Below are 61,563 nucleotides of genomic sequence, written 5' to 3' on the forward strand. Positions count from 1 at the left end.
TCTGCTGCGACAGACGGTTTATTTTCTTTTTTTCAATATGCATTGTTCTCAAATGAGCCATCTTGGCATTGTAAATACTTTTTGGTAATTTGAGATTGAGAAGAATAATTCCTACCTGAAATGAAGCGATCGCCACACAGGCGTGTGCGTATTTTGGTTGGGCACCATCCATCACCTTTAATTTCTGAAATCCGTCGATATTTTCTGGTCTTTTCAGCTGGTGTTCCATAGAATGATCTCTGAAGATCTGTCTCGTCTGTCGTGATGACCAACAGCACAACAGGTCTCGGGTATTGTAAATATTGTCCTCCGGTTCAACGTCTCCCACACTGTCGATCGAGTAGCTCTTTTTGACCGGCAATCTGGCGCCAGAAAAACGGCGACATCACGTGCACGAGCTCTATGCTGATGGCAAATTGACGCCGGCTGTACCTTCACCAGCGCTTGACTGCCAGAATCTCAAAAACAAAGCAAGGAAAAAAAAAAACATTTTGCACTTGCAGTAAGATTTGAGAGCATAGGAAAACGTGATCACTTTCCCCAAATATCAATTGTAGCGTATACTCTTTATTGTTATTTGGAATATTATTTTGCATATGAATATTTTTCGTCTGTCCTCCCTGCTAAACTGGGGGATGCCCAAATAATTTTCATACCTTTGGTAAGACCGACAAATGTATTGAAATGGTCAAACCACATCCAAAATATTCACGTTTCTGAATAAAACACACGCACTTCAGTGAATTTTTTGTTTTTATTCCAAAAAAATACCAACAAAACGATCCGACACATTTCCGCTTCACGCGTTAGCACACACGTGCCTCACTTTTCACAGTAGGAGGGAGAAAAAAAAAAAAACAAAATCCAAAATAAATCATATAATTGTCATCTACCCCACCAACAATAAAAGTCTGCACACTCTAGAGAACACAGTTTTGAACACATTAAATAATAATAGCTGCACAGTTTGATGAAGAAGAAGAAGATGTTTAAATATGCTGCGATCGCGTCCGACACATTTTGAGTTCAGGTTTGTTTGTTAAATATTTAGCTTCTGCCTGGAACCCAAACACTTTAAAAACTTGCAAAAAAATAATATAAAAAAATTATCTTTTGCTCTTTTTTTTTTGGGGGGGGGGGACATTTTGACAACATTCTTTGTCCAAAATAACTAATTTCGTGATACAGGAAGAAAAGATTTTGGCGATGGTAAGTTGATTGATGCAAAATACTGCACACCTTCCAATTTTCCAAAATGTGGAAATGACAATTGTAAAATACATCTTCAAAGAATATTCTCCCACTCCTCAACAAATAAAAAGCACTTTAACTCAAAATATGTCCGAGATCGGAGTCCGATTGGGCTTTTACTTTGATACCACACCAATCAAAATCTTCGATATTCGCCCCATGAATAAATAAACATGGAAATTTACAACATTTCCCGAAGCAACACACACACAAAGTCTGACAAAATTGTTGACATGCATTTTTTTGGTTAACGGCAAATTTAGCAGCTTGAACATTTTGGACGTAAAGCGCCTCTTTTTGCTATTTATTGGATTATTGGAAAAATGTAATCGTCATTCTGATTTTGACTTGTCGCGATCATAAAGACATCCTCATCATTATTCATCCGCGGTTCCTATGTTGTGAACGCACCCTGAACGCATCGTGCGACGCTTGCCGTTCTTCGGCCCTCCTCGGGCGTGTTTTTTAAGAAGAGAAATGCTAAATGTTGACTGTAATGCTGAAAGCAAAAAATAAAACAGGTGCACACATTTTATATTTAAATAACAAGACAGTTTTAGACATTGCCGGCTTATGCTAACAATTATTGGAAAGGGGTTAGCCAGTAATAGCCTTGGATCGCCTTTAAATACCGAATATTTGATTGGCCTCCATTTGACGAGAAAATAACTCCTCACAAAGCAGCGTGCTAGCGACTTTCTCCGGAGAAGACATTTTTATCAATTCTTTGAAACCTCAAACATCCCCGATGCTTGTCCTGACTGGGAATAAATATAATTTAATTCAATTAAAAACATAAAAACGCTTCCAGATGCCACGAACCATACAGCAGTAACTGGTTTGAGGATCAAAAAGGTAGTTGATGGAAATTAATTTCAACTTCCAGCACGCTCGTTTCCGGACGTCACCGATTGGATTGGTTTTCGGATCAGCGCTCCCGAATGATTGGAGCGGGATCCCAACACCGGCCGGCTAAGAAGAAATGTGATGAAAAAAAAAAGTTACAAAAAAAGCTTCGCTTTACATTCAGACAGTCACAAAAAGATGTGCAATAATCCAGACACGTCACGTCCGGTGCTTCTTTGGATGGAGCCGAGGTAAAAAAAAAAAAAAAAAAATTGCCTTCATTCTTGGTGTGGAAAATAAACGAAATCAAACTGAATGTCTTTGGCATGTTGGGGTCATGCAGTTTCGATGTCCTCCGCACTCGCCATTTGCATCTGCGGAGGAAAAAAAAAATAAAATAAAAAATATTCATTCAATTTTTGCGCCGGTGAACATCAACAAAACGCAGACGGCATCTCAAGGGGAGCACACGCGTACCGACCACCGGGAAAAAGTGGCGCATTTTCCCTCACGATAAGGTAAAAGTCAGTAAAGGCCCGATAGAACGTTCTGGGACGACTACAGCAAAATTTTCAAGCCGGTAGCAATATTTTCATTGCGTGTGAGGTGGAATTGATCCACAAGTTACGCGATTGTGATGAGGGGAAAAAAACGATTGCTCATTAAAAAGGAATAAAAATGACCCAAAAAAAAAAAACAGTTCACAGCCGCAATGCAGCTAACGGTTAGCCTAGCGCAGGGGTGCCCAGACTTTTTTACCACAAGATCTACTTTTCAAGCGGCCAGCCAGTGAGTGTGTGTGAGTTGGGCTGACATTTTTTTTTTTTTTTTTTAAAAGAATGACCAAGCCACAAAGATCTACCCACTACAAAAATGCCAAAATTATTTATTTTAAAGGATATTGAGGGTTCATTATGTGTAAATGTACATTTGTGGGCCTTGCATAACTGCGTGAGACAATATTACACAACATAATTTAACATTTTTTGTAACTGACTTCACGTTGATGATGATTAAACACCAAGCGAATGAAAATGCACACTCGGGCCGTGTCACTCACGTCAATCTGAGAGGTCCTTCCACACGTCAGCCACGGCTTGACTGGGCCTTTACAGGTGCGGAGATTTTATTGAAGATAATATTCCCGTCTTATTTTTAAAAAGTTCGTCTCGGAAGGAATTCTCGTTATGAACCCGGAAGCGACGCTTGGGTGGCGGTTTTCGCTGTGCGGCCAGTTGGGATTTGAGGTCGTTCACTTTTCTCATTCTCAGCTCGCTTTTCGGCCGGAATGTTTGGAGTCATATTTTCCATAAACAGTTCGAAGATGGAGTTCCACATTTCACTCCACTGGCAGATGAGGCAAACGCACTTCGAAAATGACACAGTGAAAAATAAGTCCGCCTCCCATTCCGTATGAAATGTTTTCATTTTCTTCTTTACACCTGCATCCATACTCGTGTTTGATACAATTTCTTAAGCGAGGGCTTAAAACGGGGGGGAACTCGCCGACTGTACCAAGTGTCGTTGTTTGCACGTGCGCGGTGAGCTAAAGGTCCGAAAAATACGGCGGATATCTTTTTTCTTTTCTTTTCTTTTCTCGTGGCACGCCGACGCGATCGGCCAAAACTGCCTCGCGATCCATCGACGCATTGAGCACCCCTGGCCTACCGTCTTCTAATTACTTCTACTACGTCTCTTCTTCTTCTTTGGTTATTTTCTTTTCCACAAAATGCAAGATTCTGAATGTAGCCTTCTTGATACAGCAAACTACCGGTGGTTTGGCCTCAAATCAAGAATCCAAGAACTAATTTGTCCCATCCCGAGTTGCGCTGAAGCGAAAGTGAGGATTTACCTGGAGGTGGACGTAGCCGTCAGAGTTCCTGCAGCTCAGCTCCTCGTCCTCGGTGGTCTTCTGGTACACGGGGTTGGCAAAGTGCATGGTGTGAGCTCTCCGGATTCGCCAGTGCCGCCAGAGCAACGCCGCTCCAAATACCAACAAGATCATGGCCACTGCGATGGGGGTGGGTGAGAAAGGACGAAGTGGGTGAGGCAGCGCAAAGAGTCGCCTGACTTGTAGGACGTATGAAAACATTTTTTAAAAATTACCAATTGGAATCGCGATGTGCAAGGCAGCAGTGCGGGACGTCTCCGCCTCTGCGGGCTCGTCTGCATCTCTGTTTACTGAAAACAGTAGAGAGATTTTTTTTTTTTCTTTTTTCCCACCCCCAAAAATGGTATTCTTTCACAATCTAGAGCACAGGTGTCAAACTCCAGGCCGGGGGGCCAGATTTGGCCCGCCACCTGATTTTATGTGGCCCGCGAAGGCGAATCATGCGTGTTAACTTCCATTATTCTTGTTAAAATCCGTACCAGAATTGCAAATTTTCACATCATGACTGATAACGTTGAGGTATTGTGGCCCCACCGAGGCCTTCTGATGGAAACTGTTAGAGTTGTCCTGAATATATTTACTATGTTCCTGAAGAAAGACGACTTCTTGTCCGTTATTTGTGCAACTATTCCAGCAAGTTAGGTGATAAACCTAACAGAAACCATAACTCCAATGTGGCCCGCGACAAAAATGAGTTTGACACCCCTGAGCTAGAGAATCATTTCAAATCTCATTCACAGAAACAACAACAAATGCAAAGTGTTGACAATGACCACACCCGCCAAAAAAGTTGAGAAAAAACTGTATGCCAAGTTCTAGTGGCAATGCTTTTACTGTTATTACTAATACAAAAAGTACCAAGTATTTAACCATTTCGGCCGAAAATTCTGAGTGAAGCCGGCACTCGCGTCGGCGTACCATGAGCGGGAGCAGAAGCCTGAAGTCTGGGGAGGGCGTCGGGCTTCTGCGGCCCAACGCCGGAGGTCGTGGTGGTGGTTTCAGCGGTTGTGCTGCTCTTTGCCGGACGTCCGCTTTCCTCCGGCTCGCTCTCGTCGCTTACGGCGGGAGGCGCTAAAGCACGAGCCCAAATTTTGAGTTAGCGTCGATCGATGCCAACGTCAACCGCGGGGGGTGCAGCCGGACTTCCTACCTGTCGCACATTTCCTCATGTCGGGCGCCATGCCGACGCTGTCGGGGCAGGCGCAAGTGTATTTGGGAGAGCTGCGGCTGATGACGGGAGCAGGAAGGCACAGGAACTCGCAGCCTCCGTTCGGACCGTCCGCCTCGGTGCACCAGTTGGAACCTGCAAGCAGGGAGGGGAAAAAAAAAAAAAAAAAAAAAGCTTCAGCGAACGGCACAAAGGTTTTTCTGTTGTTGTGGTCCGAATTGCAGCGTACCGCTGGGTTGCTTGAGGTCGTGGTAGAGCACGATGTCCTCTGGCTGGTCCAGGTCGTCGGCAAGCGACGCGATGCTTTCTCCCGTCTTCCGGTCGGCGCTGAAAACGGCGCGTTTGCCCGCGTCCGTCCAAAAGACTTCATCCTGTTCAACAGTAAACGCACAACCGCAGATTTTTGAACTACTATTAGCTTCTTTTCTGCTAACTGATTGAGACTTCAGGAACGTAACGACAGAACATGTCAAAAGATGGCAGAAATGGTCTACATTACATTCTTTCTTTGTTAAAAAGGGGCGAGTCACCCCCACCGAAGACATTTGAAACAGTTGTTTTGCATTGCTTTTTTTCTTTTGTTCCATTAACCCTACATCTCGTTGCAAGTTAAAAATTTTTGTACATGTTACATACTTTCTGTGCAAACAAAAAATGTCTTTTTCCCACCTCATTATTGCTTGTTTAAAGTTATTCTCCACTTTTGTTCATAAAAAAAATGTTTACAAGGCTGGGGGCCGAGTTGCTACAGATACAGCAATGTGCTCCCAGCCTACCATACTCTACTATCAAAGCATAAATTTTAGGCAAAAATTAAATCTTCTTAAATTATTTCATTACATAAAGGTATTTAAACTATACATGTATTCCTACTATGTAGTTTATTATCAGGAAAAGCTAAAAAAAAAAAAAAAAAAAAACGCTTTAAAAAAACTATTTCTTCGGCTTGGAATGCATTATTTCATTTTCCATTCATCGTAATGGGAAAACGCGCTTTGGTTTTCGAACATTTCAGTTTTCAACCGGCCTTCTGGAACGGATTGTGTTTGAGAACCGAGGCACCACTGTACAGTGAACATTCGGTTCCCAAACATCTCCGTTCCCGAACAAAACGGTTTTCCAACAAAAATGTTGAGATTTTTTTCTGTTTTCGAAAAAAAAATCGGTACCGTAAATAACATAACGCGCGCAGCCCGACCAGCTGACCCACGATGCACGTTGTTATTGTGTATAACCCAGTCTCTGTACTCAGACATGGGAAATATCGCTTCAGTCTTCGAACAAAATCTGTTCTCGAACTGCCTTCTGGAACGGATTGCGGTCGAGAACCGAGATTGTTCCGTACTTGTATTGGATTTGCGGACGTAAATGTTCATATGTTTCTCAATTAATACACACATAATCCACAAAGATAGTCTGGGCAACGTAGAGCAAAACTATTCTAACACTGTTGAACTTTGAATCACATTGATTGACCAACATTAAGGAATATTAATAGGCTCCTTAAACGCCATTTTTACAGTTCATACTGCTTTTTATGACAGAAAGCGTTGGATTCACAAACTGATTAATACGGTTTCAGAATCAGAATCAGCTTTAATGGCCAAGTGTGTACAAACACACAAGGAATTTTTCTCCGGCAGTCGGTGCCGGCAGGGTACGACATTCACCAAAACAAAGTTCTTCCTGTCATGCGATGACTTGCTCACTAACCTCAAACACAGTCAGAGAAACAGGATGCGAGAGTTTCTCTTCGCCGAAAATGAGGGTGTGTCTGCTTCCTCCGTTCAAGTCCACACTGGACAGCGTGCGTAGCTTGGAGTCCACCCAGTAGAGGCGCTGGTTGACCATGTCTGCCCGCCGCCGCCAACGAACATGTCAGTGGTCGCTCACGACGGCAAATTTGCTCATCTGAGCGGCGGATGCGAGCTTACCGAGGGAGATCCCGTTCGGCCACACGATGTTGTCGGTTACCAAGGCGAAACGGTCGGCTCCGTTCAAGCCGCTCTTTTCTATCTTGGCCTCGTCGCCCCAGTCGCTCCAGTACATGAAGCTGACAGAACCACACAAGACGCTTGCAATCGTGTTCTGGATCAGCCATCGATCAAAATCTTGGCGCTCGCTCACTTGTTGACGGGATCCACCGCGATGCCTCTCGGCTTGTCGAGATTGTCCGCGATCAGCGTCTTCCTTTTGTGGCCGTCCGTCGTCGCCACGGAGATAGTCCGCAAAGAACCGTCGGTCCAGTAGATGTTGCCGTGGATCCAGTCCACGGCCAGGCCCTCCGGGGTCTCGATCCCATCTCCGATCACCACGGCCGCCCGGGAGGAGTTGGCAGCCTCGTCGATCTTGCGGCTGCCGGCGGGAAGAGTCACATTCAACCGTCGTTCACGTATATCCGAGCAGATTAAAAACGACACCAACCCCATAGAGATGAAAGATGAAATTTGGCTTTTGAAAAAGCAACCCATCCGAACGTGGTCTTTTGAGCCCATTTGAGGACTGAAGTTCATTTCTCGAGGATAAGCTACAAAAACGAGGATGAATATCGGAAACCGGGAAAGAAATGTGGAGCCGTTTTGACGTGGACTTTCACCTGACCATCAAGTTAATATACAAAAAAATCATTTAGGGATAACAGCAAGCTTGAAAAAAATAAAATAAAACTAACTTAACTCTCGTTCTCCTGAAAAGGCAGCGAGTTGTGTAAATTATTCTCCATACCAAAAAGTCACTTTGCAGTGACATAAAAACTACTTTGAGTACTTAAGTACTTAACATAGAAATGGCGCCAATGTACCTCGCCTGCATTCTGATCATTTAGGATGCTGAGAACTGATTAGAAAGAATTTTTATTTACAATATTTTGAACAGTTCCCAATTATTAAAGCAAGTTCGGTAAACTGAAAGCATTTTTCTTCCCAGTGGAAATAAATCCTCGGTTCTCGAAGGTCTCCGTTTTCAAACAAAAATTTCGAGATTTTTTTCTCTGCTTCTGTTTTCGAACGAAAATCGGTACTCGAACGCTGCGGACAAAACCCGGAAATAACACAGCGCGCGCGGCCCGACCAGCTGATCCACGACGCCCAAAACGCAGCCTCTGTACGCCGACGTGTCCCGGTAGCTACATTTGTAATATGAGATATTGATTCGGTTTTTCGAACAAAACCGCTTCTCGAAACACCTTCTGGAACGGATTGCGGTCGAGAACCGAGGTTGTACCGTAAAGCCAAGGCAGATTCATCAACGGGCTTTTTCACCTGTAGATTTTCTTGTCAGAAAGGTCCGACCAGAAGATGATCTTGTTGGGCATGTCCATGTCCAGGGCGACGGCGTTCTTCAGCTCGCTCATCACAGACGCGTACTCGCGGCGGTCCGACGTCACCATCCTCACGTCGTGCTTGTTGGTGAAGTAAAGCGTGGGCCTGGCCCCTGCAGGTTCACAGCGGCGCCATCTTCATTTTTGGGCCCTTTAAAATGTGTCAGAAGGCCTTACCGAACACGGCTTTGCAAGTCTGGCTGGCCGGGTCCACCTCGTAGCCTTCTTTACAATCGCACTTGTAGCCTCCGGGCTCATTGACGCAAAGCTGACTGCAGACGTCCGGCTCGGCACATTCGTCGACGTCTGCGGGTGGCGACAACATCGAAAGTCTTTAGTCGGCTCCGGCACCGGAAAGAACGCTGAACTTTCTTCACCCTTCAAGGCAACAGTCGTGTTTCCTCGCACTCACCTTCACAGTTTCTTTCGTCCGCCTTCAGTCCGTACCCGGGAGGGCAGGAGCAGCTGTAGCCCAGTTTGTGATCAACGCAATCGTGGGAGCAGCCGCCGTTCCCGATCGAGCACTCGTTCTTGTCTGTTGTGGGGACCCGCGCAACAACAGCAAAAAAAAAAAAAAAAAAAAAAAAAAAATGCAACATGTCGAATGAATCGAGTGCTCAGCGGTGACAGCCACTTTCCTAAAGGTCTACCGACACGTAAAGCAGGATTTTTAGGATGTTTTTAATAAAAAAGAAAAAGGCAGCCGGAATGGACCCAAACATATATATAGCTTTTTCTAACTCCCGCCATAAAAATCCTCGAGAGGGCTTTGTTTTGGAGAGGAACCAGGAAGTGAGGTCATGAGCAGACGCCCACGCAGTTGGCCTCGTGTGTTTATACCAGTTTTACCTGCGGGAAGGCATCTGTCTGTTCCTGCGTGTTAGCCAAAATGCCAGCTCGTTTTATTGCCGGATATTGTTCGATCACTCGGGAGGACGGATTCACTCTTCACACGTTTTCAAAAGACCCGGTTCGTCGTGAAAAATGGATTGCACAGGTGCGAAGGACGAGGGCTTCGTGGGTTCCAAATGACAGGTAAGGTGTGTATAGAGCTATTAAAAAAACAATAATAGTTGGGGGGGTGACATAAACCTTCTCTCAGAACGTAAAAAAAGATCCGCGTCATCACTTAATAAATCACGCAAGTCTGGGACGCTAAATGTGTCGATGTGCGCGGGCCAGCGTTGTTCATCGCCACAGCGGAGGCGGATCGGGCAGGGGGGTGGTTTGGCCGCATGCAGGAGGAGAAAGGAACTCTTCCCCCCCGACCAGCCACCGGTGACTGGGCACCCCTGAAGAAGTTACTTCGCCCGACATGGGTCCTCCAGAGTATGCTACATACTGTCATACATACTGTCGCGCAGTCTGTTGTTAGTTAGAAGTGATCCGCGTATCATCGAAATATGGCTCGAAACATTGCCTCGGTGACTTCACTCGATTGTGAGATCTTCTCTTCTTCGAAAAGAGCTTCGGCGTCAGAAAAATCCGAAAAACGCTTGTTCGTCTCCCACAGCAGGTGGCACAATATGGCCGCCACTGGGATGTCGAGTGAGACTTCCGCAACTTTGCGCATTGATGACACGATCACCGCTCATATTTATTTTTCTGTATAGACATTGGCGTGAATAATGTTGTATGTAATTTTCACAAAAACATCAATCTTAAAATGTATATCGAGATGTCGGTAGACCTTTAACGGATACTTCAACAGACAACCCCATTTTCCAGCTCACGAGCAGCAACACTTACCACACTGTCCCGCCGGTTCATCGGAATTGTCCCGACAGTCTCGCCGCTTGTCGCACACCTTGGCCGTGCTGATGCACTCGCCGCTGCCGCACTTGAATTGCGTGGGGCCGTCGCACGTTATTTCTAACCAGAAGAGCGTACGATTGAAAGCCGCACTCGTTCGCCGTGGATTATACGTTAATTGTACGTGTGGGGAAAAAAAAAGACAAAAACATAAAATAGCTCCAAATATGTGGTTGCGCACAATCGCAATATCTCTGCACACATTAGAAATGTGGAAAACGTTGTTTCGGTCGTTAATTTACCAACTAAAATTACGAATTGATCTATCTTTAAATGTTAACCTATGCTGAAAAGAATAAAATTTTATGCAAATTCAGTTGAGTCCTTGGTTCGGTTTAGGGTTAGCGTTAGCACACAGCAAATAAGTAGTCACATTGCCGAGCCCATACAAAGACTAGCGCAGAGGTGCTCAACGCGTCGATCGCGATCGACTGGTAGTCTTGATCGATCAAGGGACGGCGTGCCAAAAAAAAAAAAAAAAAAAGACGTCAGCCAATGTTCCCTCCAAATTGTGCACCACTGATGTAGTTTCTTCTCAGATATTCTGAGTTGCGCGCAAAAAAAAAAAAAAACGCATCCAGCACCTCTGCTTTAGTTAGCAACACAGTCTGGGCAACGTAGAGCAAAGACGAGCTAGACGTGCTGCTTATGTTTACTTTCCATATTAATGGAGAAAGTTAAAAAAAGAAATGCTGTTGTTTTGAGATGCGACGGCTGTCGGATTATGTGAATAATCGAAGAAAAAGTGGCTACACTGGACGAGATTTTCTCTTTTCCGAGTGGGAAAGTTCTGGTCTGAAGCCAAAGTAGAAAGTGCAGGATGAGATGGTGTGTCATTTTTAAATTCCACCTTGGCACAGCCTGATCCAGGACGAAAGCACTGACAATACAGTGCACAAAAAGCTAATTCTGTATTTGAAATATAGGGGGCAACGTAACATTAACCCCCCCACACCTCCCCACTGTCGGTACCTAGCGAGAGGCTGGCTGCTTGAAAAGTAGATCTTGGGGTAAAAAAAAAAAAAAAAATCTGGGCACTCCTGGTCTAGAGCTTAATATCTTACCAATCCAAAAGCTAAAATTACCCACGGAACATTTCCGGACAGTTTGTGGGAACTCCGAAGGTTTTTTAAGAAAAGGCACCTGGTTGGCAGCCGATCTCGTCGCTGGAGTCCGGGCAGTCGCTCACGTTGTTGCAGGAAGCGCTGCCGTGGACGCACGTGCCGTCGCCGCACGAGAACTGATCAAGGCGACACTTTGGCGCAGCTGGAAAAAAGAAGAAGAAAATGGATGAAATGACAAAGAAGGAGACGAAAGCGGATGTCGGTTTGAAAAAAAAAGGGAAAATCCTGGTTTGTGAGCTGCATGACAGCGTTGGATGCGGTTTGCCATGCAAGGCGAAAAGAGTAATAATATTAAATTATCAGCATAATCCTTTTCTCCGGCGCTACAAAACTATCCATCCTGCAGAAAAACTGTTTTCGAAGCATTAACTTCCGAGCCAATTCGGAGAAGCCCGACGGACGTGAATCTTCTTTTTCAATTTTAAATCATTTTTTTAGTAAATATGAAGGAGTGTTATTGAAGATCTGGGTAGACATACAGGAATGCACATGTTTGATATATAACGTTAAAAGGTCTTCACCCACCCGAACCGGAAGTCTTTTGGGAGTAACGTTTTCACATAACTACGTGAAACATTTTCACATAATTTCGTGAAATGCAACCTTTTTTTTTTTTTTTTTTTGCCGTGGCAGTAATACGCTTCCCTACTTTAGCATCGCATTTTCCAAACCGTTCCATATCTTATGAGCTTCTCTGCACAAGTTTAGCTGACTCGAATTTAATACTTAACGCCAGATGCACAATTCTAAAATAAAAATGGATCAAAAATAGCACGTAAAAACAAGTCCCTCGTCACGTTACGGAAAAAGTAAAAAGTCATTTATAAACAATCCACTTTTTGTGAATTTTTACTGTTTCCGAAGAACACTGTGGTGTGCCATAGCTGCATATCAGAAATAATCATTTGATAATTGCATGTGCAAAATATCGGACGCAACGGGACGGAAAATCCCGCCAAAGAGTAAATCAACCCTCACCGCAGTTGATTTCATCCGACCCGTCGTCGCAGTCATTTTGTCCGTCGCAGCGCCACCTCCCGTGGATGCAAATGCCGTCGGCGCACCGGAAATCCCGGACCCCGCAGGTCGCCGGGGGGGCGGGGGTCGGCTTATCCGCGCAGTTGTCGGGCCACTCGTCAGAGCCGTCGGCGCAGTCGGCGTCGCCGTCGCAGCGCCAGCGATCGGCCACGCATTTGGAGTCGTTGCACTGGAAAAACCGCGGGCCGCAGGTGGGTTCGGGGCAGGAGGCCTCGTCCGAGCCGTCCGGGCAGTCCCTGTCGCCGTCGCACACGAAGTCCGCGGAGATGCATTGACCGCCGCCGCAGCGAAACTCTCGGGATGCGCACTCCTTCGCCGCTGCGGTTGAGGAGGCAGGGGGGGGGGGGGGAGCTCATCAGCCCGTTGCTATGGCTACAGGACATTCAAATAATTGTGTCCACACTTGAGTCTATTATCGTGCGCGGTTTTCCTTCCAAATAACACACAAGTTGTTTGTAATAAAATACAATCGATACAAAATATTGCAGGATTGCCCTCCCTGGTGTCACATCAAAATAATAAAAACACCTGGTCTGAACTAACGTGATTGGGGGTTTCCTGGAAAAAATAAAAATAACATTTGGGGTTGACTCCACCCGCCAAAATCTCTGACATGAAACGTTAATTGACAGGCTTGGCGCCAAGTTGGGTGTCGTTTTTATCTGCAATTATGGGATGACGACAAGACGAGACGGGTGGAGGTCAAAGGAACAAATGATTTTTTTTTTTTTTTTCCATATTACAATTATGCCGGATGGTTTAGTGGAGGGAATGGTAGCCCGCGATGACCATATAAGGCGCCCGCGAGGTGTGTTCTACAAAATACCATCGGCGGCAAATTGTTACTATTATCTGTGCTTTAAATTCTGAATCTGACTTGCTTACGTGAATTAAACTTTCAAAATAGCCGCAATGTCATTTACTACAATTCATTAAAACAAAAATATTTGATGTACGTGCAATGAACTGAGTCTGAAATTTGCGGCAAACGGGTCACGTAGCCCTTCGTTCACGAAGTCGCCCTCAGCCTCAAAAAGGTTGCTGAGCCCGGGTTTAGTGGCTTTTCAATAAAATGTATCCACACACAATATTTTTTAAATTTTTTTCCAATTATTTGTACAGAAGTACACCCAAAGTATGAGTTAAACAATCCCAGAGAAGCATTGCAGGGAAAAAAAAAAAAAAAAAATGCAAACTGACCTCTGGTCCATGAAACATCTTGCACCACATATTTTAAAAACAAAGTTTTATTCCGGTATTGGACAATAATCCTCAATATTTTTTCACATTTACAACCGTTTTGCAATTTGCGTGCCGAGCGTAAAGGACGCTGAACTTACTGCAGTTTTGCTCGTCGGCGGCGTTTTGACAGTCGGCCTTGCCGTCGCAGTGCCAGCTCCGCGGCACGCATTGATGCTGGGGGGCGCCGCAGCTCATCTCCGACCCCAGGCACTGTCGGGCCCCTGAGGAAAAAAAATCGCCACACGGTTGGACGCGAGCGACTTGCCTCCAACGCGGCAAATCGAGCTTTGGATTTCTATTTCCAAAATTAAATTTGACTGCAAAATATGGTCATATTTTGCAAATTGTATATGCTGTTTGCGCTGCGCTTACGTGGATTTATTTTTTCTTCAATTCCAAAACTGTAGGTCTGCAATTACCAACGATTTCAATGACTCAAATAAGAATCATTTGAATTATCATTTGATTAAATTAAATGAATCAGTCTGCTTTTATGGAGCAGAATAAAAATTGGAGAATATTTAACATTGTGAACCTGAAAATGTCCAAGATTTGGACAGATAAATAATGAATTGATTATCAAAATAATCATTAATTGATAATTGTTAAGCGGCACGGTGGATCAGCTGACAAAGTGTTGGCCTCACAGTTCTGAGGACGGGGGTTTGATCCCTGTGTGGAGTTTGCATGTTCTCCCCGCCCCTGCGTGGCTTTTCTCCGGGTGAGCACTCCGGTTTCCTCCCACATCCCCAAAACACGCAGCATTAAGTGGACCCTCTAAATTGCCCCTAGGTGTGATTGTGAATGCGGCCGTTTGTCTCGATGTGCCCAGCGATTGGCCGGCGACCAGTTCATCAGGGTGTTCCCCGCCCGCCTCTTGCCAGTTGACAGCTGGGATAGAATCCAGAACTCCACGCGACCCTTGTGAGGATAAACGGCTAGGAAAATGCATGGATGATAATTGTCAGCTGCAATTGATCACTGCACACCTAGTGACCGGCGCAGGGTATAACCTGGCTTTCGCCCAAAGTTATCTCCAATAAGCACCAGTTACACAAAAGCCCAATGACGGCAAATGCCGTCAAAAACGGATGGATTGATAATCGTTTGTGGGCTCATTAATGGTGGGATTCACGCATCATTTTCTCAATGGGGAAAACCCTCGCCAGTCCTACGAATCTGATTCATCCAGCCATTTTCTTTGCCGCTTATCCTCACGAGGGTTACCGGGAGTGCTGGGGCCTATCACAGTTGTCAACGGGCAGGAGGCGGGGCACACCCTGAACTGGTCGCCAGCCAATCACAGGCCACAGCGAGACAAACAACAGCCGCACTCACAATCGCACCTACGGGCAATTTAGAGAGTCCAGTTCACGCATGTTTTGGGGTTTGTGGGAGAAAACATGCAAACTTTACACAGGAGGGGCCGGGATCGAACCCGGGTCCTCAGAACTTCGAGGCCAACGCTTTACCAGCTGATCCGCCGTGCCGCCAAGCTGATGTTTCTAAAAATGAAAGAGTCAAGGCGGTAAAAAACATACGGCAGCTTTCAGCGAGCTCGTCGCTCCCGTCGCCGCAGTCGTCGGAGCCGTCGCAAACCCATCGGCGCGTGACGCAGCGGCCGTTGGCGCACTTGAACTGACTCGAGTCGCATTCGTATGCTGCACATGTGGACGAAAAACAGGAACAGCAGTCAGTCAAACAACGATAGGAAAATCGATACGCACGAGCGCGCAGCTGTCACGGGAACTCGTGTCAACACAAAGTGAACACAAACCTTGTTTAACTTTGACAACGGGATAAAAGTTACAACCAAAAGGGCCGCAGAATGGCGGATAACGAAAGTGTGAAAACAACACCTTGCTATCGGCGTCTCTGCTTGTGAGCTTTGCTTGCACGTTCACCGGTCACAGTAAGCTTCCATGAGCCCCCCCCCCCAAAAAAAAACAAACTACAACAATTTTTGAATGGTGAAACCTACCGATGTGGGCATGTTTTCGGAGTTCAGGATTTGAAATGCGGTCGTCGTCCATGACGTCACAAAGTCTTGGATTCGAGGATTAAGACTCGCGAGCATTTAAGTATGAAAGCTTCTATAATTTTGCTTTTTTGCAACAACTGGAGTTGAAATTAGTTCAGCGAGACTCGCTGAAGATCCGCCATGTGACTCGCCCGAACGTCCCAAGGTCTTCCATCGATTTCAACATTTTAAGATTACGAGAGTATTTTGCATACTTTATTTACTTTTACGACGTTTCGAGATGTTAAACTGGTACTTAAATGACCGCCCGGAAAGTTAAAAGTTTAGTAATGAGGTTGTAGCCACGTACCACGGTCGTTATTCCGTATCAAGGTCCGGAAAGTGAGCGCGGTCGGTTTTTGAGCACAGCTGAAGAGGCGTTTATCGACGAGTCGATGCTGATAGTTGTTGAGCTTGTGACTGCAGTCCGAACGCAGTTGCGACAGCGTCGATCTCGCGGGGCCGCCGGCGACTGGAGGCGGTTAGCGCGATGTTGGGTTTGTAGCCGGCTACGGCGGTTGGATGGATCGCCGAGAGGCCGTCGCCCGAAGTCCCGAACCCCCAAGTACGAATGGTCAAGCGCGTTTAGTAATGCTGGAATTGCAAACAGCAGTGTGGTACATTTTGCCATATTTGGACAATAAATACAATTTGTAACAACGATCTCAGAGCTCCACGTAAGGCAGGGGGTGTCAAACCCATTTTTGTCGCGGGCCACATTGTACTTCGGGTTTCCCTCAGAGTTCCGTTATGACTGTGAAACCATAAAAATAGTTTATCGCCTCATCGTATTGACACGTGAAATATATGAATTACTTTTGGAATCAGAAATCAAGGGTAATGCATTTTTCAACTATTGTTGACGTTTGCAATACCGCTGCGTTATGATTTATGACAATTTGAAATTTTGGTACAGATTTGAACAAGAATCACGGAAGTCGACATATATGATTTGCCTTCGCGGGCCCCATAAAAATCACGTGGCGGGCCGGATCTGGCCCCCGGGCCTTGAGTTTGAGACCCGTGACGTAATGTTTGGCCGTTGTCAGAAACGACTTGCGTTTATTTTGTCCGTCACAAAGCCGAGTTGCGAAAAACGCATTTCTCGGTCCAAATAGATCTTTGACGCAAACAGCACGGGGAGGGGTCACACCATCGCCCCACCGGCTGCCGATTGGTCCCGCAACAGCGTCGCCACGGTAACCAGAGGCAGGAAGTGCAGGCCGACTGATACTTTGTGTCTTTGGTTCATTCGCCGGAACAAACCCACCACCTGCTTTGTGGAGCAGTTTGAAGAAGGAAAAACTGAACACCCCCCCGAAACCGCTTTCCTCTGGTTGAACCGTCAATCAGACGGGATTTTTTTTTTTTTTTTTTCTTTCTTTCTTACGCCGGCATTTGGAGGAATACTTTCCAAAGTGAGTGCAGCTGTCGCGTTAACGTTACACAGCCGAGAGACCACAACATTTGCAAGCCCTCTGGAAACCCCCCCCCCCTCCTCTCCGAAATGAGTTTCGAGTCCCTCTTTCACTAAAACGAAACTGGAACACATCCAATATGAAACATTTGTAACCTCGAGTAGTCTCATTTTGAAGTAGTGTCAGACATAAAAGTATCCTAAATCTGAATAACAGCGAACTCTGCTGCAAATATAGTCACAAAGATTTTGTTCAGATTAGTTGTTTTCAAGGGTTACAGACTTTTTACGTCATGTAGTTTTTGTCCCTTAATTATGACGCTCCCTTATTAAATTTAATTTTATTTGACCAACAGAAAACAGTCTTGGCTTTTGCTGAACTGCGTTCTCGTGAGGACCGCAGGCGGTACAAGGCAGACGTCACAAGTACGCAGCATAGTTTGAACTGTAGTCATCTGTTTGATATAACCGTGTGTCATCTGCATAGCAATCCATCCATTTTCTTAGTCGCTTATCCTCACAAAGGTCACGGGGAGTGCTGGAGCCAATCCCAGCTGTCAACAGGCAGGAGGGGGGGGTACACCCTGAACTGGTTGCCAGCCAATCGCAGGGCACATAGAGAAAAAGTTGCAGTCACAATCACACCAAGGGGCAATTCAGAGTGTCCAATTAATGTTGCACGTTTTTGGGATGTGGGAGGAAAACCGGAGTGCCCGGAGAAAACCCACACAGGGACGGGGAGAACCTGCAAACTCCACACAGGCGGGGCCGAAATTGAATCCGGGACCTCAGCACTGTGAGGCCGACGTTTTCCAGCTGAGGTAGGCTCTGCGTAGCAATGATAGCCGAAATTAAAGTTCTGAAGAATTTGACCCAAGGATGGCATATACAAGCTGAACAGGAGGCCATGTTGGGAACTGGAGCAACAAGACTGCATGACTTCACGTGCAACTTTTCCTGAGAGAGTTTCTTTCGGCTTGTCCCGTCTCAGATGAAAGGCTCATATTGGTTTGGCGCAGTTTTCACGCCGGATGCCCTTCCCAGCGAGGTACGAACTCACGGACCTCGGTTTACCAAACCAATGCGTTATCTAACCGCTGAGCTCCGGGGCTAGTTGAGACTCCGCTTGACTTGCTTGAAATCCCCCTTCCACCTCATGACCCCCTCGTGACTTGCAACTTGAACGTCGTGACTTGCGACTCTTTCCCATCTCTGGCAGCCAGCCCACGAATGCAACCTAACGATGTCACTAAACCCCATCATTCCTTTCAAAAGGATGTTTTACCTATAATGGCCTTCCACATCAAAGTTACCGCTTCTAAACTTTGACAGCAAACTACACGCTTCTGACTGAGAAAAAAAAAAAAAAAAAAAGTACACGGGAGTGAATTTACACCCCACGGTCGTAACCTGGCAACCGTCGCTGCCTTTTAAGGTCATCTGAACAGCAGCGCAAACATGCCGAGTCATTTAAAGAGCCCGATAATCGTCCGACAGCAGAAACCACATGACTGAACGGCAGAGATGGTCAGCACAGTGCGACAATCCTCATTTATGGCTGCGTGTGTCCAGGTTTGATAAAAAAGAAAAAAAATTTTTTTTAAAAACTATAAAAAGCTGTCTGATTATTGATACAAACGGTTAATTCAAAATCGGGATGGAGCATGATGTGGACCTTTTGCAATAAATTATAATGAACCATCCTGCAAAATGTTTACCGCTTTCCATTGAAATGTGCCCCCCCACCCTCCACATGCTTTCCCGGAATCCGTCTGATTTCCCGGAGTGGAATCGCCTCTCTTAACATCCAGCATGGCGAACGTACGTTGTAGGATTTCTACACAAATGGGGGGGGTATAAATACAGGATGGGTGGGCGGGCGTGTCTGAGAGGCATGACTCAGACCATTCGGTTTTTACCAGTCAACACTTCCAAGAGATTACAAATCAAGGAGCTGACGTGAAGACTTTTCAAGATGATTGAATGGAGCAAAGATAACTTTCTGCACATTGTTGGCCTTCCAGTGTTTCAAATTTGTTTTTCCACTACATTGTTTCAACCCAGTCTAAATGTTTTTGTTACATGTTGGACACAAAAGTAACACTCTCAAAGTAAAACTAAACAGCAGCGGCAGCTACACGATAGCAACACGGTAGCGCGGCGCTAACAGGGCCGGTTAAAAATAAAGAAAACATACCGGTAAAAATCACTTAGACGTGGCAGTAACACAGCGCTAACAGGGCTGGTAGCAAAAAAAAAAAAAAAAAAGCAATACCGGTAAAATTCACTTCCACGGCACATATATTCCACCGGTCTCACTCTTACCTTTTCTGCTCAAGTAAAAAAAAAAAAAAAACGCACAAATTAGCCGCATTGCCGCATAAACTGCAGGGTTGAAAGCGTGTGAAAAAAGTCGCGGCTTATAGGCCGGAAATTACAGTAGTTTAAATGAGATTACTATTATTCCCTTAAAATATTAAACGAATTTATACGTACTGCAGCCGAGGCACAAATCTTCCATCTGAAAAATGTGACGATACACCACAAAAAGTGGATGCTAAAGTTAATTGTCTGCAATCCAATACAAGCGCAAGTATTTGTTCTCTCCGTCTTTTTGTGCAACTGGCAAACATAGATGAACAAATATACGTACGCTATTTGTTGTCAGTAAATTATATTTTGACCAATGAAGTGAAATTTGATGATTTCCCGCAGCACACCGGAAGAGCTCTCACGGCACACCGGTTGGCCATTGCTGAACTACATCTGCTGTGTTAATAAATCCACAAAAAACGGAAGCGATTTTTGCTGCTCTTCGCTGTGCAGGATTTTGCGCATCAATTTAGCAGACGTATGACATAATTCTTTTTTTTTTTTTTGCGATTGTTTGGGGCAAAGTAATATTTGTTCCTTTCAGATGACCATGTTGGGAATTCCACCGATCCTCATTTTGGAATTGTTTTTAATCGAGTCATATTTTCTGTGGTTCTGACCAGACTATAAACCGATTTGATGGGATCGACTGGTAAATGATAATTTTTTACTGATTAGCTAATCGGTTTTGATGGGATAATTCACCGATCCGATCAATGACCTCATAGAAAGACATTTACTCCAGGTCGTCGTCGTGCACAGTATTTCTGAATCCTAAAGCTAGTTTATTTTTACATGGTAGTATTTAAATAGTTTTTTTTGTGTGTTTTTGACATAGTACTTTAAAAATATGATGGCCAATAAAAAAAACGTCAGAACAATGGGAGACAAAACGGCTGAAAAAAACGATGACACGTAACGCGCAGATCAGACTACAAGACAAATTTGCTCTTTCGCGATTGTACTATGTCAATTTCATGTTCCAATAACACCGCATCCTGTTTTTTATGATCAGTGGGCTTTTATCTGGTCCACCCATAATGCGACCCGATACTCTCGTTGCCGCGGCGATGAGAACCCGAGCGGATCGCGCCGACTGTATTATAATAAAATGAGGAAATTAAACGTGTGTCGGTGGCCACCCGGGATCGAGACAGGAGGACGTTGGTGGAAGTCTTGCTCGAGGTACGTTCACGTACTTTTAAAACGATACGACTCGCGACCAGGCAACAAAACATTATGTAGCCGGGCAAGCTAGTGCTAGCACCGGTGGTTGTGTGTAAACATGCTGACGTTCCGTTGAGTTGACACCAGCAAACAAAAATGGCACAAAAAGTAGTGACATGTACTCTCTGCTATCTCATAGAAGACCATTCATTTGTTGCTATGCTTCACGAACATAAATAAACAAAGATTTTGAATTTGAATATTTTTTTAACAAGTATATACGTACAGTGTATGAACAGGTCATTTGAACAGACTCATTGCTCTAGCTTGTGATTGGATCGGTGATTGGTTGTCCATTTTAAACGTGCTGATCGGCCCCTGAAATCCTCATCGTGCAAAGCCTACTTCTGAAAAATATGAAGATTTCCATTTCGCAATCAAAAATCCCACATTTGTAAGATTTGTAAAGAACAGAAAACTATAAGTCTGAGATTCACTATCATTGTTGTTGTTTGATTGGCTTGAAGTAAATTGTGGAAATGCACCCTACCTTGGTTTGACCCGGAAAATGAAAATGAAATGGAAAATGGCCTTTTCAAAACATCTCATTTCTACTAATAAGACTAACATCCGGTCATTTTTTTCCTCCCCATTTAAGGTTTCAATGACATTTCATAATTGTACATCGACTTGAAAATGTAGTTGCTTTAAACGCAAAAAAAAGTGGCATGAAAAATCTTTAATTCTTTTTCAGATTTTTTCGCAATTGAGAAACTTTATGCACGAATGGCTAAACATTTTTCATATGCGGGTATTTTATTTTCAATTTTTTTGAATGGCGGGGTGGGGGATTCTCACCTGCCAGTGCCGAGCAATGAAGCAGCACGAGCACCACGCACGTCCTCAGTCCCCACATCTCCCGGTTCGGCTGTTCGGGTTCCACTTCCACGTCACGAAAAAGCACCGCGGCGACCCACGGAGGACGACGGCGGCCGAGTGGAGCCGCTTGCCGGGCAACCCGGCGAGGAAGAAGGGAGGGGGCGGGGCCACGGCGGTGGCGTGATCTTTGAAACGGAACCCCGGGGGCTGGAGGGGGCGGAGCCACTGCCACGCGTGGGCGTGTCGGCGTTGGCATCGTGACGCGGTTGCTTTCCCGGCACCCGTCAATAATAATAATAATGAGAAGAAAAAATGTCTTTCTCTCCCCAGGAATAAGTACGAAGACATTTAAAATAATGGTAATAATTTGAAAAAATGAATCCATCCATCCTCTACCTCACACACAGGAACGTGGTAGGCACCAGGGGCGATTCTAGGGTTAGAGTTTGAAACGGTTGTGAGGGCCCCCCCCCCTCCCCCTCCTCCCTGAGGAATGATCATCGTCACTTGTTTGTACATTATCATGTAAATTCATCGCCGCGTTTCGAAAAGAGATTTGCAATAATACTTTTTAAGGGAAACGCAACAAGGCCATTCCATTTTTCGGTTCCTCGCCGAAAGAGAACGCTATGTTCGGCAACATGCTTGAAGCGGTGCCCGTCGGTCATGAAGGGAAAGTCGCACGAAACTGTTGAAAAGGGGCCCCCCAAATTTTTGGCGAGGGCGACAATATTTGCACACCCTTCCAACTTATCAATTTTATTGAACTCGGTCGGGAATTTATCCAGCAACTCTTTTCATTGATTCATTCTTGTAATCTATTTCCTTCCGCAGATCCATCCATCCATTTTCTTAGTCGCTTATCCTCACAAGGGTCACAGGGAGTGCTGGAGCCTATGCGAGGAGGCGGGGCACACCCTGAACCGGTTGCCAGCCAATCGCAGGGCTCATACAGACAAACAGTCGCACTCACAATCACACCTACGGGCAATTTTCAATATGTCCAATTAACGTTGCATGTTTTTGGGATGTGGGAGTAAACCGGAGTGCCCACCCGGAGAAAAGCGACACAAGCACGGGGAGAACGTGCAAACTCCACTCAGGAGACGCCGGGATTTGAACCCCAGTCCTCAGGACTGTGAGGCCAACAACGGCCTTCAGCTGCGGCACCGTTCCTGCTTCCAGAAATTGTAAAAAAAAAAAACCAAAAGGCCTGGAAGTGACTCAGAAAAGCCGCTTCCACACCAATTTTGCAATGAGCACGCGAGTGACGTACGGCGGCAAATACTTTTGGTGAGTAAGCCGGGAAGTGGGCGTAGATTTGGCTCGGCGCAATGAGTGGCTTGTATTGGGGGGAGGGGGGGCAGGAACACCTTCTGGTTTTTCTCACTCCAGGGAAGAATTCCTGGCATGGAGAAATACCTGCCGGATTACATATTTTGACGCTACCTCAACCAGCCCGCCTCATCTGAACTGTGCATTTGCGCGCATGTCCGAATCTCCCCCCGTTCCGCGAGAACCCAAGAACGGAACACGGATTATAAAAGCCAAAGCAGCCTGAACGAGGATCGTCGAAATAGTTTGGTTGACCGTGAAGTGCTGCCTCCACCGGCGAAAATGCAACCGAATCTTCAATGGTGGATTCATTCGTGCTTGATTTTTATTGTTCCAGTGATAATAAAGCTCGATTCTATTTTTCTACCTAACCACAAATATCTTTGGCATGTTGGGCTCTGGGTCCTTCGCACTCGGTACCTGCAAAGAATAAATTCTTATTATTATTCAATTCTTCTGTCACTGCGAACGTCACATTCCAGGTAATGAAATGCAGACGGCATCCGCTTCTATTAACAAGTATTAAAAATGAATAAATAATAAGTGGGCGGCACGGTGGCTCAGCTGGCAAAGTGAACTCACAGTTCTGAGGTGCCGGGTTCAATCCAGGTTTTCTCCAGGCACTCCGGTTTCCTCCCACATTCCAAAAACATACAACATTAATTGGACACATTAAAAATTGCCCGTAGGTGTGATTGCGAGTGCGGCTGTTTTGTCTCTATGTGCCCTGCGATTGGCCGGCGACCAGTTCAGGGTGTACCCCGCCTCCTGCCTGCTGACAGCTGGGATAGGCTCCAGGACTCCCCGTGAACCTTGTGAGGATAAGTGGCATAGAAAATGGATGGATGGATAAATAATAAGTATCCCTGAAGAAGTACTCTATAATAAAAACATAAATACGCAAAATCACAATTTATGAAGGTTATGGAATGATCTAATCCAGAGGTGTCAAGCTCGAGGGTCGAGGCCCAGATTTGGCCCGCCACATCGTTTAATGTGGCCATTTAAAACAAATGATGGCGTTTGCTAAAATACCCAAATTATTAAAAAAATGTCTTCACCTTTAACAATGTTGAGAACTGCAAGCCCCTTTGAAAATAAAATGAATAAAACTGTCGCGGTTATCATTAGCTTCTGATTTCAAAAGTAGGTATCCATAACGTATAACGAACCGGCGGCAAATACAGGGAGTCCTCGGTCTACGACTGAGATCTGTTCCGTCAGTAGCGACTTAATTCGAATTTCGACTAAAGTGGGATTCCACCATTAAAGTCAGAATTTATATCAAAATACTTATAAAAAAAAAGCAAATACATTGAAATAAACACGATAATGTACTGAGCATGACTGCTAAAAAATGGATGGAGAAGAAGAAGGGAAAGTTGCGAACCTGGTCCTCAGTCCTCAGTCCTCAGTCCTCTCCATCTCGACAAGTACCGAAGAACCTTGTTTTGTGATCATCTTGCCCGACATAGGACCGGAACCCTTCACATGCGCTAAAATACGGACTTTGTCTTTAACAATTGTCACCGCGGTCGACCGACTGAAGCCTCGGTGGTGTTGGCGTCGCCCCTTTCTCCAAACTTTTCTTTGGGGCGATCATGTCTCAAAAGGAGGGCGAAAAATGCGAAGATGCAAAAACGGACAAGCATTAGCCAGACAAAATGGCGGACGGGCGTGTTAGGTCGAGACCGTCTTAACCCGAGAACTCACTGTACTGTATACATTTACAGTACAGTGGAACCTCAACTGAATGGACTCCAGGTTTAACGGACTGGGAGTGGTGGGGGTCTCCAACTCCGCCGCGACATCCAAAACTCGGGACCAAGAACCACTTTTACGCTTCATTTATTGTTACAATGTTCTTCGCAGTGACAACGACACAACACAGCACAGACAGACGTGTTGACGCTTTGGTTGCGTGTTCTTCGACTAACTACTATAATACTAAAAGTACAACGAAGTACAGTTTCAAGAGAGAGTCACCCAAACATATCGTAACATTTACAGCACATCCAACACCGTCCGGCCGTGAGGCGTTCGCAAGCAGAGGGGAGCCGCCGTCCCTCTGGTCCTTCGTCTTGAAATTAAAAACGAGGAAAAAAAAAGTCCACTGGAGAGTTTTGACAACGTAAGTTCACCACGTACAGAAAAGATGAAGAAGCAATTCAAAATACGGTACAGAGTCGCCGCGCTCCGAGAAGTCCGAAGTGCTCAGGCTGTTCCGGTGCAAAAAAACCTCAAGCGCGACCTCCGTGAATCCTCGGTCGCGTCAGGATTTCTCCGAAGGATCGACAGCGCACGCGAAACGCACACCTCGGGGGTTCTTCGTGGTCGACTGTTTGACCCAAGCTCGCTCCTGTAGCCAAGGTGACGAAGGCGATTCGCTTCGCGGCGGCTTGAAAACATTTTCTGGATACATTCAGCATTGTTTACAAGATTTAGTGGCTCTGAGAACTCCACGGGCCAGCTAAGACCACTTTTTTTTTTTTTTTCATAAATCTAGTCACACCTCGACCCTGTCCAGTCGTAATCCGATCCAGGTATCCACTGGACGAGTTTCATATTGTTCCTTATTTAGCTCATCATATTTTTGGCAGCGTTTAATAACGATGTGTTAGCTACCTCCCAAAAGTGATTTCGATCCCAATCCGAGCTTAAAGAACAAGAATAGAAACAAAACTATTCCAAAAATCAAAACATTCACCGATATAAAAACACCGTTTCGAAACGCCGACGTTGTACGCTAATAAATCAAATTTGAAGTCCGCGGACTGCGAGAACTCGTTTCAGTCGAGTCTCACTATTTGGCGAGTCCGACGCCATCAGGGGCAAAGCAGAAGAGTTTGATTTATCACTGTTGTTTTTTTTTTTTTTTTTTCAAAAATAAAAATTAAAAGACTTTATAACAGTTCAGGGAAGGTTTTGCTCAGTTGTCACAAAGCAATTTGTGACCAGAGATTTTGCGCTTTTGTAGTAAAGCCAACATGTGATCGTCACATTGAAAAGCAGACTCAACTGGAAGGCTTCACGTGTTGTGACGTACGAGCCGCAAATACTCGGGCGGGGACTTTATGATGTTCGTCGCGATTAATAACGACGTTAAAAAGCCGCAGCCAGAGCGGCCGTCAGGGCTTCCGTTCTGTGGCCAAAAGAGAAAATTTGCTCAAGTTCAAATGGATTTGGGGATCTCGGAGGTTTCCCCCCCCCTCAACGGGACTTCGGCGGGAGCAGCAACAAAAACTCCTCGACTGGCGTCGAGATAAATGCAAAGAAAAAAAGACGCCCGTGATAAAGTCCTTGAAGCGTCGCAAAGCCTTCTTTTTGAGCGCTTTGGCGTGATTGGACGGATGGAGGTGTTAGCCGGCGGATTATCGCTTCGTGGCGACCATTCAGGACTCTTCATCAGTGGCGCTGAGGGAGCGCTCCTGCACAAGTCACACACGAACGCGCACACACAATTATCAATTACAATTATGATCACATAGAAGCTACCGTAATTTCCGGCCTATACTTTTTTGACACGCTTTAAACCCTGCGGCTTATGCGGTGATGCGGCTAATTTGTGCATTTTTTCCTAAGGGTTGCAAGGGGGCACTCGAGCGGAAAAGTTAAGAGTGAGACCGGTGGAATATACGTGGCGAGGAACTGACTTTTACCGGGATGGCTTTTTTTTTTTTTTTTAACCGGCACTGTTAGTGCTGCGCTAGCGTTAGCACTGTGCTGCTGTGTTACTGCTGTGCCTCAGTGATTTTTACCAATGATTTTTTTTTTTTTAACCGGGCGTGTTACTGCTGTGCTAGCGTGTTGCTGCTGTATTACTTCCGGGTCTCAGTGATTTTTACCTGTATGTTTTTTTTTTAACCAGTCCTGTTAGTGCCGCGTTAGCGTTAGCACAAGCGTTTTTCTGCTTTGTTACTGCCGCGTCTCAGTGATTTAGTTAGGTATGTTTTTTTTTGTTTGTTTGTTTTTTTAAACGGCTCTGTTCGTGCTGTGCTACCATTGTGCTACACTTGGTCAAGCGATGTCCTCACAATTCTGAGGTGTTCAATCCCAGACCTGCCTGTGCGGAGTTGTCATGTTCTCCCCGTGCCTGCGTAGGTTTTCTCTGGGCACTCCGGTTTCCTCCCACAAATGCCACGCTAGCGTTAGCACTAGCGTGTTTCTGCTTTGTTACTGCTGCGTCTCAGTGATTTAGTTATGTATGTTTTTTCTTTTTTTTTTTTTTTTTTTTTAACGGCTCTGTTCGTGCTATGCTACCGTCTTGCTCCTGTGTTGCTGCCGTGGCTGTTTTTTTTTTTACCGGTATGTTTTTGTTTTGTTTTTTTATAACCAGCCCTGTTCGTGCTACCGTGTTGTTGCTATGTTAAGCTAAGCTAGGGTATTAAAACTTTGAAAACTCTTTCTGTGTACCGTCTTTCTTTGTAAATATCTTGTGTTTCAATGTGGGCAATTGCGCCTTTTACACAGGTGCGGCTTATCTATGTACCAAAAGTATTTCCTTTCCAAATGTACTGCGTGAGCCTTATAATCCGGTGCGCTCTGTAGGCCGGAAATTACGGTATTTGTTCGTCCACATGCCAATGGAGTTTCCCGGTCGTGTTTTTTTTTTTTTTTCCTTAAATACATTTCTGTTCAGTTCTCTTAGTTTTAGGTGTAGTTTGACATGAAGCTTCAGCTGAGAGTGGTAATAAACTGTTTATTAACTTGCTAAATAATCAAGTTGATCTCTTTGAAAATGTAATATCATTGCAGTGTGTTCAGTTAAATTCTGGTTGAATTTTCAAATCACTGCATTTTGTTTTTATCTATGTTTACCACGACAACGTCCCAACTTCACTGGAACACAAAACACAAAAACTCAACATGAGTCGTTGTGTTTGTGTATCTAATGAAGTATCCGGTGAGTATATCCAAAAATACATAATTACCTCTTCTTGTTCCTCGTCAGAGTCGTCGTCACTGACCACGGGTTTGGCCCTGGTGCGTCCCGATCGTCTGCTGCGTCCCTTCCCGCGATCGCCGCCTCGTTCCTTCTTGCCCAGTCGAATCTTGACCTTGACGGAACGGGCTGAAGAGACGCGGGCGGAAAAACAAGCTCCGAACGAGGCGAACAGAACTTTGGCGAAGCTCGGAAGAAGGAAAAGCGAAAGGGCCGTACTTTCCGACTCGGATCCGTCATCCTGCTCCTCGTCGTCTTCCTCGCTGTCTTCGCCTTCGCTCTCCTCCTCTTTCTCGATCTTCTGCCTCAGACTGGTGAAGACCGACTGCAGCACGATGGAGTCCTCGTAGATCTGCCCGGGTCATCGCCGTCGTCATCGTCAACATCGTCACGGTGGCGTTTGCGATGGTTGCGCAACGGCCCTTACCAGGGATCCCTCCAGGTTGAAGGTTTGCGCGTTCTGGAACAGCAGCATGACGTCTCTCTCCAGGTCGCCAAGGCTGCGGTAGCGGTGACCTCGAATCCTCTCCTGGTTGTCGGTGAAACGCGGTGCACGTATTTTTTTTCATTTGTGAATTTGAAAAAAAAAAAAAAAAAAAAGAAGAAAAGTCCCGTTACCTTGATCTTCCTGAAGTCCACGGGCTTGCGGATCAGCTCGTAGTACTCGGGCAGCTCTTTGCGGGACGGCAGCTGGATGAACACCTCGCTGAGCTGGCGTCCGCTCGTGCTGCAGGAAGTGACATCACCGATCAGAATCTTATTCGAGGACGCAAACGTCGTCGAATTCACTTTCCCTCTCTAAACTAATTTTAAGTTTAGAAATTGTTTATTCCCCCCCATCAAAACATTTTTTAGACACCTCACACGAGGGGCAAAATATTGAAAACAAACAAACAAAAAAAAAAAAACATCACTGCAAACTAAATCAACAGAAATAACCATCCATCCATTTTCTTCACTGCTTATCCTCACGAGGGTCGCCTATCCCAGGTGTCAACAGGCAGGAGGCCGGTGGGGTACACCCTGAATTGGTCGCCAGCCAATCGCAGTGCACATTGAGACACTCACAATCACACCTATGGGCAATTTTAGAGTATCCAATTAATGTTGCATGTTTTTAGAACGTGGGAGGAAACCGGAGTGCCTGGAGGAAAGTCACACAGGTACGGGAGAACATGCAAACTCCACCCAGGCGGGTCTGGGATCGAACCCGGGACCTCACAACTGTGAGGCCTTCATTTTACCAGCTGATACATCGTGGCACCTCTTTAAAATATACTAATTAAAAAAATACCTGTAAATACATTGCTTATAATGGATATCATGGATTAAAATGGGTATTTCCAAGTAATTAGAACAACATTATTAATGTATCCATTTATGACTGACATTGCTTTGTTTTCCGATCAGGGGCTTATTTCAAAAAAGAAAACTGAACCTTGCTGACCGCTTCCAAAGAAACTCGAGAATGCAAAAGTGACACGACCGAATTTTTGCACCCGGCATCGAATTTTGGCACAAGTCCGAACTGTAACTGTGTCCGTCTTGGATGCGGATTACGCGTCGCCTCTGATGAGGATGCGCAGATGTCGCATTCGCAACAAGGCCCCTCCCCTTTTTCCTCACCCGTCTTTGTATCTGATGACGGCGTCGATGATCTTCTTCATCTTCTTGGTGAGCGCAGGAGGATTGGCGGAGATCTTCTCCACCGGCGGTCTCCCCCTTTTCCGCTGCCTCTTTGCGTCTTCATCCTTGTCCCCTCGTCCTCTTCCTCCCGAGGAGCAGGAGGGCACGGGCAGGTCCGGGTCCCGATCCCGATCCCGCTTCCTCTTGCGGGTGGTGGTCTTCTTGTGCCGCACCTCCTCCTCCACCTCCTCCAGGGTGCCCTCCTCGATGGCCTGCTCGGGGAGGGAAAACCGAGTCCGTCGACCCTCCGCCTCGCGGTTTCCCCGTCTTTCCGCCCGGCCCCCTTTTCCTCCAATTACCTTGAGCCACTGCTTCTCGGTCAGCGAGTCGCTGTAGTCCACCTCCTTGCGCTGGCGGGAGCCTCGTCCGAACATTTTCTCCTCCTCCTCCTCGCAGGTGAGCCGCTCCACCTCGGCGTCGTCCTTCATGATCCAGGTGGGCAGCTCGTCCTCCTCCATCAGACGAGGTTTACGCCGCGGGTTGCGGGCGTCCTCGCGCCGCCGGTCCAAGTCCATGCGCTGCCACGGAGCAAAACCGCAAAACCCGGTCAGCATGGATTACAGGAGCGAACGCAGTAACGGGCAAACTTTTGATTGTTCAGTACGAACGGCTCATTTATTTTCGGTAATATTAGTGCCGCACCGGTGAGTTCTAGAGGAGTTTTAGATATCATGGACTTTAATTGATGACTAGGCAGGATACAATCCACTGCGACATGATTGGCTGCTGCAAAAAAATCAAGGACCCCTAGGATCAATGGTCTCAAAGCGGTGCCCCGCAAGCCGAGATGATTATTTTGTAGCCCCCACCGTAATATCAAAGTTTAATGTTAGTCCTACCCCCCCCCCCCCCCCAGCTTTACATGAACGGCACTTTTACAGTGTTGTGTGCTGAGCTGACAAATCTACCAATCACGGTGGGGTCTATGTTTCCCGGGGGGCGCGACGTCAACCGGGTAAGCAGAAAAACATTTTTCGTTGAGTGGAAGTTTTATTAGAATGCACACAACTTGTTTACACCACCATCTTTCTTTATCTTCTTTTGTGTTTCAAAAAAAAAATAAAGAATTTTGAGACTATCCATCCATCCATTTTCCTAGCTGCTTATCCTCACAAGGGAGTGCTGGAGCCAATCCCAGCATTCAACAGGCAGGAGGCGAGGTAGACCCTGAACTGGTCGCCAGGCACACACAGAGACAAACAGCCGTGCTCACAATCACACCTAGGGGCAATTTAGAGGGTCCAATAAATGCTGCATGTTTCTGGGACGTGGGAGGAAACCGGAGTGCCCACCCGGTGCAAAACCAAGACCTCAAGCGGGATTCCGAAGACCGCCTTAATGAGCAGTTGATGTCTTTTTGTCTCGCGCTGCCCTCAGGTGGCTTCATCGAGACGAGCAGGAGGCAATTGCCGAAATCATTCTTTTGAATTATGAGATCCCTCTTGCGTGTTTTGATCTCAGCAGGACAAGAAAGGCTGTCAAACGTACTTTGCTACTCGGAATATTTTGACAAAAATCTGTCGCAGATATGATATCATGACGGTTTTAAATCGTGATTTGTTTTGTTGACATAACCTCTCCTTTAATCGTCTGTCTAAATGTCTCCTAGCGCAGCGATTCGGGTTTTGTACACTGCGTGTGCATTTGTTGCGGAATATTACATGGAACAAATGTATTTTTTGTGGACGACGGGGGGGGTTGAAAAAAACAAAACAAAACAAAAAGGAAATCATTTCTGCGACCCAAAATAATGCGAAAAACAAACCCCAACAAATCTATTAGCGCGGCAATTGAGCATTATCTCGTCTCAGCATTTGTTCGCCCGGAGGCGACGCAGCTGGTGTTTGTCCGAAGCGGATCAGGAACTGACCATGAACTGATCGAACTCCTCCTCGCTCCTGGCGATCATCTGGTTGACCGTCTCGTCGTCGGGGACCTCGTCCTCCTCCTGAACACACGGCCGATTCCCGAACGTCAAAGCCACGGCGCCGTTTTGCCCGAGAGCTCCGAGCGTCCGGCGGTGCACGGACGTACATTCATCCGAAGACAGACGTCTTGCCCCCAGACCTCGTCCTGCTCCTCGTGCTCCAGGATGGCCTGCAGGAAGGCCCTGCGCTCGTGGCTGGACGACTTCTGGTCGAACATGCCCGCCTGGATCACCTTTTGGTCCACGTTCAGCTTGTACTTGGCGGCGGCCAAGATCTTCTCCTCCACGCTGTTGACCGTGCACAGGCGCAGCACGCGCACCTCGTTTTGTTGGCCGATGCGGTGAGCTCGGTCCTGCGCCTGCAGGTCCTGGAACCGCACAAGACTAAGAGCTGAAATGTTGTTGGCTTCATACAAACCTGGTGAGGGGAATCGGGACTACCCGCCGGTAACTGCATTCAAATGTTTTGTTTAGCAACATTTTTTTTTTAAATAAGTGGGATAAACCGCCATTGAGTATTTTTGGACTTTGGTATTCTTTTTGAGGACAAAAAGAGTGAATAGAAAGGAAACAAAAGTAGAGAAAATCTGCGGGTGGCAAAACACGGAGGGTCCGGTGTTTTTAAAAATTTGCAAAAAAAAAAAAACCCACCATTCAAAACATTAAAACTATATGAAAGCATTTACTTCTTCCATCCAACCATGATCTACCGCTGTTCCGGGTCAGGTCGCTCAGCAGGGATACCCGGACTTCCCTTTTCCCCCAACCACTTCTTCCAGTTCTTCCCGAGAGATCCCGAGGCGTTCCCGAGCCAGCCGAGAGACACGGTCTCTCCAGCGTGTACTGGGTCGAGCCAAGGGTCTTTTTTCCGGGGGGACGTGCCCGGGGAACACCTCACCGAGGAGGTGTCCGGGACGCATCCGGATCAGATGCCCCAGCCACGTCATCTGGCTCCTCTCGGTGCGGAGGAGCAGCGGCTCGACACTGAGCCCCTGCCTGATGACCGAGAAACCGGACACCCTGCGGGGGAAACTCATTTCGGCTGCTTGTACCCAGGATCTTGTTCTTTGGGTCACGACCCACAGCTGGTCCCCATAGGTGAGGGGAGGAACGTAGATCGACTGCGAAACTGAGAACTTCGCCTTTGGACTTAGCTCTTCTGCCAGATGACCACAACGAACCGGTACAAAGTCCACATCGCTGCAGACGCTGCACCGATCCATCTGTCGATTCTTCTCTCACTCGTGAACAAGACCCCGAGATACTTGAAGTCCTCCACTTGGGGCAGGATCTCATGTGCCCAACCCGGAGAGGGCACGCCACCCTTTTCCGACTGAGGACCACAGTCTCTGACTTAGATCTTGTCAAGGTGAAAGTATTACCACTCGATAAGTTCATTTTACACTTTTACGATTAGGGAAGCTGCCCGACAAGAAGCTGCCATGTAAAGTCTTCATCTTGAGAGGTTTACGGTTTTTACGCTTTTAGAATAGCAACGCTTAACGTAACGTGACACTTAACGCCAAAAAAAGAGGAGAGGAGAGAATAGAGTGGAAACCTGGTGCGGGTTCCAGTCGGAGTCAAAGATGATGACGGTGTCGGCGGACTGCAGGTTGAGGCCGAGGCCTCCCGCTCGCGTGCTCAGGAGGAAGATGAAATATTCCGACTCGGCATCGTTGAAGGTCTTCAGTAGCATTCCTCGGTCTTCGGCCTTCGTGGTGCCTGCCGGGACGACGCATTAACGAGCACATCCCCGACATCCCATTGACGACAAAATCCGTCACCCTCCTTTATCGTCTCTTCTAAAAGATCGGTGGACCGGACGGGACGCCTTTCGTCGCGTTTCTTGTGTGGAGCGCTTCCGCTTTGGTGCGTGCTCGAGTTGTACGCAAAATTAAAAAAAAAAAAAAAAAAATGGAAAACCACCATCCGTTTTTAGGAATATCGAGGAATTTACAGAAATGAAGTGGTGGAAATGCAGATTTACATCACCATCGGAGTTTAAGACATGTTTTAAATACAAACAAAATTGAAAGCATATTCACTTGTCAAAAAAAATCATTATTGTGTGGTTTTATATGTTACACTATTTAAAAAGGACCCAAAATTTCGAAATGATTCCCATTAATTTACCTGGAATGTACTTTAAAAAATGAAAATCCCAAAAATGGACAGCAAAAGTCGCACGCCTTTGCAAACACTAAACAATGTAGTTTAATATTTAGCACCTACCAAAAAATAAAATAAAATAGAAAATCACCGATTTCGTGTACAAACTCGTTTTTGTTGCGGCGCACATTGTAGTTATGGTTTCCCTCAGAGGGCGGTTATGACTAAAACCATAATGTTTAATCGTCTCATCATATCTACACCAGTTTTGAATCAGAGATGAAGTATAATGGGTTTTTCAGACATTGTTCATAGTTGGTGACACAAAAATGCTTATAATATCCCAACGTTATCATTTATGTATGTAACAATTTGAAATTTTGGTACAGATTTTCACAAGAATCATAGAGGTTGATGCCTCCGGGGGCCGCATAAAATCATGCGGTGGGCCAGATTTGGCCCCCGGGCCTTGATTTTGACACTGGCGGTGTACACAATATGGTTTGAAGTTTACCGCATTCTCTTTGCCGTGCGTGCGACTTCGCAACCGTCGGTGAGCCCAGCGGGCAAAAGAAAGCAAAGCGAAGCGTACGATACAAGTAGCATCGGAGTATCAAATTTGGCTTTTACCATCCAGACGCAGATACTTGAAGCTGCGGTAGGCGAAGTAGTCCTCCATGATGGTCATCAGTGAGGTCATCTGGCAGAAGAGCAGCACTTTGTGGTTGGTCGCTCGCAGTTTGGGGAGGATCCGATCCAACACCTCGAATTTCCCCGACGCGCGATACAAGTCGGGGCTGACAAAAAAGAAAAGAAAAGAAGATGAGATCGGGAGAGCAGTACAATGAATGCACGCGATTTGCCACGTGAGACTTACCCTTGAACTATTCCGCCAGAGAAACCTAAATGCTCAGAGAAAGATTCCTGCAATAAAATAAAAAAAAAAATTGCCGCAGATTTTTTTTTTTTATTTGTATGAAAATCACAAAACACAAAACAGACAAAGTGGCTCCACGGCAATGTTCCCACTAAGCTGCGCGACTGCGCACTTGCGCACTTGTCGCACACTCTCAGCGCAGAGGAACACAGATCCAGGGCTGTGAACTAGAGCCTGACGTCTTTTTTTTTTTTTTTTTTTTTTAAACACGGCAGCGCACGACCTCTCACAAAGAGCTGCTGCTCGGTCACATCGGGCTACTTCCCAGTCTACCTGACACTGCCCCCCCTCCATTTTAAAGGGGTACACTCATGATTACAAACACCAGGGTATGTGAACAATAGAAGAAAAAGTGGTGAAACTGGATGAGATTTTCTCTTTTTTGAGTAAAAAAAAAAAAAAAAAAAAAAAGGTCTGGTCTGAAGCCAAAGTAGAAAGCGCAGGATGAGATGGTGGATAATGTTAACATTCCAAACTGGCACAGCCTGATCCAGGGATCCAGGATGAAAGCGCAGATGATACGGTGCCCAAAAAGCTAATTCTGCATTTTAAATATAGGCGGCATCATAACATTAACCCTCAAACTGTTTGGGAGCGTCATTCAACTTTCATCATGCGTCGCTAAAGATATTCTGCAAGCGATAATTCAGTTTCACACCAAGAAAAACAGACGGGGATATCATGATGTTTTAAAAAATAAATAAATGTAACAAAGTTGGAAGCGCCATTTCAAATTTATAGTTAATAGTTGGCGCAAAATTGTTCTTAAAAATGTTCTGACGGGAATGTAATCTGAACTTTTTGAATGAGCCATGTAACTTCAATGGGTGACACGGATTGACCGCAGTGCGTACGTCTGATGTGGCTCACAGTGGTCAAAGGGGGCGCTCACGGCTCAGACACTGAAAAAATTAGAGGTCCACGGAGTTTTTCACGTGGTCTCTCTCGAGCGTCGATGCTCACCTTTTGTCGGGTTACTGAACACTTTTTTTTTTTTTTTTTCCAACTTGTGCTAAGTTCATATTCATCCCTTTTTCTTGTGCCGACAGAACCTATTTTTCTCTGAGCCAGCTGAGTTTTTCGGGGAAGCACCGGGCAACCGAAGACTGCATTTGCCTCCGAGATCATAAACCAGAAAGCGCCAAGACCGAGAGATGACAGTACGCACGCTTCGAAACCGTGACGGCATTTCCTGACTCCCAACGCGCAGCTGCGAATCAACTTCGTTGGGTTAATAAAAAGACGAGCCAGTTCTGCTTTCCTGACCTTCTTTTTTTTTTTTTTAAATCCTACACCACGGGTGTCAAACTCAAGGCCCGGGGGGCCCAATCAGGACCACCACATCGTTTTATGTGGCCCGCAAAAGCAAATTACTTCACGCTTCCTGTTAAAATACCAAAACTGCAAATTGTCTTTGTTGACTTCAATTTTTTTTTTAACCAATCCAAAAATGTTTTTTCCTGGCTTCTGATTTCAAAATTCCTTATGCATTATTTTGTTGTGTATTCATTATAATATATGGAAATCCTCCATTTATACGGGCTTGGACTCAGAACAGCCTGTTGAGGCAAGTCGGGCAACAAAAATGAGTTTGACACCCCTTCAGTCTGCACTATCGCTCGATTGGAACATAACACGTAAACAAAGTCCCTTCAGCGGTACCTCGATCTGCTGGAACATGTAAGGATGGTTGCAGATCTTCCTCAGCTGCATGATGGTGTTCATCAACGTCTTGGTGCCTCCTTTGCCCTGTTTGAGCACATCAGAAAACTTTTCATTCATCACCAATGCACGATAAGTCGATGGTGTAGAGAGACCGGAAACAAGGCCCCTCGCTGTTCCGGGACCGTGAAACCGTGAGTACGCATCGGACCTTCTTGTCCTTCTCCGAGCCGTCGGTCAGCAGTACGCCCTTGGCCTGCATGTGCCTGTAGAGCACCCGCTGGAGCGACGACATGTCACACTTGATCACGTATTCCACCTGCAATGACACGCGAGGCGCATGAGCGGAGGGATGCGGGTACGCGATGTTCCTTTGTCGGATTTGAGAGAGGTTTTTTGGTGCCTTCTCTGGGAGCTGGGCCTCCACTTCCTTCTTCAGCCTGCGCAGCAAGAAGGGACGGAGGACTTTGTGAAGACGGCGGATGATCAAAATGGTCTCCTCTTCGTTGAGGTCCACCTGCGGGGTCGGTCGGACGGACGCGTTGGAGTGGAAGTCGGAAGTCGACACGCGAGCAGTAACCGCACGTCGTGTGGAAGTGCGTTCACAAAAAGCAGCGCCACAAGAAGAAGAACAATCATCTCTTTCATTTAGAGGTGCCTTCAAAGACACTCGAGGTCACCGTGCAAACATAATTCAGTCAAATTAAAGTCAAATAATATGCGATATGTTATTGCAAAGAGGCAATCGGTCGGCTACCGAGGTTAACTGTATCGTTGCTAGCAAGTCGTGTCGTATGTGGCAATGTTGTCGTCGTCTTGCTTTAAGCGGGAGAATTCTGAACACAAACCGCACAGCAACACACATAGACAGACAGTAAAACAATCCTCAGTCAGAAGCACATATTCTTTATCCTCTGCGAATGACGTCGAACATTACTGCCGCACAGACAATCTGACAGATGAGTCTCCGTGTACGGTCTACCTGGATGTCTGTCTTTTGCTGCCCCCAGGTGGCCAAGGTGCCAATGAGCACTGAAGTCATTAATGAGTTCATGTAATCAACTTAATATTACGACCTATTAATATTATTATTAATCACTATACTAATACTATTATTATTATTACTAATATAATAATCAATGTTAATGAGTCATAAATTTTAATGCTATTTAATGATTAAATGACTGTACTGTATAGTTTTATGAAGTATAACACAAAATCACAAACTCGTTTTTTTTTTTCTTATGGTTTTGTTGCTATTTTTTCACGGGGCGGCGGTTGAGCGTAAAAAAACGGGTCGCGCAGCACCGTTGACGGACCTTCTCGCCCGTCATCGCAAACGGGGCGTTGAACCACTGCTCGAAGGTGCTGCAGCTCTTGAAGATGGTGGGCAGGAGGAAGTTGAGCAGCGCCCACAGCTCGGGGAGCTTGTTCTGCAGCGGCGTGCCCGTCAGCAGCACCCGCCTCGGCGCCAGGTAGTGCGTGTTCAGAACCTGGGTCAGCTTGCAGTGGTGGTTCTTCATGCGGTGGCCCTCGTCCACGATCATGTACTTCCAGCGGATCTGCGGGACGTTCAGGAAATTCAAAATAAGTCGTGAGGGGGACGGACTTTTGAAAAATGAATAATAATGACGTTTGACCGGGCGGCACGATGGATCAAGGGCCTCGGTCTCGGGTTCAATCCCGGATCCACCTGTGTGGAGTTTGCATGTTCTCCCCGCGCTCGCGCGGGTTTTCTCCGGGTGGGCACTCCGGTTCCCTCCCACATCCCCAAAACACGCAACATTCATTGGACGCTATAAATTGATCCTGGGTGTGATTGTGAGTGCGACTGTTGTCTGTCTCCATGTGCCCTGCGATTGGCTGGCGACCAGTTCAGGGTGTACCCTGCCACCTGCCTGTTGACAGCAGGGATAGGCTCCAGCACTCCCCCAACCCTCGTGAGGATAAGTGGCTCAGAAAATGGATGGATGGATAAAAAGTGCGACTGGCTGAGCGACCAGTTCGGGGCGTGCCCTTCCCCCTGCCCGATGACAGCTCGGATAGGCTCCGGCACTCCCCGCGACCCTCGTGAGCGATGACGTGAACTCTGTTTGGAGCCAGAGAAGTGTTGGATACGAAGGCCCACCTTCGCTAGGACTTGCTTGTCCTTGATGATGTACTCGTAGGTGGTGAGGAGAACGTTGAACTTGCCGCTGCGCAATTGAGGGACAAAAGCTCTTCTGGCGGCGGGAGAACCCTGGAAAAAAAAACAAAAAACAAAAACCCCAAAAAAAACAAAGAAGGTTGCGTAAAGTAGTGGTGCAAACACAAACCCCGCAGCAACACACGTAGACACACAAACAATAAAACAATACTCAGAAGGCATCATTCAGTTCTTTATGATAATACAGGACAATGCATAAGGAAAATAAAAAATAAGTCAGGTTGCAACTTGCAGTAAAAATGACCAATTTTTGTGAATTACGTTGTTTGACTCCTCATAACTATTATTTAATTCAATGTGTTTTTTATCTCATTTGTGCACTATTACTGTACAAAATTAAAATAAATTATAATAAAATATAATTAAAAAAATACTATTAAACCCAACGCAACATTTTCAAACATTCACACTAAAATTGTGCAGTACTTTGTTTAATATTTTAAGGAAATAATAGTCATCTCATTTAAACTACCGTAATTTCCCGACTATAAGCCGCCACTTTTTTTCCACACGCTTTCGATCCTGCGGTTTATGCGGCTAATTCGTGCATTTTTTTTAACGGCCGCAAGGGGGAGCACTCGAGCGGAAAAGGTAAGAGTGAGACCGGTGGAATATATGTGCCGAGGAAGTGACTTTTACCGGACATGTTAGTCCTGCGCTAGCGTTAGCACTGTGCTAGCGTGTTGCTGCTGTGTTACTGGCGTGTCTCTGTGATATTTACCGGTGTGTTTTTTTTTGTTTTTTTTTTATGCCAGCGTTGCGCTAGCGTTAGCGCTGCATTAGCGTTAAACTCTTTCTGTGTACCGTCATTCTCTGTAAATATCTCGTATTTCAATGTGGGCACTTGCGGCTTTTACACAGCTGCGGCGCATGTATGTCAATCCATCCAGCCATCTATTTTCTTTGCCGCTTATCCTCACAAGGGTCGCGGGGAGTACTGTAGACTATTTTAGCTGTCAAAGGGCAGGAGGCGGGGCACACCCTGAACTGGTCGCTAGGCAATCGCAGGGCACATAGAAACAAACACCAGCCGCACTCACAATCACACCTAGGGGCAATTTGGAGTGTCCAATTAAGTTTCTGGTATGTGGAAAGCGGAGTTCCCGGAGGAAACCCACGCATAGAATTAAGGTACATTTCCTTTGCCTCATAAAGCGACGCACACTTAAAGCGGTGCAACGTACCTTATAGGACACTTTCACAACCGTGGGTGCCCACTTGTCAAACTCGTAGACCCAGTTCGAAAGAGTCCTGCGGGTCAGAAAGAGTCGGAAAAAACCCAAAAGAGAAGCTCATGCAGAAAGAACGTCCGTCGGCTCACGAGAGCGGCACGATGATGAGGTAAGGCCCGTTGAGCCGCTTGTGCTCCATGAGGTACGTGATGAGCGCGATGGTCTGGATGGTTTTGCCCAGACCCATTTCGTCCGCCAGGATCCCGTTCAGGTTGTTGTTGTACAGCGACACCAGCCACTCCAGGCCTTTGATCTGCCGCACAAACCAGGAAAAGTTTGTGTACTATACAAGCTTATTCTGTCATCCGGGCGCTACGGGAAAAGCGGATCCGAATGAGCCCGGTTGTCACATTCACCTGGTACTGTTTGAGTTGTCCGTTGATCAAGAAAGTGGACTGCTTCTCCACCTTCTCGGTGACGGCGTGAGCCACGGCGTAGTAGGACTGCAGCCCTCGCGCGAACGCCGCCCCGCTGTACTCGTCGTCCACGTCCTGTTTGGCGTTCCTGCGCCGAGGCCACGCCCGCTCACGACGGTTTGAACGAAAAAAGGTTTCCCGGGCGGGCGGGCGGGCGTACTCACTCGATGATGTGGCGCACGTCCACCTCTGACACGTCCTCGCTGTCGGGGTCGCTTATCTTCTTCTTCTCTTCCGTTGGCGCGCTTGAGGGCTGATGTTCCTCCTCCTCCTCCTACCAGAGCGGGTTCAGTTTTCAATTTTTCATTTTAGCCAAGCGGAACCGGTAAATAGACGAAAACGGCCACAACCTCTTCCTCATCCTCGTCCTCGCTGTCTTCGCTGTCGGAGCGTGGCGCCACCTCGTAACTTGAAAACAAGCAAAGCAAAAACGGAACGATAAATATCAAATAGTTTCAATAACTACAACTTGTAAATGCCAGAAATTCATCTTGGCAAAGTGTATTGGACCTCACGTCGTATTTAAAAAGAAACAATTGAGCGAGGCGCCACGGTGGACGAGCTGTAAAGCGTTGGCCTCACAGTTCTGAGGTCCCGGGTTCGATGCCGGCCCCGCCTGTGTGGAGCTTGCATGTTCTCCCCGTGCTTGCGTGGCTTTTCTCCGGGTGGGCACCCCAGTTTCCTCCCACATCCCAAAAACATGCAACATTAATTGGACGCTCTAAATTGCCCCAAGGTGTGATTGTGAGTGCGGCCGTTTAACAACTGGGATAGGCTCCGGCACTCCCACAACCCTCGTGAGGATAAGTGGCTCAGAAAATGGATGGATGGATAAAAAGTACACGGCGGCACGTTGGATCAGCAGGAAAGCGAAGGCGTCACAGTTCTGAGAACCCGGGTTCGATCCCGACCCCGCCTGTGTAGAGTTTGCATGTCCTCCCCGTGCCTGCGCGGCTTTCCTCCGGGTGGGCACCCCAATTTCCTCCCACATCCCCAAAACATGCAACATTAATTGGCCACTCTCAATTGCCCGTAGGTGTGATTGTGAGTGCGGCTGTTTTTCTCCATGTGGCCTGCGATCGGCTGGCGACCAGTTCAGGGTGTGCCCCGCCACCTGCCTGTTGACAGCACGACCCTCGTGAGGATAAGCGGCTAAGCAGCTGGACGTATAATTCTGCAACTTTAGAAGCTGATCGACGACGACGATTTCTTCCATCGGCCCACGAGCAGGTCTCGGAAAGGAAGGAAAATGAAGAGGCGGTCACCCGGGATTCATCTCCAGCCACGCGTCGAGCTGTCCGGCCTTGGGCGCGTCCACCCCGGTCAAGATGTTGCCGCTGTCCACGTGGATGACCTTGACGGGAAGGTCACTCATCTGACTGGTCTCATCCAGAGGCTGCGGAGGAAGCGCCGTCAGGATTTAACGTCCCGAACCGAAGGCCCGGAAGGTTCTCCGAGAAGAGTGTCCGAGGGTCCGCCGTGCTTTGTGACCTCTCACCTCTCCGTCGGGCCCCAAAGCCGGAGTCTGTCCCTCCGGACTCTCCACCTGGAAGAGAAGAACCCCAGCGTTGGTTTGCAGTTCTGAGAAGTTCTGGCAATATTGCATTGTGCCCCCCGTCCTCCATACCTTCTTCTTCTTCTTCTTCTTTTTCTTCTTCTTCTTCTCCTTGAGGGCCTGCGCAGCCTTGTGCGCGCGAACCAGCTCGGTGAGGTTGGCCACGTACTCGTCGGTCTGCTGCAGGAGGTAGGCCAGACGCTTGTCCTTCTTCTGGTCGATGAGTTTTCGGTAGCCCTCCTCGTCTTCCGCCTGGCCGGAGGGTCACGCGGCGGGGCGGGGTTAACCGAGGCGAAGGCGACGAGACGTCGGGCGGCGCGGCGGCGGCTTACCATGAGCCTCCTCATTCGCTCTTTCTCGATGCGCTCGTTCTCCTTCTTCTGCTCCCGCTCGGTGTTGGCGTGGTAGGTGGCCACGGCCTTGGTCAGCTTTTGGATTTTGCCCGTGACGGAGCGATGGTACTCCTTGAAGTCTTTGGCGTGTTGAAGGATGCTGTTGAGATACTCCTGCGGTGACGCGACCAGACAAGACGACGAACATCAGCTCGGCGGACACTTCGTCTCATATTTTCTTTTTTTTTTTGTGCCTATAAACATTCTAAAATAGCTATTGTCATGAAAAATACACGTGATATTATTCACTTCAATGTCCATACGAAAAAATAAATATGAGCAGAGAGCGCGTCACCCAAGTCTCATTTGACATCGCGGTGGCAGCCATATTGCCCGCAACGTCTGTTCGTGATGTCACGCCGCGACATTCGCCATTGAAAACTTGCTGCGCCACCTCCAATGGGACACGCAAGCTCACAATCGAGTGAAGTGACCAGGCAATATTACCCTATCGTTTCGAGCCATATTTAGATGATATGCGGATCACTTCTAACTAACAGAGTCTGAGACGGCACGTATGAGCGACCGCCGAAGCCGTGCTCGATGCCGATGGCTACATCGACACATTTAGCACCCCTGACTTACGTACGCGGATCTTTTGTTACATTCTGAGAGGATTACGTCGAGCCAAACTATTATTTTTTTTTTTTTAATCGCTCTATTTGCACCTACCTGTCATTTGGAACCCACGAAGGTCTCGTCCTTTGCACCTCTGCAATCCATTTTTTAGGACGAAACGAGTCTTTTTGAAAAGTACGAAGAGTGAATCCATCCTCCCGAGCGTTCGAACAATATCCAGCAATGCAACGAGGCGACATTTTGGCTAACACGAAGGAACAACGAGCTACCTTCCCGGAGGTAAAATTAATGGAAACAAACGAGACCGCTTGAGTGGGCGTCTTCTCGAAAACAAATCCCTCGAGAAGATTTTGATGGCGAGAGTGGCAAAAAGCCATATTCGTCAAAATCATTTTGTGTGGTGAAAAAATGAACGGGTCCATTCCGGCTGCCTTTATTTTATTAATAACATACTAAAATCATGCATTTCATGACAGTAGGGCTTTAATATTGTCTATTGGTCGACTGTGCCACTTTGTACTGAGAGCAACTTTGATTCATTTTTGTTCATTTTTTTTTAGATAATTGCTTTTTTTTTTCCCCCCTCTCACCACAAACTACCACCCCAATCATAAACACGCCACATTATTAAATGTCAATCAAAAATGAACCTTTATAAAGGCGGAATTTCTTCTCATCACATGACTCTGGGAGTCACGTTTGATGCTCTGAAATCGCGTAGCTCACGTTTTCTCTTGTTTTGGCGCGACGTCGACGTGAGGCCTACCTGATGCTTCTGCCTGCGCTTGCGCTCTTGTTCGATCTTCTGCTGCTTCTCCAGTTTCTCTGTGATCCGAGCCTCTCGCAGGCTTTGGCGTTTGCTGCGCTTGTAGGCCTTGGCATCCAGCGCCGTTTCCAGAGCCGTGTCGCGACGCATGCACACCACCACCTCCTGTCGCAGCTGACCATTCATAACAAAAAAAAAAAAAAAAAAATACATCTTATCTTTCTGCTAGCGCGAGGGGTTTGGGCTCCGCATGCGTCTGCGCTCACCTGTCTCTGGAAGTTAAGCAGCCGTAGCGCTTTGAGTTCTATGGTGGCTTTGGTTCGTAAATCTCCAGCCAGAGAGCCCGGCAGGTTCTCCAGCTCGGCGATACGATGCGTGATGCGGGCCTGCAACCTGCGGCGCACAATCACGTTATCGCGACTTTAGGGCGTTGTTGCGTTCCGTATCGTCTTCCTGGTACCTGTACTCCCGCTCCTGCAGGATCTCCACGGGGTCCAGGCCGCAGGGCTTCTGGATGGGGGTGATGCGGCTCTGCTTGCTGTGGTAAGGCATCATGGGAGGGGGCTGCGCCGGCTGCCCGGTGGACTGCGTCTGCGGAGGCATGACGGGCGACGCCGCCGGGGGCACCGAGGGGGGAGCGGGAGAGGGTCGCCCCGTCGGCTGAGGCGGGATCAGCTTTTGGGGCGCGTTGGACGGGGCCGCCGCATTTATCATCGGGCCTGGAAAGACGCGAGAGAGCCCCCCCCCCCCACCACCAGACTATTCCAGTAGAGTTTGTGGTGGATATGACAGACTTAATGACTGATGCTCACCAATCACTGAGGCTAGCGGTTTCCCAGAGTTCCTAGCCACTCAGCATTTTCACTAACCACAATCTTGTCCCTGGATTATTCTTTTTGATACGATTACAGAAGACATCCGTTCATGACAAAACGTCAGCACTTTAACTTTTGATAACTTTTAGGGCTTGTTTGGGGTTGGTCACCCCTGATGTGGATGGTGATGGGCATTGTGCTCCAGCCATCCGTGCTTCAGCGATTCGGTTCAGTCATTATAAAACACTGGACTACAACGACTTTCTCGACTTTGTGGCTTATTTTGGGTCGGTAACGGACACTGCACGGATGCATGATTCGGAACACGTGCATAATACACCAAGGCAGCTTTCTTAATAATTATCTTGAGTATTTTGATGTATTCAAAGTTGGCAGACCTTGGACTGCACTCATCCAAGCCAGAGTCAAATCCAGAAAAACAAAATGTAACGAAATAGAAGCCACAAACCATCTGGCCAGGACTTGGGAGGCCCGTTGTGGTTCTGTCCTTGCATCCCCACTGCTGTACCCGATGGACTCGGTGGTGGCATATTGGGACCCAACATTCCTAGACGGGAAAATTACATTTCTGTCTTAAATATTTTTCTTTACAGTGACAAAAATCAGCTGAAGCCAACGGTGATTGTGGGATCCTGAGAAAGGTTGATGAAGTCAACACCAAGTCCTCACCGTGAGCCCGACTGTAGCCTGCACTCATCGGTCCTGGCGGTCCAGCTCCTGGAGTCAAGCTGCTCATGGGCTGTTGCATGCCAGGCATCGGCCTTTTCCCTTGGACGGCCATCTGGAGGTGGTCCGGCAGGGGCTGACCCCGGGCCAGCATCTTATAGGCCATGATCTGAGCTCTGAGTTGGTGCAGTTGGCTCTGGTTGAAAGGAGTGGGACCCCCGGGACCACCGGGTCCGGAAAGGCCAGCGGATTCCAGGCCCGACACCAAGGTGGGGACGGTGGAGCTGAGGCTGGGTCCAGGGCTGGGTCCCGGCCCTGTAATCCCGAGCGGTCCCGGGCGGTTGCCGGGGCCCAAAGAGTGCTGTTCTCCACCGGGGTTTTCTAACGGCGCGGAGGCGGAGCCGGGCCCAAGTGAAGAGGACGATGAGGAGGAAGATGCGAGTAGAGGCCCAGAGGGGGGGCCGTTGGAAGGGACTGGACTAGAATGGTCAGAACCACCTAATGGGGAGTGGTAACCTGGAAGACATCAGGGAGTCAGCTCACGAAAACAACCTTTTGAGGGGAGGGGGGGGATTGTACGCAAGAAAAATGACCTGGAATGAATATAAACGGTACAAATATTATAGTTTGGTGTCGACCAAGAGCGAAATGAAACAACCAAGTCCGTTTTTTGTCATCCGGGGGCAGTACCTTGGGAGTGTTGGTCCAGAGGACTGGGCGGGGGGCCCATCCCAGCGTGCCCACCAGGCCGCACCGGCAGGCCTTTCATTTGGCCGAAGCGACCCTCCTCGCTCATGCTCTTGTCGTGCAAGCCCTCGAGAGGCTGAAAAGACAATTCGGGGAGGGGGGGTCAATGTTCGCGAGAACCCCTTAAAAACTTGCTAAGTACTCTTGTTGTTGTGAAAAACTACTCATTGAAGTATAATTTCCTTACTTTGTGGAGGGGGTGCATGCCGTCCTGGCCGTAGCCGGACGGGCCCGGCTGGGAGAGTCCGGAGGAAGGAGGACCGGGACTGGGTCCCATCATGCTGTGGGCAGAGCCCGGGGAAGGACCGGGGCTGGGGCCCAGCAAGGCCCCGGGGGAGGGACCCGGACCGGGAGACGGACCCGGGCGGGGGTTGCCCCCCATGGGGGGATCTGGGGTGGACATGGCCGTCGTCTCCCGCAGAAGGGACCTGGGACGAAAGTGACACCAGAAAACCAAATCGTGAAATCCCAATGCGCCAAAGCGCACCTTTTACATTTGAAATGACAGCAAAAGTATATACACTGAAATAATGATGATCTTGTCTTCATGTACTCACATTAATATTTATTCAGTGTGAAATTTGGTCCTGTTGAAGATTTTTAACAGCCTTTTTTTAAAAAAAAAAAAACTGCAGCCATGGTTACGAATCACAAATGAATTGTCGCTTATGCCAAATCGTGGAAAATTATTATGCCACTGTACACAACTGGCAAAGATAGATAAACAAATGTTATTTGACATAAAGATATCATTCTCATATTAATTCAAGGAAAATTTTAAATATTTAATTTTTGACAGTTTCTCATTGTGTAGTAGATTGTGATATTATATTATTATATTACATTATATATTATAAAATATAATAAAAATATAAAATATATTATTTAGATTATGAAAAATATTTGTAGAAGAAATAAATATATATACACACACACTCATCGTTAAACAGTTAAATGTTAATCTTTTTTTTTTTTTTCATACATTCATGAGGAAGGCTAAAAACTAAGATGGCCCGTGCGAAGGAAAACGACATGCAGCAGTGAGAGGTGTACCGGTCCACCGGGTCCTAACGGCCATCCCTGAGCATGCAGTACCGAACCGTCCCCGCGGTACGCGTTCGTAGTTGCGGTCGCACAAAGTCCGCGCGCGCTGTGGATCATGTCCACAGAGGCCGCGTCTGATATTCCACAAAAAAGAGGGAGGGAAGGTGGGGGGGGGGGGGTCAATGATGGCGGACTGTGCACGTACACACTCATCTACCTGCCACCCGTGATGGACTTGTGCTGGGGATGGGGGTGGGGGGGGGCACACAGGACATTTGACGCACGCACTTGACACGCAGCAAATGAATCCACTCACCGTGTTCGCGGTCGAGCGACGATGATTTTAATTCCACCGACGCTGCTCGAGAGGGGGGGGGGGCCTTCTCCCCCACCCTCCGCCCCACAACACCCCCGCCGCAAAACGACTCCGCTTGCAGCGCCTCCTCCTCCTCCCGCTCCGGCTCCTGCTCGGTCGCCTCTGCAGCTCCTATGACCGAATGTCTAGTCACGGCTGCAGGGAGGTGCGCATGCGCGGACCGTCGCAGCGAAGGCACAATGGAGAACGGACAGGTGCGAGTCTGTATCATCATACGACGTCACGACTCGACATACGACCCGACTTTATGCCGTATTTTTGTCTTTCATTACGGGCAAAAGTATGTTTAATATCAGCATTTAGTGGAATTATATACTACAGCGGTAATGATCGACTGAGATAACGTCGCCCCCATAGAAAGGGAACTTTGTCCGAAATAAAAAATAAACAAAACAGCAGAGACGTTCACATTATAGGAAAAAAAAACATTACCTGTAATGTTTCTTCTCTTTGAGTTGTGCATATCCTGTGGAAAATTGTCATAATGCAACTTAAGTCACCACATTTTTTTTTTTAAAATTAACAGATGTTTTTTAATACAGACCAATAAGAGATAATACCAGTCTACTCTATACCAACACAGGTGGTATCTGTGTTCTCTATTCAAAGAGCTGTTCATAAGCATTTTATTAAAATTATGTATATAAAGACATATATACTCTATGTGCCCTGCAATTGGCTGGCGACCAGTTCAGGGTGTACCCCGCCTCCTGCCCGTTGACAGCTGGGATAGGTTCCAGCACTCCCCGTGACCCTTATGAGGATAAGCGGTGAAGAAAATAGATGAATTGATAGACATATACGTACAGGCAGCACGGTGGAGCAGCTGGTAAAGTGTTGGCCTCACAGTTCTGAGGTCCAGGGTTCAATGGCTGACCCACCTGTGTGGAGTTTACATGTTCTCCCCGTGCCTGCGTGGGTTTCCTCCCACATCCCCAAAAATATGCAACATTAATCAGACACTCTAAATTGCCCCTAGGTGTGATTGTGAGTGCGGCCGTTTTGTCTTCTTGTGCCCTGCGCAGTTCAGGGTGTACCCTGCCTCCTGCATGTTGACAGCTGGGATGGGCTCCAGCACTCCCTGTGACCCTTGTGAGGATAAGCGGCTAAGAAAATGGATAGATATGTCTCTCCCTCTCTCTCTCTATATATATATATATAGATTTACAGGTAAAATGTATTTGTGGTTTTAGCGGCGCACAGTAGAAGGGCCCCTTGCGTTATAGTGAGGGTTGTTTGGCACGTTGCGCTTTTGTGCTCCAACAACGGCCACAATCAAAGAAATATGTAGTCGAACTGATGTCAATAAAGGCAGCATCACTATTTGCCTTTGGAAAGGCATTTATTTTTCTTTATTGTGCTGATGAGTAGTCGGTGTTGCAGTGTAGACTAGAATGGCTGTCACGTACAAAAACATCATATGCAAGATTCAAATAAAGCAAAACTCAAGCAATAAATACAACGCGGGTAAAATGTGATGACAGCAAAACGTTTCGTCTCTAAATTGACAACTTTTAATGTACAATCATTTGTCACGTTTTGTCTTCTTACCTTGAATTTTACTTTTAAACACGGAATCTGAAATTCATCGTGGTATTTCTCCCCCCCCCGTCAGCGCTGCCAAGTTGAGTACCAGCAGAATCGGGCAACATACCGAGGAAGCGATTCCAGTACGCCTCCGGCCCCACGAGGACAAGAAATAGCAGCGAGACTTCACATTAGAACAAAGACTAGATGAGATGATCACGCGGGGGTCCCCGAGAAGGTGTGACACGAGCACAACTGCGGAGCAAAGAAACCCAGAATTTGAAAATCATGTGCGCCGGAGCGCAATCCTGTGAACCCCTTCCCGTGAAATAAAGAGCGACAGATGACGAACGCCATCGCAAAGTGCGCTAATAAGACTTAACGTGACTGTACAGCAGTTCAAGACGTCTCACCTTCGGCGTTACTTCCATACCAGCCAAAACACACGTGCTCACTCGGACGGCTGATAAAACAATCCAAACAAAGACAAATTTAAAGGGGACGCGCGCACACACACAAGTGCGCAAAGAGAACAACACGTCTTGCCCCTCACAAAAGGAAATGCGACATTTGGAGGCCTGTTAAGGTTCGCTTTAAACTTATCGTCAGTCGTGAAGGACAAGTCGATTGATGCTAGCTTATAAAGTCCGTGTCGAGAAGTACGTTTTTGCTTCCGGGTCAGGCTGCTCCAGAAAAACAGACCTCCTGACCCCCCACCCCAGCACTCCCAAGTCTCACAGGAAGACAAACTCATCACTGAGTCGTCTGTTATTGACCCGGGCCGGCTTGCCGGGGGGCAGGATGTGCGGCGCGGGGCCGGTGCGGTCACTGCTGTGCGCCTCGAGTCCGTAATCGTGACTCTGGCCCTCCACGAAGGTGAAGATGGGGTACTTCTCCGCGGAGGACGACAGGGCCTGCCGGGGCAACAAACACCGGTCCGGCGTCAGCAACGAGTGTGGCCGTCGTTTTTTGTTCTTTAGGCTTCGTGCCGAGTTGGACGTGAAAGTTATTTTCATATTTTTGGAGCGGAGGGTGAAAAGATACCGGAAGCGTGACAAGTCGGGCGGAGTCAACATTCGATTACTTGATCACAGAAATGAAGACTTTGCTACAATTAGGCACGTTATTATTTTGAAGGGGCAATAACTCGAAGATTGTTGATTTTACAACTGGCCTTGTCATTTTCAGTTAGTCTCACAAATAAAAGATGATAATCTTTTGTTGAATTATGACAATGTGTGCGCAACCGTCAAAAATGTTATTTTCTCTCAGCAGAAACTGTTTGACCTTCTGCTTGAATTAGCTTAAGTATTTGATCAAATAGATGTCAAATGTCCACTAGTATGTCTAATAAATATATTTCCTGTCCTTAGGGGGGGGGGGGGAAGCCACGCCACTTTTTGCCGTTAGCGGTCAGGCTGAGCGCATGCGGACGGAGGCAGCGGCGCGCAGTTTGTGGGCCGTCGGTTTCAGCAAATGATTTCCAAAAATGGCCGACCGATCCAAACTTTGACGCCGCGCCGCGATGTCCAAGATGTAACGCCCAATCCAAAATGAAACAATGTGTGTACCGTAATTTCTGGCCTATAAGCGGCGACTTCTTTCCACACGCTTTTAACTCTGCGGCTTATGCGGGGATGCGGACAATTTGTGGATTTTTTCTAACGGCCGCAAGGGGGCACTATGAGACCGGTAAAATATATGTGCCGAGGAAGTGACTTTTACCAGTATGTTTTTTTTTTTTTAACCGGCCCTGTTAGCGCTGCGCTAGCGTGTTCCTACTGTGTTACTGCCGTGTCTCAGGGATTTTTACCGGTATGTTTTTTTTTTTTTTTGTTTTGTTTTTTAAACCAGCCCTGTTGGCGCAGCGCAAGTGTGTTGCTGCTGTGTTTCTGCTGTCTCTCAGTGATTTAAGTATGTTTTTTTTTTTTTTAACCCTCTCTGGACCAAATAAAATTTTGCAGAGAGAAAAATCTGATACTTTCAGAAAATGATACTCTGGACTTAAAATTTTCAATTATATTAATATTTTGTTGCAAATTTGCAAACCCTGCCCGGAAAGGGTAGCCCTGTTAGTGCTGTGCTACCGTCTTGCTACTGTTTTTTTTTTTTTTTTAAACCAGCTCTGTACATCCTACCCTGTTATTGCTATGTTAAGATAAGCTAAGGTATTAAAACTTTGAAAACTCTTTCTGTGCACAATCTTTCTTTGTAAATATCTCGTGTTTCAATGCGGGCACTTGCGGCTTTTACACAGGTGCGGCTTATGTATGTACCAAATGGTATTTCCCTTACAAATGTACTGCCTGAGGCTTATAATCAGGTGCACTCTGTCGGCCGGAAATCACAGTATATCACAATCATCTGATTTGTTTAAATTTACTTCCCGCCCTAAAAAATGTCAAGATTTATTTGGTTTACATGTTGAGTTAAAAACACTTTAGCGCAGCGCTAACAGGGCCTCACCGGTAAAAGTCACTTCCTCGGCACATATATTCCACCGGTCCCACTCCAGTGCCCTTTTGTGGCCGTTAAAAAAAATGCACAAATTAGCCACATCAGCGCATGAACCGCAGGGTTGAAAGCGTGTGAAAAAAGTTGCGGCTTATAGGCCGGAAATTACGGTCAACGTTGCTTTGTCAGGCTTCTAATAATCTTCATTCATGAAGCCGCAAGTTGCGTGAAAGTCCCACTTGGGAGGCTTTTATCTGACAGTAAATGGAGCGTTTTGAAAGTTGCCGGAGGTCGCGTCTGTTCAGGAGCTCAAGAGCATTCGGAGGGTCTAAAACTTACCAGACTGACAGATGAACATAAAGATTCAAAGTCTTTCTTGTTCCTGGCATAAAAGCCGATGGTGCAGCTGGGATCCATTCGGGTGAAGGGCATCTTTTTGGGAGAACTACAGTGGAAAGACTACATGGAAAAAAAAACAAAACAAAACAAAAGATCAAAACGCATCCCGCAGTTCACAATTAAAGATGTCATCTCTCATCGGTCACACTTTTAAAAAGTGTGAAAGTCGCATTGGTCTCAGTCTGATGGGATCAGAAGAGAGGAAATACAAACCCAGACAGACTGAAAGCAGCGTGACGGACAAACAAACCGCACGGAGACGTCAGAGGCTGCGTGGAACCGACCTCGAGCGGGAAGTTGACTTGAGTGACGTCCACAACCGGTTGGCAGTAGTGAGGGTCCAAATACAGCAGCTGCTCATCTGGAAAATGGCGAGAGAGGGCGCGCGGAGTTACCGCGAGGGGGCGGTGACATCTCAAGAACGTTTCCCAGATATGACGGATTCATTCCGTTCTCGTAATGCCGATGCTGTTGTCGTGCGTTTCCAAAATAAGTTTCATTAATTGAGAAAAACAAACACGCCCCGACACGGTCCAATTGGTCACGATTATGTCCAAGTCGCAAAGTTTTGGCCAAGCAAGTTTGCGGTCAGTCGACAATCAATCAGTTAGTTTGACAGGCCTAAAAAGAAGGCCAGAGGGAGCGTTGCCGATTTCAACTGGAACACAAGCGCAAAACTGTCTGATCAACTCTTACTGTAATTGCCTCCATTTGTAATCCCATGTATGCCGGAAAGTACCCTAATTTCCGGCCTATAAACTGCGATTTTTCTTCCACACGCTTTCAACCCTGCGATTCATGCGGTGATCCGGCTAATTTCTGCATTTTTTTTTTTTTTTTTAACGGCCGAAAGGGGGCACCCGAGTGACGCCGGTGGAATATGTGCGCAGAGGAAGTGACTTTTACCGGTATGTTGTTTTGTTTTAACCGGTCCTATTAGCGCTGCGCTAGCCTGTTGCTGCTGTGTTACTGCCGTGTCTCAGTGATTTTTACCAGTATGTTTTTTTTCAACTGGTCCGCGCTAGCATTAGCAAGGGGGCACCCGAGCGGAAAAGGTAAGAGTGACGCCGGTGGAATATATGTGCCGAGGAAGTGACTTTTACCAGTATGTTTTTTTTTTTTTTTTAACTGGCTCTGTTAGCACTGCGCTAGCCTGTTGGTGCTGTGTTATTACCCCGTCTCAGTGCTTTAGGTATGTTTTTGTTTTTTTTTTAAACCAGCCTTGTTAGTGCTGTCCTACTGTTCTGCTATTGTGTAGCTGCTGCAGCTGTTTTTTTTCCCCTTCTTTTTTTTAACCGGTATGTTTTTTTTTTTTAACCAGCCCTGTTTGTGCTACCATGTTGTTTCTATGTTAAGCTAAGCTAAGGTATTAAAACTTTGAAAACTCTTTCTGCGTACCAAGTTTCTATGTAAATATCTCGTGTTTCAACGTGGGTTTCAATGTGGGCACTTGCGACTTTTACACAGGTGCAGCTTATGTATGTACCAAATGGTATTTCCTTGTATGAGGCTTATAATAAAGTGCGCTCTGTAGGCCGGAAATTACGGTATCTACACGGAGGTTCAAAGATGCAAAGTTAGCATGTCCACAAAAGCAGCTGAACGGCAATAGTTCGAGTGAGGTGCCTGCAAAAGTTTCCCCAAAGGCATTGAAGTAGTGCTAATCCCACTGCAAACAGAGTGTGTTCTTTTAAAAATGTTTAACCTGACTGCACTTTTAGCACACAACCAAGTTTAAAAAAAAGATAAGAAAAAAAAAAACGGGAAAGAGTTGTGGTCATAAAGTATTATTTTGACAGGAAAAAAAAAAAAAAAAAAAAAGTTGAGCACTCATGAGGGGTGCATATGTCATCCACTGGACTGGAGCCCAACCTCATAAAGATCAGACTAAATAGTATAGAAAAATACCGTTACACCGAAGGCAGCATTTTCAAACATTCATACTAAAATTGTGCAGTGCTTATAAATTGGTTGGCTATTTTAAGGAAATATTAGTAATCTCATTTGAACTGTAAAAGCATATGAAAATCTGTATTTTAACCACAGGCAGTAAATTGATGCATTTTGTTGAGAAATTTGAGCTAAAAAACCCTTTTCCTTTTGCTCAAGTTGTTGGTTGAACATTTTAAGGAAATATTAGAAATCTCGTTTAAACTATCGTAATTTCAGGACTATAAAACGCGACTTTTGTCACACACTTTCAATCCTGAACAGTGTTGCTGCCGCGTCTCAGTGACTTTTACCGGTACGTTTTTTTTAACCCAGCCCTGTTAGTGCTGTGTTACTACCGCATTGGTGCTAAGGTATATTACTAAAACATTGGAAACTCTTTCTGTGTACCGGTCTTTCTTTGTAGCTCGTTTTAATGTGGGCACGTGCGGCATATGAATGTACAAAACGTTTTCTCCTTTAAAAATGTACTTATGGCTTGTAGTTCAGTAATTAAAGTAGGTAGAAAAAGTCATCATAATCAATACCACAGTAAGTCTGACACCAAAACAATTGGAGAAATTGTGTTCTACAGTTCATAAAAGCATCTGAACTCCAGCCGTTAAAGTGTCATTTTCAATCTTAATGCATTTTGTTGGGATCTCTCATTTTGTTCAAGTTGTGCGTCATGTAAAAACTTTAAAGTTAAGTTAAGACAGAAAGCTGCTGCGTGGCTGACCTTGGAAGCCGACAAAGTAGAGCGAGTGCTTGGGTTTGCCTCCAATGATTCCAATGCAACATTCCAGCTTGAGGATGTTCTGGAAATCAAATGTAAAACGTCAACGTAAAACCGTTCAACGACGACCGCGGCGAGAGAATCCCACCTTGACGCAGTCGATGTAAGACGGGTTGAGGGTCTCCCCGCCCAGGCGGACGGGCACCAGGACGACGAGGGACTTCCAGGCTCGGTCGTCGCCTTCTGGCGGCGGGTGGCCGAGTGACGCCTCGCACAGACGGGCAACGTCTTCCTTGTACACTGAAATGCAACACAAAACGCAGCGAGGGTAAGAACGGGCATTGCTTGCTCGCGTGAGATCCACGAAAAAACGTCGAGAAGCAAAAGGGTCACCTGTACAATCCTGAGCCACATACACAGCCATATTGTGAACGACAGCACTTTTCGCCACAGCTTTCCTACAAACGACAATCAATCAATCGTCAAGTCCAGTTTTCAGGACAGTTTCAATCCACACCCGAGCCTCATCTTATTTACCGCAGTATGTGCGCCACCACGGACGGGCCGTACCAGTCCCCGGCCTTTTTTCCAGAACTCCTGCCAACGGCCACCAGCTGGTGCACGCCAAAAGGTGTTGGCGGTTGATCCCCGAACCAGGCGAGCAGTTTCTGGTGGACGGCTTCGGCTTGTCGATCCCGTGAAGACTCGAGCCTCTTCTTCTGGCTGCTGTTAGGCGTCAGATGGCTCGGCGGCGTCTTCTCGGGGGTGCCCGACCCCCGCGGGGAGCCGAAAGACGGGATGGGCACCCCGCCGACGCGCACCGGCGAGCGTACTCGCAACACTTCGAAGTCCACGTCAGTCAACTGCTGAGCGTCCGGCCAAGTCCACTCTACGAAACACAGAAAATTCTTGTCTTTGCAACAAAGTCGAGTATTTCTTCTTGAACTTTGAAGGGCAACTGTCAGGACATAATGAGATCCAATACAAGAGAATTGTGCCCCAATTTGCTATGATTGATTATTATCAATGATATTTGACGCAGCTCTTGGACGAGATCTGACGATGCGGAGCAAGTGCAGCTGATGTCGTGGCCGGTCACAAACCTCGGGGCATCAGATGAACCAGCAGGCCCTGAGCCAGCAGCATCTGGCCGCTGCGCAGCATGCAGCCCCAGCCGCAGTCGGTGGTCCAGCTGGAGCCCTCCAACTGAGGGAACTCCCGTCTGTAGGTCAGCCACAGGCGGGACACGAAAGCCAGGCGGAAGCGCTCCACTTGCTCTGAAAGGAGCCCAAACGGTCCTCGGGTGAACGCGTTGGCGGTGATGTGATGTTTAGCATGATCTGCGGAATTCCTTTGATGACAAAAAATGGTTGACGAGAACGCCGCCGTAGGCGTTTCCGACTTTCTCGTCAATATGCTGTCCTCACTTCTTTCATTTTCTTGTTCTCCGTATCATCAGTTATTTCCTCTTTTTAACTCGTTTCATTCTTACATTTATGAAACGCACGATTGCACTTTTTGCTGTCTGATTCTCCTTTCGAGAACAGTTGATCCTCAGCAGTCGACTGAGGTTGCATAATTCACAATCCGTTCATCATCTTTTGTGAATAAAACCGATGTCCCGATCACATTTTTTCTGCAGCCGAGTCGACTCGCATTCATAAAGCTTTGCTGGCCTGTTTTTCCCGTCCACGTAAAAGCAAGATTGGATTAAAACAAGTTTCTGATTCTTTTACCATTTACATACCACATTCGTGACTGAACATTAATAAAAACTGTTTTATGATGGCAACACCCAAACCCTGGAACATATGATTTCTATTTACAGTATTGCCTACGGGGAAAATAAATTCATTCATTCAAAAAAAAAAAAAAAAAGATGATTTTGGCTCCAGTTTCATTTTACGGCATTATTTCTATGGTTCCATTATGTCGTGCCACGGGACCAGGACGCTCGATGACTAACGACGGCGCGGTGCTGATACTCCTGACAGGTTTGTCTTTCATTGCCTTGAAAGACGAGCGGGTGTGCCTTTTTTTCTTGTGGAGTAAAAGGTATGAAAGATTGTATATAACTACAGCAAGCGTTGTTGAGGTGTAGAGGATTGCGTTCCCGGCAATTGGCCGGCAACCAGTCGGGCCTCTCGCTCAAACTCAGCTGGGATCGCCAACTTGAATGTATCATTTTGAGCCTGGGGTGTTCAGACTTTTTTACCCCAAGATCTACTTTTCAAGCCGCCAGTCTATTGCGAGCTACCGACAGGGGGGGTGATGATGATGCTCCAAACTGTTTTAAGATTAATGTTATGTTTCCTCCTATATTTAAAATACAGAATTAGATTTTTGTGCACCGTATTGTCTGTGCTTTCATCCTGGATCAAGCTGTGCCAAGGTGAAATTTTTTAAATTATTACACACCATCTCATCCTGCACTTTCTACTTTGGCTTCAGATCAGACCTTTCCCACATGGAAAAGAGAAAATCTCGTCCACTTTAACCAATTTTTCTTCAATTATTCACATATTCCGACAGTCATTGCATCTTAAAACAACAGCATTTCTATTTTTTAACTTTCTTACGTAATCAGCGTGTCCAGCTCGTCTTTGCTCTGCGTTGCCCAGACTGTGTTGCTAACTAAAGCAGCGGTGGTGGACGCTGTCTTTATAAAACACATTGATTGGCTGTGTAAGTACTGTAACGTTTGTAATTACGAGTGTACATCTTTAAGGGGGGGAGGGGTGGAAGGTAAGCTAGGAAAAAGAGTGTGGCGGCGTAGCGGTCGCTGTTAGAGAAAGTTCCCTGTGCTGCTTAAAAGAAACCAGTGGCTTCTTCTTTTCATTTTTTGTCCAGTACGTAGGTGAATTTTGCCTTTGGATGTAACAACCGGTCATCCCTCACTCATTGAACCACATTGCAAAATGCCACAAACTGAATAGCTGAATCTTATACTTTCAATTTACATTTGATTTTTTTTTTTTTTTTTTGCGCGCAACGCAGAATATCTGCCAAGAGACTGCATCAGCGGTGGACAATTATGCACGCGCGCAGTATAGAGGCAACATTGGCTGATGTCTTTTTTATTTTTTTCTTTTGGCACGCCGTCCCGCGATCGACTCAATAGCGAACCACACATTGAGCACCCCTGGTCTAAGGTTCGCCCTTTCCCTTTCTCACCCTGTGACCCTGAAGAGGATAGGTGGTGTAGAAAATGCATCGACGGCTCGATTACCTTCACTATTGAGCAGATACGAGTGTCCCAGGACCGTGACTGGTGAGCTCTTGTTAAAGAACGTCTTTGATTTCACAGTCCAACCTGAACAAAAACAGACAGTAGCATAAATTTGGAGATGAGCTGACTTGACACTATTCATCATCTTGGATGTCACACGGACATAAAGTATATTTATAGCAGAATCAATTTTCCACAAACCATATTTGACGTTGTTCCACGCTGACATTAATTTGGCTTTGAGTTTATCTATCTCCTCGGGCTCTTCGCTCGCTTCTCTGCCGGGACCCGGACTCTGCGGAGGTCTGAGTCCGAAGCCGCCCTGCTGCGCCGGGGCCGGCGGTCTGCGGCCCTCCGCCAGTTCACTGTGCATCGCTCCGCCCGTGTACTGCACCGCGGTGGGGGAAACCGAGTTCATGGCCCGGAGCGGTCAGAGCTGGACTCTGGGGCGCGCCATTGCAACACAGAACAACTACGGAGGGTACAGAACACGGGCGAAGAGGAAGCGTTAACTCCTGACCCGTTTGCACAAAGAGACCCATAAGACGAGAGGCCTTTGAACGTGACGCGACATTGTTTCAAATGACATCTGGAGGAAAACTACTTCAAATAAGATGACAAATGTACAAAAAAAAAAACAAAGACAAGTCCGTTCAGCCCAGATAAAATAAGAATCTGACAGGGGTAAATAGTTGCAAAACTTTTTCCACCATTCATGTGACCTGTATCAACTGTGAAATTCAATTAAAAGAGAAAACCGCAAATCCTTTAAGACCAGTAATGAAAATAGTCGGCACACCCTCTTACAACTGAGGTTGTGGCTCTGTTCAGAATTCACATTCAAACTGGCAAACTAACACCGTTTAGGAACCACTGATCAACTCCTAATAAATATCAGTTGTTCTAGTAGACTTTTCCTGCCCCCTGAATATAATTGTAGACTTCATCGACCCGTGTCAAAAATGTCCTCAAGGTTAGTCAGATGGTTTTGCGTACTTAAATTCGCCTGACAACAGTTAGCGGCATACATCATGTGACATTTGCTGCAAGAAACTCCTCGAGCTACACATTATTAACTTTTTTTTTTAAATCCTTGCAAGCAGGTACAATAGAAGAGGTGAAACGCAAAGATTTATTACACACTTACGCAAGTGTACTATTGTTGTCACTTCCAGGAAAAACCATGAATGGGGAGCTACGTCAACAACTTCAATGCAAAGTCAAGTCATCCATCCACGGTTGCTACATTGCACAACAATGGGGATACACAGTAAAAAAATAAAACTGACTTTCCAAACCCAAAAGGGAACATCAAAAAAGATGAGACAGTAACTATGCGAAGGCATCACGAGACTGTCATTTGACTTCAGACCTTGAGGTTTCCCACTAAACTGGAAATAAAGATCAAGTTTTCTCTTGCTGAATTATTTCACAGCAACAAGGATGTACATTTTAATCAACAATTTAACAGTCGGGGAATATTTTAACATGGAAATAAACCAGCATAGCAATTATTCTGTCAGTCGACACATTCGGATTTTTACAGATTTAATTTGTGATTATAACACAGCTTGCTCGCTTGAATATAGCTCTGTACATACCTGTTACGCTTGTCGATCAGAAGACTGCAGGCTCATTTCTGCGATTACCTTTCTCGCCCATTTCAGGATTGTTTTTTTATCTTAATTTGCTGTACTATCAATTCGCTAAACCGAGCCGACATTCGTGTTAGCATACCCGGCGTAAACGAGCTAGCGGTCAACCCGGACTCGCCTTATGTCTGCAATTAAAAAAAAGACAAAAGCTTTTATCACTATGACAAGTGTCTGTCTAATGTAAAAGCGACTGACTTTAGAAACAGCAAAAGGGAAACATGGCGATACATAATAAAGATTTTCTTCCCTGAGACATTCACTTCCTGATGGCTCTCCTCCACGCAATGCGATTGGTTGATGTAGACTTCGCGTGAGGTGATTGGAGTGTCATACTCGTCTCCTATTGGCCTACGGGAGTCACGTGACAAACATTTGCGATAACCTAAAAGAAAATGGCTGCGGCAGTATGGCGGCTTTCCTGCCTGCCTTATTTTATTTTATAGTTTACACTTTAGTAACAAACCCTTCAGCCCCCTTACAAGAAAAACAGAATGTCTCACGCAAAGTCGGTTGTGCTTGGCTCCAGTGCACTTGACATTGGCTCAACATAATGAACAAAAGTGGCGTCAATTTAAAGCCCCAAGTGTTTATCGAAAACACGGGTGTCAAAACTCATTTTTGTCGTGACCCAAATTGAAGTTACGGTTTCCTTCTGAGGGCCGTAATGACAAAAATCATAATCTTTAATCGCCTCATCATATTCACACGTTAAAAAGCTTATAAACTAGCTTTTAATTAGAGCTCAAGTGTAATGGGGTTTTGAAACATTAACATTTAGTAACACAAAAATGCTTATGATATCTCCATTTATGATACGTCATAATTTTAAATTTTTGACAAGAATCATTGAAGTTGACAAATGATTTGCCTCCGCGGACCGCATAAAATCACGCGGCTGGCCGAATTTGGCCCCTGGGCCTTGAGTTTTACACCAGCGATCTAAAACAAGGCAGCTTGTCTTATTCCGATGAATAATATTTCATATTCTTGTTAGCCAGTGGAACATTTTGCAGTTCGAACACCGCACTTATATTTCACAACTATAATAAAAGTGACACATCGTTTTTCTATTATGATGTATTGGATAAATGTTAAATAAAAATGTTACCTATATACATTCTGTACTTCTATGCACTGTACTAGATTATATTCACACAAATGATAAAATAATAATAATAATAATCAAGCCAGTGGAACATGATGCAGTTTGAGCTTTCAGTGACTCTTCCATGTATCTCGTGCCACAGTCTTGAGAATCACATGAATAACTTGAGCTTCCATATTTTTGTTGATGTTTTCTTTGTGTATTTATTATATTACATTGAATCTTCCAGCTGTCAAATGTGCTAACTGTGGTGAAGACGACCAATTAACACGATTGCCAGTTCGGGAAACAACTGTCCACATTTTTATTCCACTCACTGCACTTGAGGTCTCTATCACAAACAAAAATGAAAATCAAGTTTACAAATAAATACATCATCGGTGAACATATAAAAGTGGAATGTTGTCATTAAAATCGTCGAACTCAAACATGCCGGTTTTCCTCAGGGTAACGCACGTAACGTTATATTTTGAAATAAAGTGCATTCAAATAAACTCTGCAGTCTCAAATGTGTAACACGAGCGGCAACACTACAGTGTCGCAAAAAGGCCTGAACGTGATAATAAGCAGTAAAACATTTTTCAATCAGTTTTACTCCCAGGGACTCAAACGATGTCAACATATAAATTGATCCAGGTTGTTTGCCCATAAAGGGAAATTATCACATAAACACGGGAAACGTAATAAACAGATTTGTTTTTTTTTGTTTTTTTTTAGTTCAACACTGCTAATAGTTGATCATTTAACATGTAAAAATTCATATTAAGTAAACCAGACTGCAGCTATCGACGTCACAACATACAGGAAGTGATCCTCGGATTTGTTCGGTTTGCGGTTCCTTATTGCACGTTTCAGTAAATTTGGTGTTGGAACCACCAGGGGGCAGCGCAGTACCACTCAAACACAAACTGCATGAACTCCTTCAACCCCGCCCAGTACTGCATTGACTGTATTGATTTATTTATAGAGAGGGAATAAAAATAGAATTGTACAATTTGTGGATCACGCAATCAAACATCGGTGTGAAATCATTTGATAAGACATCAAATGTTTTGTATGTATGATGGCCCAGTGACCTTTAACCTTCATGTGCCCTCCACGTTTTGGTTTTCTACGCAAATGAAACTTCCCCTTTCATAGACGGACCGCAAATGTTGTCGTTTGGAAAAAAACAAAAACAACACAAAAAAATTCCCGTGAGTTTTGAAATGAAACTGAGATAAGCAGCTGCGCGGCAATAAAGGTTGCGCCGCACACCCTAAGTGAGATCATCATTTCGTCCTACTTATCACACGCACGGTTTTGCATAAAGTACACCTGCTAGCTACTGTGATGACGTACATGGAGATGGATGCGATCGTTGTTCTGATTGACATTAAACACTGTACAGCAACATGTAATCGTCTGATTTCGGTTACCTTAAAACCACAATATCTCGTATTATATAGAATCCCGCTCTTATTTGATACACATCCCTCCCTTTGTTATCCGCTGAGCCCTTTTGTTTTTTTTTGGGAAACATTTCCTTCTGCTGCATCCACAGCGGCCTGCTTTCTCTTCTCGCCCCGT

At 46.2% G+C, this 61,563-nt stretch overlaps 3 protein-coding genes across 5 annotated transcripts; all 3 read right to left on the minus strand.

The window, feature by feature from the left end:
• Positions 1–735: 735 nt before the first annotated feature.
• ldlrb (low density lipoprotein receptor b) lies at positions 736–21,709 on the minus strand. The gene is made up of 18 exons (XM_061830153.1): positions 21,527–21,709; positions 15,233–15,352; positions 13,790–13,912; positions 12,390–12,767; positions 11,431–11,553; positions 10,225–10,347; positions 8,888–9,010; positions 8,653–8,781; positions 8,417–8,588; positions 7,284–7,511; positions 7,091–7,209; positions 6,870–7,009; positions 5,386–5,527; positions 5,139–5,291; positions 4,907–5,059; positions 4,204–4,278; positions 3,950–4,107; positions 736–2,471 (listed from the first exon to the last, which is right to left on the minus strand). The coding sequence occupies exons 1-18, from the start codon at positions 21,582–21,584 to the stop codon at positions 2,433–2,435; spliced, it is 2,556 nt and encodes an 851-aa protein (XP_061686137.1). The 5' UTR covers positions 21,585–21,709; the 3' UTR covers positions 736–2,432.
• A 3,005-nt stretch (positions 21,710–24,714) lies between these two features.
• On the minus strand, positions 24,715–47,133 carry LOC133506026 (transcription activator BRG1). 2 transcript variants are annotated; one of them, XM_061829724.1, is made up of 34 exons: positions 46,901–47,133; positions 45,728–45,968; positions 45,484–45,616; positions 44,797–45,309; positions 44,576–44,674; positions 43,752–44,010; positions 43,558–43,684; positions 43,292–43,465; positions 41,887–42,060; positions 41,630–41,806; positions 41,498–41,545; positions 41,265–41,395; positions 40,350–40,407; positions 40,164–40,273; positions 39,940–40,087; positions 39,673–39,836; positions 39,536–39,602; positions 38,274–38,384; positions 37,465–37,707; positions 36,549–36,662; positions 36,357–36,464; positions 36,146–36,232; positions 34,424–34,470; positions 34,177–34,343; positions 32,996–33,159; positions 31,545–31,805; positions 31,381–31,458; positions 29,810–30,028; positions 29,451–29,725; positions 28,443–28,551; positions 28,252–28,353; positions 28,044–28,176; positions 27,814–27,953; positions 24,715–26,310 (listed from the first exon to the last, which is right to left on the minus strand). In XM_061829724.1, the coding sequence occupies exons 2-34, from the start codon at positions 45,941–45,943 to the stop codon at positions 26,275–26,277; spliced, it is 4,992 nt and encodes a 1,663-aa protein (XP_061685708.1). In that variant the 5' UTR covers positions 45,944–45,968; positions 46,901–47,133; the 3' UTR covers positions 24,715–26,274. The 2 variants fall into 2 exon arrangements, with proteins under 2 accessions (XP_061685708.1, XP_061685709.1); XM_061829725.1 differs by having other exon boundaries at positions 29,451–29,722; positions 46,901–47,130.
• A 1,148-nt stretch (positions 47,134–48,281) lies between these two features.
• On the minus strand, positions 48,282–59,172 carry atg4da (autophagy related 4D, cysteine peptidase a). 2 transcript variants are annotated; one of them, XM_061830650.1, is made up of 12 exons: positions 58,836–59,172; positions 58,382–58,476; positions 57,436–57,706; positions 57,235–57,318; positions 55,109–55,282; positions 54,543–54,894; positions 54,399–54,463; positions 54,154–54,305; positions 54,009–54,087; positions 51,625–51,701; positions 51,281–51,400; positions 48,282–49,401 (listed from the first exon to the last, which is right to left on the minus strand). In XM_061830650.1, exons 3-12 carry the CDS (start codon positions 57,650–57,652, stop codon positions 49,222–49,224), a joined length of 1,500 nt encoding a protein of 499 aa, XP_061686634.1. In that variant the 5' UTR covers positions 57,653–57,706; positions 58,382–58,476; positions 58,836–59,172; the 3' UTR covers positions 48,282–49,221. The 2 variants fall into 2 exon arrangements, with proteins under 2 accessions (XP_061686634.1, XP_061686633.1); XM_061830649.1 differs by lacking the exon at positions 58,382–58,476.
• Between the last annotated feature and the right edge of the window lie 2,391 nt (positions 59,173–61,563).

This window comes from Syngnathoides biaculeatus, chromosome 9 (assembly GCF_019802595.1).
Source record: "Syngnathoides biaculeatus isolate LvHL_M chromosome 9, ASM1980259v1, whole genome shotgun sequence".
NCBI classification, from domain to species: domain Eukaryota; kingdom Metazoa; phylum Chordata; class Actinopteri; order Syngnathiformes; family Syngnathidae; genus Syngnathoides; species Syngnathoides biaculeatus.

What these genes read in the sequence shown, in the direction of transcription:
- ldlrb (XM_061830153.1), bottom strand. Translation starts at nt 21,584, where the DNA reads ATGTGGGGACTGAGGACGTGCGTGGTGCTCGTGCTGCTTCATTGCTCG. An exon ending in TCTGACAAGAAAATCTACAG is followed by an intron (nt 7,512 to 8,416) that starts GTGAAAAAGCCC and finishes TCCCGCCGGCAG; the next exon opens with CCGCAAGATCGACGAGGCTG. An exon ending in GCACATCGCGATTCCAATTG is followed by an intron (nt 4,108 to 4,203) that starts GTAATTTTTAAA and finishes CCCCCATCGCAG; the next exon opens with TGGCCATGATCTTGTTGGTA.
- LOC133506026 (XM_061829724.1), bottom strand. Translation starts at nt 45,943, where the DNA reads ATGTCCACCCCAGATCCCCCCATGGGGGGCAACCCCCGCCCGGGTCCG. An exon ending in CTTTGGGGCCCGACGGAGAG is followed by an intron (nt 41,396 to 41,497) that starts GTGAGAGGTCAC and finishes CTTCCTCCGCAG; the next exon opens with CCTCTGGATGAGACCAGTCA. An exon ending in TGGACTTCAGGAAGATCAAG is followed by an intron (nt 28,354 to 28,442) that starts GTAACGGGACTT and finishes ACCGACAACCAG; the next exon opens with GAGAGGATTCGAGGTCACCG.
- atg4da (XM_061830649.1), bottom strand. Translation starts at nt 57,652, where the DNA reads ATGAACTCGGTTTCCCCCACCGCGGTGCAGTACACGGGCGGAGCGATG. An exon ending in GTGGAACAACGTCAAATATG is followed by an intron (nt 57,319 to 57,435) that starts GTTTGTGGAAAA and finishes GTTTTTGTTCAG; the next exon opens with GTTGGACTGTGAAATCAAAG. An exon ending in GTATCTGCTCAATAGTGAAG is followed by an intron (nt 55,283 to 57,234) that starts GTAATCGAGCCG and finishes GGCTCCTTTCAG; the next exon opens with AGCAAGTGGAGCGCTTCCGC.